Source organism: Silurus aristotelis, assembly GCF_946808225.1.
Source record: "Silurus aristotelis genome assembly, chromosome: 27".
NCBI lineage: Eukaryota > Metazoa > Chordata > Actinopteri > Siluriformes > Siluridae > Silurus > Silurus aristotelis.
Genome location: NC_139600.1, coordinates 1,834,571 through 1,906,659, shown reverse-complemented (window position 1 = coordinate 1,906,659; position 72,089 = coordinate 1,834,571).

The window sequence follows — 72,089 nt, the reverse complement described above, 5'->3', positions numbered from 1 at the left end:
CTCATATTAAAAGTAGGCCAAACAAGTCTTTAAAAAATTCAAAGAAATAAAGCAATCTTTTCAACAGGTCTCTTTATTTAACAATAGATTTACAGTTTAATGTCACAAAGTAGACAAACTATTAGATTTAAAAAAAATATATATATATTTTTCTTTCACAATGGTGGGGTTTGAACCAACAAACTTGTGGGGAGCTACTGATGGGTAAACCAAGACCTTACCCATTGAGCTATCACTTCTGCTTGGTGAAAGCAGTCAATAAGCCTAATAAACCAACATGGCTTCTTATCAATTCTTCAACACATGTATCTCATATTAAAAATAGGCCAAACAAGTCTTTAAAAAAACAAAATAATAAAGTAATCTTTTGAACAGGTCTCTTTAAATAACAAATAGATTTACAGTTTAATGTCACAAAGTAGACAAACTATTAGATTTTAAAATTAAAAAAGAATATTTGTTCCTTCACAATGGTGGGGTTTGAACCCACAACCTTGTGGGGAGCTACTGATGGGTAAACCAAGACCTTACCCATTGAGCTATCACTTCTGACTGGTGAAAGCAGTCAATAAGCCTAATAAACCAACATGGCTTCTTATCAATTCTTCAACACATGTGGGTCATATTAAAAGTAGGCCAAACAAGTCTTCAAAAAATACAAAGAAATTAACCAATCTTTTCAACAGGTCTCTTTAATTAACAAATAGATTTACAGTTTAATGTCACAAAGTAGATAAACTATTAGATTTTAAAATAAAAAAAAAAAATGGATCCTTTACAATGGTGGGGTTTGAACCCACAACATTGTGGGGAGCTACAGATCCTTAAACCAAGACCTTACCCATTAAGCTATCAATTCTGACTGGTAAAAGCAGTCAATAAGCCTAATAAACCAACATGGCTTCTTATCAATTCTTCAACACATGTAGCTCATATTAAAAGTAGGCTAAACAAGTCTTTAAAAAATTCAAAGAAATAAAGCAATCTTTTCAACAGGTCTCTTTAATTAACAATAGATTTACAGTTTAATGTCACAAAGTAGACAAACTATTAGATTTCAAAAAATATATATATTTATTTCATTCACAATGGTGGGGTTTGAACCAACAACCTTGTGGGGAGCTACTGATGGGTAAACCAAGACCGTACCCATTGAGCTATCACTTCTGACTGGTGAAAGCAGTCAATAAGCCTAATAAACCAACATGGCTTCTTATCACTTCTTCAACACATGTAGGTCATATTAAAAGTAGGCCAAACAAGTCTTCAAAAAAAACAAAGAAATTAACCAATCTTTTCAACAGGTCTCTTTAATTAACAAATAGATTTACAGTTTAATGTCACAAATTAGACAAACTTTTAGATTTTAAATTTAATAAAAAGTTTCTTCACAACGGTGGGGTTTGAACCTACAACCTTGTGGGGAGCTACTGATGGGTAAACCAAGACCTTACCCATTAAGCTATCACTTCTGACTGGTGAGCACAGTCAATAAGCCTAATAAACCAACATGGCTTCTTATCAATTCTTCAACACATGTAGCTCATATTAAAATTAGGCCAAACAAGTCTTCAAAAAATACAAAGAAATTAACCAATCTTTTCAACAGGTCTCTTTTATCAAAAAATAGATTTACAGTTTAATGTCACAAAATAGACAAACTATTAGATTTCAAAATAAAAATAAAAATGTATCCTTTACAATGGTGGGGTTTGAAGCCAAAACCTTGTGGGGAGCTACAGATCCTTAAACCAAGACCTTACCCATTAAGCTATCACTTCTGACTGGTGAAAGCAGTCAATAAGCCTAATAAACCAACATGGCTTCTTATCAATTCTTCAACACATGTAGGTCATACTAAAAGTGGGCCAAACAAGTCTTCAAAAAATACAAAGAAAGTAACCAATCTTTTCAACAGTTCTCTTTAATTAACAAATAGATTTACAGTTTAATGTCACAAATTAGACAAACTATTAGATTTTAAATAATAAAAAAATAAATTCTTTCACAATGGTGGGGTTTGAACCTACAACCTTGTGCGGAGCTACTGATGGGTAAACAAAGACCTTACCCATTGAGCTATCACTTCTGACTGGTGAAAGCAGTCAATAAGCCTAATAAACCAACATGGCTTCTTATCAAATCTTCAACACATGTAGCTCATATTAAATGTAGGCCAAACAAGTTTTCAACAAATACAAAGAAATTAACCAATCTTTTCAACAGGTCTCTTTAATTCACAAAAAGATTTACAGTTTAATGTCACAAAGTAGACAAACTATTAGATTTTAAATAAAAAAATTAAATATTTTTTCCTTCACAGTGGTGGGGTTTAAACCCACAATCTTGTGGGGAGCTACTGATGGGTAAACCCAGACCTTACCCATTGAGCTATCACTTCCGACTGGTGAAAGCAGTCAATAAGCCTAATAAACCAACATGGCTTCTTATCAATTCTTCAACACATGTAGCTCATATTAAAAGTAGGCCAAACAAGTTTTCAACAAATACAAAGAAATTAACCAATCTTTTCAACAGGTCTCTTTCATTAAAAAATAGATTTACAGTTTAATGTCACAAAGTAGACAAACTATTAGATTTCAAAATAAAAATAAAAATGTATCCTTTACAATGGTGGGGTTTGAACCCACAACCTTGTGGGGAGCTACAGATCCTTAAACCAAGACCTTACCCATTGTGCTATCACCTCTGACTGGTGAAAGCAGTCAATAAGCCTAATAAACCAACATGGCTTCTTATCAATTCTTCAACACATGTAGCTCATATTAAAAGTAGGCCAAACAAGTCTTCAAAAAATACAAAGAAATTAACAAATCTTTTCAACAGGTCTCTTTCATTAAAAAATAGATTTACAGTTTAATGTCACAAAGTAGACAAACTATTAGATTTAAAAAAAAAAAAAAAAAAATTGTCCTTCACAATGGTGGGGTTTAAACCAACAACCTTGTGGGGAGCTACTGATGGGTAAACCAAGACCTTACCCATTAAGCTATCACTTCTGACTGGTGAAAGCAGTCAATAAGCCTAATAAACCAACATGGCTTCTTATCAAATCTTCAACACATGTAGTTAATATTAAATGTAGGCCAAACAAGTCTTTAAAAAATACAAGGAAATAAAGCAATCTTTTCAACAGGTCTGTTTCATTAAAAAATAGATTTACAGTTTAATGTCACAAATTAGACAAACTTTTAGATTTTAAATTAAAAAAAAAATTTCCTTCACAACGGTGGGGTTTGAACCTACAACCTCGTTGGGAGCTACTGATGGGTAAACCAAGACCTTACCCATTGAGCTATCACTTCTGACTGGTGAAAGCAGTCAATAAGCCTAATAAACCAACATGGCTTCTTATCAATTCTTCAACACATATAGCTCATATTAAAAGTAGGCCAAACAAGTCTTCGAAAAAAACAAAGAAATTAACCAATCTTTTCAACAGGTCTCTTTTATTAACAAATAGATTTACAGTTTAATGTCACAAAGTAGACAAACTATTAGATTTTAAATAAAAAAAAAATACATTTATTCCTTCACAGTGGTGGGGTTTAAAACCACAACCTTGTGGGGAGCTACTGATGGGTAAACTAAGACCTTACCCATTGAGCTATCACTTCTGACTGGTGAAAGCAGTCAATAAGCCTAATAAACCAACATGGCTTCTTATCAAATCTTCAACACATGTAGCTCATATTAAATGTAGGCCAAACAAGTTTTCAACAAATACAAAGAAATTAACCAATCTTTTCAACAGGTCTCTTTAATTCACAAAAAGATTTACAGTTTAATGTCACAAAGTAGACAAACTATTAGATTTTAAATAAAAAAAATAAATATTTTTTCCTTCACAGTGGTGGGGTTTAAACCCACAATCTTGTGGGGAGCTACTGATGGGTAAACCCAGACCTTACCCATTGAGCTATCACTTCCGACTGGTGAAAGCAGTCAATAAGCCTAATAAACCAACATGGCTTCTTATCAATTCTTCAACACATGTAGCTCATATTAAAAGTAGGCCAAACAAGTTTTCAACAAATACAAAGAAATTAACCAATCTTTTCAACAGGTCTCTTTCATTAAAAAATAGATTTACAGTTTAATGTCACAAAGTAGACAAACTATTAGATTTCAAAATAAAAATAAAAATGTATCCTTTACAATGGTGGGGTTTGAACCCACAACCTTGTGGGGAGCTACAGATCCTTAAACCAAGACCTTACCCATTGTGCTATCACCTCTGACTGGTGAAAGCAGTCAATAAGCCTAATAAACCAACATGGCTTCTTATCAATTCTTCAACACATGTAGCTCATATTAAAAGTAGGCCAAACAAGTCTTCAAAAAATACAAAGAAATTAACAAATCTTTTCAACAGGTCTCTTTCATTAAAAAATAGATTTACAGTTTAATGTCACAAAGTAGACAAACTATTAGATTTAAAAAAAAAAAAAAAAAAATTGTCCTTCACAATGGTGGGGTTTAAACCAACAACCTTGTGGGGAGCTACTGATGGGTAAACCAAGACCTTACCCATTAAGCTATCACTTCTGACTGGTGAAAGCAGTCAATAAGCCTAATAAACCAACATGGCTTCTTATCAAATCTTCAACACATGTAGTTAATATTAAATGTAGGCCAAACAAGTCTTTAAAAAATACAAGGAAATAAAGCAATCTTTTCAACAGGTCTGTTTCATTAAAAAATAGATTTACAGTTTAATGTCACAAATTAGACAAACTTTTAGATTTTAAATTAAAAAAAAAATTTCCTTCACAACGGTGGGGTTTGAACCTACAACCTCGTTGGGAGCTACTGATGGGTAAACCAAGACCTTACCCATTGAGCTATCACTTCTGACTGGTGAAAGCAGTCAATAAGCCTAATAAACCAACATGGCTTCTTATCAATTCTTCAACACATATAGCTCATATTAAAAGTAGGCCAAACAAGTCTTCGAAAAAAACAAAGAAATTAACCAATCTTTTCAACAGGTCTCTTTTATTAACAAATAGATTTACAGTTTAATGTCACAAAGTAGACAAACTATTAGATTTTAAATAAAAAAAAAATACATTTATTCCTTCACAGTGGTGGGGTTTAAAACCACAACCTTGTGGGGAGCTACTGATGGGTAAACTAAGACCTTACCCATTGAGCTATCACTTCTGACTGGTGAAAGCAGTCAATAAGCCTAATAAACCAACATGGCTTCTTATCAAATCTTCAACACATGTAGCTCATATTAAATGTAGGCCAAACAAGTTTTCAACAAATACAAAGAAATTAACCAATCTTTTCAACAGGTCTCTTTAATTCACAAAAAGATTTACAGTTTAATGTCACAAAGTAGACAAACTATTAGATTTTAAATAAAAAAAATAAATATTTTTTCCTTCACAGTGGTGGGGTTTAAACCCACAATCTTGTGGGGAGCTACTGATGGGTAAACCCAGACCTTACCCATTGAGCTATCACTTCCGACTGGTGAAAGCAGTCAATAAGCCTAATAAACCAACATGGCTTCTTATCAATTCTTCAACACATGTAGCTCATATTAAAAGTAGGCCAAACAAGTTTTCAACAAATACAAAGAAATTAACCAATCTTTTCAACAGGTCTCTTTCATTAAAAAATAGATTTACAGTTTAATGTCACAAAGTAGACAAACTATTAGATTTCAAAATAAAAATAAAAATGTATCCTTTACAATGTTGGGGTTTGAACCCACAACCTTGTGGGGAGCTACAGATCCTTAAACCAAGACCTTACCCATTGTGCTATCACCTCTGACTGGTGAAAGCAGTCAATAAGCCTAATAAACCAACATGGCTTCTTATCAATTCTTCAACACATGTAGCTCATATTAAAAGTAGGCCAAACAAGTCTTCAAAAAATACAAAGAAATTAACAAATCTTTTCAACAGGTCTCTTTCATTAAAAAATAGATTTACAGTTTAATGTCACAAAGTAGACAAACTATTAGATTTAAAAAAAAAAAAAAAAAATTGTCCTTCACAATGGTGGGGTTTAAACCAACAACCTTGTGGGGAGCTACTGATGGGTAAACCAAGACCTTACCCATTAAGCTATCACTTCTGACTGGTGAAAGCAGTCAATAAGCCTAATAAACCAACATGGCTTCTTATCAAATCTTCAACACATGTAGTTAATATTAAATGTAGGCCAAACAAGTCTTTAAAAAATACAAGGAAATAAAGCAATCTTTTCAACAGGTCTGTTTCATTAAAAAATAGATTTACAGTTTAATGTCACAAATTAGACAAACTTTTAGATTTTAAATTAAAAAAAAAATTTCCTTCACAACGGTGGGGTTTGAACCTACAACCTCGTTGGGAGCTACTGATGGGTAAACCAAGACCTTACCCATTGAGCTATCACTTCTGACTGGTGAAAGCAGTCAATAAGCCTAATAAACCAACATGGCTTCTTATCAATTCTTCAACACATATAGCTCATATTAAAAGTAGGCCAAACAAGTCTTCGAAAAAAACAAAGAAATTAACCAATCTTTTCAACAGGTCTCTTTTATTAACAAATAGATTTACAGTTTAATGTCACAAAGTAGACAAACTATTAGATTTTAAATAAAAAAAAAATACATTTATTCCTTCACAGTGGTGGGGTTTAAAACCACAACCTTGTGGGGAGCTACTGATGGGTAAACTAAGACCTTACCCATTGAGCTATCACTTCTGACTGGTGAAAGCAGTCAATAAGCCTAATAAACCAACATGGCTTCTTATCAAATCTTCAACACATGTAGCTCATATTAAATGTAGGCCAAACAAGTTTTCAACAAATACAAAGAAATTAACCAATCTTTTCAACAGGTCTCTTTAATTCACAAAAAGATTTACAGTTTAATGTCACAAAGTAGACAAACTATTAGATTTTAAATAAAAAAAATAAATATTTTTTCCTTCACAGTGGTGGGGTTTAAACCCACAATCTTGTGGGGAGCTACTGATGGGTAAACCCAGACCTTACCCATTGAGCTATCACTTCCGACTGGTGAAAGCAGTCAATAAGCCTAATAAACCAACATGGCTTCTTATCAATTCTTCAACACATATAGCTCATATTAAAAGTAGTCCAAACAAGTTTTCAACAAATACAAAGAAATTAACCAATCTTTTCAACAGGTCTCTTTCATTAAAAAATAGATTTACAGTTTAATGTCACAAAGTAGACAAACTATTAGATTTCAAAATAAAAATAAAAATGTATCCTTTACAATGGTGGGGTTTGAACCCACAACCTTGTGGGGAGCTACAGATCCTTAAACCAAGACCTTACCCATTGTGCTATCACCTCTGACTGGTGAAAGCAGTCAATAAGCCTAATAAACCAACATGGCTTCTTATCAATTCTTCAACACATGTAGCTCATATTAAAAGTAGGCCAAACAAGTCTTCAAAAAATACAAAGAAATTAACAAATCTTTTCAACAGGTCTCTTTCATTAAAAAATAGATTTACAGTTTAATGTCACAAAGTAGACAAACTATTAGATTTAAAAAAAAAAAAAAAAAAATTGTCCTTCACAATGGTGGGGTTTAAACCAACAACCTTGTGGGGAGCTACTGATGGGTAAACCAAGACCTTACCCATTAAGCTATCACTTCTGACTGGTGAAAGCAGTCAATAAGCCTAATAAACCAACATGGCTTCTTATCAAATCTTCAACACATGTAGTTAATATTAAATGTAGGCCAAACAAGTCTTTAAAAAATACAAGGAAATAAAGCAATCTTTTCAACAGGTCTGTTTCATTAAAAAATAGATTTACAGTTTAATGTCACAAATTAGACAAACTTTTAGATTTTAAATTAAAAAAAAAATTTCCTTCACAACGGTGGGGTTTGAACCTACAACCTCGTTGGGAGCTACTGATGGGTAAACCAAGACCTTACCCATTGAGCTATCACTTCTGACTGGTGAAAGCAGTCAATAAGCCTAATAAACCAACATGGCTTCTTATCAATTCTTCAACACATATAGCTCATATTAAAAGTAGGCCAAACAAGTCTTCGAAAAAAACAAAGAAATTAACCAATCTTTTCAACAGGTCTCTTTTATTAACAAATAGATTTACAGTTTAATGTCACAAAGTAGACAAACTATTAGATTTTAAATAAAAAAAAAATACATTTATTCCTTCACAGTGGTGGGGTTTAAAACCACAACCTTGTGGGGAGCTACTGATGGGTAAACTAAGACCTTACCCATTGAGCTATCACGTCCGACTGGTGAAAGCAGTCAATAAGCCTAATAAACCAACATGGCTTCTTATCAAATCTTCAACACATGTAGCTCATATTAAAAGTAGGCCAAACACGTCTTCAAAAAATACAAAGAAATTAACCAATCTTTTCAACAGGTCTCTTTATTTAACAAATAGATTTACAGTTTAATGTCACAAATTAGACAAACTTTTAGATTTTAAATTTAATAAAAAGTTTCTTCACAACGGTGGGGTTTGAACCTACAACCTTGTGCGGAGCTACTGATGGGTAAACCAAGACCTTACCCATTGAGCTATCACTTCTGACTGGTGAAAGCAGTCAATAAGCCTAATAAACCAACATGGCTTCTTATCAATTCTTCAACACATGTAGCTCATATTAAAATTAGGCCAAACAAGTCTTCAAAAAATACAAAGAAATTAACCAATCTTTTCCACAGGTCTCTTTTATCAAAAAATAGATTTACAGTTTAATGTCACAAAATAGACAAACTATTAGATTTCAAAATAAAAATAAAAATGTATCCTTTACAATGGTGGGGTTTGAAGCCAAAACCTTGTGGGGAGCTACAGATCCTTAAACCAAGACCTTACCCATTAAGCTATCACTTCTGACTGGTGAAAGCAGTCAATAAGCCTAATAAACCAACATGGCTTCTTATCAATTCTTCAACACATGTAGGTCATACTAAAAGTGGGCCAAACAAGTCTTCAAAAAATACAAAGAAAGTAACCAATCTTTTCAACAGTTCTCTTTAATTAACAAATAGATTTACAGTTTAATGTCACAAATTAGACAAACTATTAGATTTTAAATTAAAAAAAAAAAAAATTCTTTCACAATGGTGGGGTTTGAACCTACAACCTTGTGGGGAGTTACTGATGGATAAACCAAGACCTTACCCATTGAGCTATCACTTCTGATTGGTGAAAGCAGTCAATAAGCCTAATAAACCAACATGGCTTCTTATCAATTCTTCAACACATGTAGGTCATACTAAAAGTGGGCCAAACAAGTCTTCAAAAAATACAAAGAAAGTAACCAATCTTTTCAACAGTTCTCTTTAATTAACAAATAGATTTACAGTTTAATGTCACAAATTAGACAAACTATTAGATTTTAAATTAAAAAAAAAAAAATTCTTTCACAATGGTGGGGTTTGAACCTACAACCTTGTGGGGAGCTACTGATTGGTAAACCAAGACCTTACCCATTGAGCTATCACTTCTGACTGGTGAAAGCAGTCAATAAGCCTAATAAACCAACATGGCTTCTTATCATTTCTTCAACACATGTAGGTCATATTAAAAGTAGGCCAAACAAGTCTTCCAAAAATACAAAGAAAGTAACCAATCTTTTCAACAGGTCTCTTTAATTAACAAATAGATTTACAGTTTAATGTCACAAAGTAGACAAACTATTAGATTTTAAATAAAAAAAAATATTTTTTTTTCCTTCACAGTGGTGGGGTTTGAACCCACAACCTTGTGGGGAGTTACTGATGGATAAACCAAGACCTTACCCATTGAGCTATCACTTCTGATTGGTGAAAGCAGTCAATAAGCCTAATAAACCAGCATGGCTTCTTATCAATTCTTCAACACATGTAGCTCATATTAAAAATAGGCCAAACAAGTCTTTAAAAAAAACAAAATAATAAAGTAATCTTTTGAACAGGTCTTTTTAAATAACAAATAGATTTACAGTTTAATGTCACAAAGTAGACAAACTATTAAATTTTAAAATTAAAAAATAACATTTGTTCCTTCACAATGGTGGGGTTTGAACCCACAACCTTGTGGGGAGCTACTGATGGGTAAACCAAGACCTTACCCATTGAGCTATCACTTCAGACTGGTGAAAGCAGTCAATAAGCCTAATAAACCAACATGGCTTATTATCAATACTTCAACACATGTAGCTCATATTAAAAGTAGGCCAAAAAAATTTTAAATAAATACAAAGAAAGTAATCAATCTTTTCAACAGGTCTCTTTTATTAACAAAAAGATTTACAGTTTAATGTCACAAAGTAGACAAACTATTAGATTTTAAATATAAAAAAAAATATTTTTCCTTCACAGTGGTGGGGTTTGAACCCCCAACCTTGTGGGGAGCTACTGATGGGTAAACCAAGACCTTACCCATTGAGCTATCACTTCTGACTGGTGAAAGCAGTCAATAAGCCTAATAAACCAACATGGCTTCTTATCAATTCTTCAACACATGTAGCTCATATTAAAAGTAGGCCAAACAAGTTTTCAAAAAATACAAAGAAATTAACCAATCTTTTCAACAGGTCTCTTTCATTAAAAAATAGATTTTCAGTTTAATGTCACAAAATAGACAAACTATTAGATTTCAAAATAAAAATATATCCTTTACAATGGTGGGGTTTGAAGCCATAACCTTGTGGGGAGCTACAGATCCTTAAACCAAGACCTTACCCATTGAGCTATCACTTCTGACTGGTGAAAGCAGTCAATAAGCCTAATAAACCAACATGGCTTCTTATCAATTCTTCAACACATGTAGGTCATACTAAAAGTGGGCCAAACAAGTCTTCCAAAAATACAAAGAAAGTAACCAATCTTTTCAACAGTTCTCTTTAATTAACAAATAGATTTACAGTTTAATGTCACAAAGTAGACAAACTATTAGATTTTAAATGTAAAAAAAAATATTTATTCCTTCACAGTGGTAGGGTTTGAACCCACAACCTTGTGGGGAGCTACTGATGGGTAAACTAAGACCTTACCCATTGAGCTATTACTTCTGACTGGTGAAAGCAGTCAATAAGCCTAATAAACCAACATGGCTTCTTATTAAATTTTTAACAAATGTAGGTCATATTAAAAGTAGGCCAAAACAAGTCTTCAAAAAATACAAAGAAATAAAGCAATCTTTTCAACAGGTCTCTTTAATTAACAAATAGATTTACAGTTTAATGTCACAAATTAGACAAACTATTAGATTTAAAAAAAAAAAAAAAAATCCTTCACAATGGTGGGGTTTGAACCTACAACCTTGTGGGGAGCTACTGATGGGTAAACCAAGACCTTACCCATTGAGCTATCACTTCTGACTGGTGAAAGCAGTCAATAAGCCTAATAAACTAACATGGCTTCTTATCAATTCTTCAACACATGTAGCTCATATTAAAAGTAGGCCAAAACAAGTCTTCAAAAAAAACAAAGAAATTAACCAATCTTTTCAACAGGTCTCTTTTATTAACAAATAGATTTACAGTTTAATGTCACAAAGTAGACAAACTATTAGATTTAAAAAAAAAAAAAATACATTTATTCCTTCACAGTGGTGGAGTTTGAACCCCCAACCTTGTGGGAAGCTACTGATGGGTAAACCAAGACCTTACCCATTGAGCTATCACTTCTGACTGGTGAAAGCAGTCAATAAGCCTAATAAACCAACATGGCTTCTTATCAATTCTTCAACACATGTAGCTCATATTAAAAGTAGGCCAAACAAGTTTTCAAAAAATACAAAGAAATTAACCAATCTTTTCAACAGGTCTCTTTCATTAAAAAATAGATTTTCAGTTTAATGTCACAAAATAGACAAACTATTAGATTTCAAAATAAAAATATATCCTTTACAATGGTGGGGTTTGAAGCCACAACCTTGTGGGGAGCTACAGATCCTTAAACCAAGACCTTACCCATTGAGCTATCACTTCTGACTGGTGAAAGCAGTCAATAAGCCTAATAAACCAACATGGCTTCTTATCAATTCTTCAACACATGTAGGTCATACTAAAAGTGGGCCAAACAAGTCTTCCAAAAATACAAAGAAAGTAACCAATCTTTTCAACAGGTCTCTTAATTAACAAATAGATTTACAGTTTAATGTCACAAATTAGACAAACTATTAGATTTAAAAAAAAAAAAAAAAAACTCTTTCACAATGGTGGGGTTTGAACCTACAACCTTGTGGGGAGCTACTGATGGGTAAACCAAGACCTTACCCATTGAGCTATCACTTCTGACTGGTGAAAGCAGTCAATAAGCCTAATAAACCAACATGGCTTCTTATCAATTCTTCAACACATGTAGGTCATATTAAAAGTAGGCCAAACAAGTCTTCAAAAAATACAAAGAAATTAACCAATCTTTTCAACAGGTCTCTTTAATTCACAAATATATTTACAGTTTAATGTCACAAAGTAGACAAACTATTAGATTTCAAATATAAAAAAAAAATTTCTTTCACAATGGGGGGGTTTGAACCCACAACCTTGTGGGGAGCTACTGATAGGTAAACCAAGACCTTACCCATTGAGCTATAATTCTGACTGGTGAAAGCAGTCAATAAGCCTAATAAACCAACATGGCTTCTTATCAATTCTTCAACACATGTAGCTCATATTAAAAGTAGGCCAATCGAGTTTTCAAAAAATACAAAAAAATTAACCAATCTTTTCAACAGGTCTCTTTCATTAAAAAATTGATTTACAATTTAATGTCACAAAATAGACAAACTATTAGATTTCAAAATAAAAATAAAAATGTATCCTTTACAATGGTGGGGCTTGAAGCCAGAACCTTGTGGGGAGCTACAGATCCTTAAACCAAGACCTTACCCATTGAGCTATCACTTCTGACTGGTGAAAGCAGTCAATAAGCCTAATAAACCAACATGGCTTCTTATCAATTCTTCAACACATGTAGGTCATACTAAAAGTGGGCCAAACAAGTCTTCCAAAAATACAAAGAAAGTAACCAATCTTTTCAACAGTTCTCTTTAATTAACAAATAAATTTACAGTTTAATGTCACAAATTAGACAAACTATTAGATTTAAAAAAAAAAAAAAAAAAATTATTTCACAATGGTGGGGTTTGAACCTACAACCTTGTGGGGAGCTACTGATGGGTAAAACAAGACCTTACCCATTGAGCTATCACTTCTGACTGGTGAAAGCAGTCCATAAGCCTAATAAACCAACATGGCTTCTTATCAAATCTTCAACACATGTAGCTCATATTAAAAGTAGGCCAAACAAGTCTTCAAAAAATACAAAGAAATAAAGCAATCTTTTTAACAGGTCTCTTTATTTAACAAATAGATTTACAGTTTAATGTCACAAATTAGACAAACTTTTAGATTTAAAAAAAAAAAAAAAATTTCCTTCACAACGGTGGGGTTCGAACCTACAACCTTGTGGGGAGCTACAGATGGGTAAACTAAGACCTTACCCATTGAGCTATCACTTCTGACTGGGGAAAGCAGTCAATAAGCCTAATAAACCAACATGGCTTCTTATCAATTCTTCAACACATGTAGCTCATATTAAAAGTAGGTCAAACAAGTCTTTAAAAAATACAAAGAAATAAAGCAATCTTTTCAACAGGTCTCTTTAATTAACAAATAGATTTACAGTTTAATGTCACAAATTAGACAAACTATTAGATTTTAAATAAAATAAAAAAAAATCCTTCACAATGGTAGGGTTTGAACCTACAACCTTGTGGGGAGCTACTGATGGGTAAACCAAGACCTTACCCATTGAGCTATCACTTCTGACTGGCGAAAGCAGTCAATAAGCCTAATAAACCAACATGGCTTCTTATCAATTCTTCAACACATGTAGCTCATATTAAAAGTAGGCCAATCGAGTTTTCAAAAAATACAAAGAAATTAACCAATCTTTTCAACAGGTCTCTTTCATTAAAAAATTGATTTACAGTTTAATGTCACAAAATAGACAAACTATTAGATTTCAAAATAAAAATAAAAATGTATCCTTTACAATGGTGGCGCTTGCAGCCAGAACCTTGTGGGGAGCTACAGATCCTTAAACCAAGACCTTACCCATTGAGCTATCACTTCTGACTGGTGAAAGCAGTCAATAAGCCTAATAAACCAACATGGCTTCTTATCAATTCTTCAACACATGTAGGTCATACTAAAAGTGGGCCAAACAAGTCTTCTAAAAATACAAAGAAAGTAACCAATCTTTTTAACAGGTCTCTTTAATTAACAAATAGATTTACAGTTTAATGTCACAAAGTAGACAAACTATTAGATTTCAAATATAAAAAAAAAAATTCCTTCACAATGGGGGGGTTTGAACCCACAACCTTGTGGGGAGCTACTGATGGGTAAACTAAAACCTTACCCATTGAGCTATCACTTCTGACTGGTGAAAGCAGTCAATAAGTCTAATAAACCAACATGGCTTCTTATCAATTCTTCAACACATGTAGGTCATATTAAAAGTAGGCCAAACAAGTCTTTAAAAAATACAAAGAAATTAACCAATCTTTTCAACAGGTCTCTTAAATTCACAAATATATTTACAGTTTAATGTCACAAAGTAGACAAACTATTAGATTTTAAATGTAAAAAAAAATATTTATTCCTTCACAGTGGTGGGGTTTGAACCCACAACCTTGTGGGGAGCTACTGATGGGTAAACTAAGACCTTACCCATTGAGCGATTACTTCTGACTGGTGAAAGCAGTCAATAAGCCTAATAAACCAACATGGCTTCTTATCAAATCTTTAACAAATGTAGGTCATATTAAAAGTAGGCCAAAACAAGTCTTCAAAAAATACAAAGAAATAAAGCAATCTTTTCAACAGGTCTCTTTAATTAACAAATAGATTTACAGTTTAATGTCACAAATTAGACAAACTATTAGATTTAAAAAAAAAAAAAAAAAATCCTTCACAATGGTGGGGTTTGAACCTACAACCTTGTGGGGAGCTACTGATGGGTAAAGCAAGACCTTACCCATTGAGCTATCACTTCTGACTGGTGAAAGCAGTCAATAAGCCTAATAAACCAACAACCAGCTTCTTATCAATTTTTCAACACATGTAGCTCATATTAAAAGTAGGCCAAACAAGTCTTCGAAAAAAATAAAGAAATTAACCAATCTTTTCAACAGGTCTCTTTTATTAACAAATAGATTTACAGTTTAATGTCACAAAGTATTCAAACTATTAGATTTTAAATAAAAAAAAAATACATTCATTCCTTCACAGTGGTGGGGTTTGAACCCCCAACCTTGTGGGGAGCTACTGATGGGTAAACCAAGACCTTACCCATTGAGCTATCACTTCTGGCTGGTAAAAGCAGTCAATAAGCCTAATAAACCAACATGGCTTCTTATCAAATCTTCAACACATGTAGCTCATATTAAAAGTAGGCCAATCGAGTTTTCAAAAAATACAAAGAAATTAACCAATCTTTTCAACCGGTCTCTTTCATTAAAAAATAGATTTACAGTTTAATGTCACAAAATAGACAAACTATTAGATTTCAAAATAAAAATAAAAAAAATTATTTCACAATGGTGGGGTTTGAACCTACAACCTTGTGGGGAGCTACTGATGGGTAAACCAAGACCTTACCCATTGAGCTATCACTTCTGGCTGGTGAAAGCAGTCAATAAGCCTAATAAACCAACATGGCTTCTTATCAAATCTTCAACACATGTAGCTCATATTAAAAGTAGGCCAAACAAGTCTTCAAAAAATACAAAGAAATAAAGCAATCTTTTCAACAGGTCTCTTTATGTAACAAATAGATTTACAGTTTAATGTCACAAATTAGACAAACTTTTAGATTTTAAATAAAAAAAAAAATTTCCTTCACAACGGTGGGGTTTGAACCTACAACCTTGTGGGGAGCTACTGATGGGTAAACTAAGACCTTACCCATTGAGCTATCACTTCTGACTGGTGAAAGCAGTCAATAAGCCTAATAAACCAACATGGCTTCTTATCAATTCTTCAACACGTAGTTCATATTAAAAGTAGGTCAAACAAGTCTTTAAAAAATACAAAGAAATAAAGCAATCTTTTCAACAGGTCTCTTTAATTAACAAATAGATTTACAGTTTAATGTCACAAAGTAGACAAACTATTAGATTTTAAATAAAAAAAAAATACATTTATTCCTTCACAGTTGTGGGGTTTGAACCCACAACCTTGTGGGGAGCTAACGATAGGTAAACTAAGACCTTACCCATTGAGCTATCACTTCTGACTGGTGAAAGCAATCAATAAGCCTAATAAACCAACATGGCTTCTTATCACTTCTTCAACACACGTAGGTCATATTAAAAGTAGGCCAAACAAGTCTTCAAAAAAAACAAAGAAATTAACCAATCTTTTCAACAGGTCTCTTTAATTAACAAATAGATTTACAGTTTAATGTCACAAAATAGACAAACTATTAGATTTCAAAATAAAAATAAAAATGTATCCTTTTTTACAATGGTGGGGTTTGAAGCCACAACCTTGTGGGGAGCTACAGATCCTTAAACCAAGACCTTACCCATTGAGCTATCACTTCTGACTAGTGAAAGCAGTCAATAAGCCTAATAAACCAAGATGGCTTCTTATCAACTCTTCAACACATAGCTAATATTAAAAGTAGGCCAAACAAGTCTTAAAAAATACAAAGAAATCAAGCAATCTTTTCAACAGGTCTCTTTAATTAACAAATAGATTTACAGTTTAATGTCACAAAGTAGACAAACTATTAGATTTCAAAATAAAAAAAAATATTTTTCCTTCACAATGGTGGGGTTTGAACCCACAAACTTGTGGGGAGCTACTGATGGGTAATCCAAGACCTTACCCATTGAGCTATCACTTTTGACTGGTGAAAGCAGTCAATAAGCCTAATAAACCAACATGGCTTCTTATCAATTCTTCAACACATGTAGCTCATATTAAAAGTAGGCCAAACAAGTTTTCAACAAATACAAAAAAATAAAGCAATCATTTCAACAGGTCTCTTTAATTAACAAATAGATTTACAGTTTAATGTCACAAAGTACACAAACTATTAGATTTAAATAACAAAAAAAAAATTATCCTTCACAGTGGTGGGGTTTAAACCCACAACCTTGTGAGGAGCGACTGATGGGTAAACCAAGACCTTACCCATTGAGCTATCACTTCTGACTGGTGAAAGCAGTCAAAAAGCCTAATAAACCAAGATGGCTTCTTATCAACTCTTCAACACATAGCTAATATTAAAAGTAGGCCAAACAAGTCTTAAAAAATACAAAGAAATAAAGCAATCTTTTCAACAGGTCTCTTTAATTAACAAATAGATTTACAGTTTAATGTCACAAAGTAGACAAACTATTAGATTTTAAATGTAAAAAAATTTTTTTTTTCGTTCACAGTGGTGGGGTTTGAATCCACAACCTTGTGGGGAGTACTGATGAGTAAACCAAGACCTTTCCCATTGAGCTATCACTTCTGACTGGAGAAAGCAGTCAATAAGCCTAATAAACCAACATGGCTTCTTATCAATTCTTCAACACATGTAGGTCATATTAAAAGTAGGCCAAACAAGTCTTCAAAAAATACAAAGAAATCAAGCAATTTTTTCAACAGGTCTCCTTAATTAACAAATAGATTTACAGTTTAATGTCACAAAGTAGACAAACTATTAGATTTCAAAATAAAAATAAAAATGGATCCTTTACAATGGTGGGGTTTAAACCCACAACCTTGTGGGGAGCTACAGATCCTTAAACCAAGACCTTACCCATTGAGCTATCACTTCTGACTGGTGAAAGCAGTCACTAAGCCTAATAAACCAACATGGCTTCTTATCAATTCTTCAACACATGTAGCTCATATTAAAAATAGGCCAAACAAGTCTTTAAAAAAAACAAAATAATAAAGCAATATTTTCAACAGGTCTCTTTAAATAACAAATAGATTTACAGTTTAATGTCACAAAGTAGACAAACTATTAGATTTTAAATTAAAAAAAAAATGTGTTCCTTCAAAATGGTGGGGTTTGAACCGACAACCTTGTGGGGAGCTACTGATGGGTAAACCAAGACCTTACCCATTGAGCTATCACTTCTGACTGGTGAAAGCACTCAATAAGCGTAATAAACCAACATGGCTTCATACAGTTTAACATCACAAAGTAGACAAACTATTAGATTTCAAAATAAAAATAAAAATGTATCTTTTACAATGTGGGGTTTGAACCCACAACCTTGTGGGGAGCTACAGATCCTTAAACCACGACCTTACCCATTGAGCTATCACTTCTGACTAGTGAACGCAGTCAATAAGCCTAATAAACCAACATGGCTTCTTATCAATTCTTCAACACATGTAGGTCATATTAAAAGTAGGCCAAACAAGTCTTTAAAAAATACAAAGAAATAAAGCAATCTTTTCAACAGGTCTCTTTAATTAACAAATAGATTTACAGTTTAATGTCACAAAGTAGACAAACTATTAGATTTGAAATTTAAAAAAAATATTTGTTCCTTCACAATGGTGGGGTTTGAACCCACAAACTTGTGGGGAGCTACTGATGGGTGAACCAAGACCTTACCCATTGAGCTATCACTTCTGACTGGTGAAAGCAGTTAATAAGCCTAATAAACCAACATGGCTTCTTATCAATTCTTCAACACATGTAGCTCATATTAAAAGTAGGCCAAACAAGTCTTCAAAAAATACAAAGAAATCAAGCAATCTTTTTAACAGGGCTCTTTAATTAACAAATAGATTTACAGTTTAATGTCACAAAGTAGACAAACTATTAGATTTCAAAATAATAAAAAATTATTTTTTCTTCACAATGGTGGGGTTTGAACCCACAACCTTGTGGGGAGCTACTGATGGGTAAACCAAGACCTTACCCATTGAGCTATCACTTGTGACTGGTGAAAGCAGTCAATAAGCCTAATAAACCAACATGGCTTCTTATCAATTCTTCAACACATGTAGCTCATATTAAAAGTAGGCCAAACAAGTCTTCAAAAAATACAAAGAAATTAACCATTCTTTTCAACAGGTCTCTTTAAATAACAAATAGATTTACAGTTTAATATCACAAAGTAGACAAACTATTGGATTTTAAATTTAAAAATAATATTTGTTCCTTCACAAAGGTGGGGTTTGAACCCACAACCTTGTGGGGAGCTACTGATGGGTAAACCAAGACCTTACCCATTGAGCTATCACTTCCGACTGGTGAAAGAGATATCACTTCTGACTGGTGAAAGCAGTCAATAAGCCTAATAAACCAACATGGCTCTTATCAATTCTTCAACACATGTAGCTCATATTAAAAGTAGGCCAAACAAGTCTTCGAAAAATACAAAGAAATAAAGCAATCTTTTCAACAGGTCTCTTTAATTAACAAATAGATTTACAGTTTAATGTCACAAAGTAGACAAACTATTAGATTTTAAAGAAAATTTTTTTATTTTTTTTCCTTCACAATGGTGGAGTTTAAACCCACAACCTTGTGGGGAGCTGCTGATGGGTAAACCAAGACCTTACCCATTGAGCTATCACTTCTGATTGGTGAAAGCAGTCAATAAGCCTAATAAACCAACATGGCTTCTTATCAATTCTTCAACACGTAGCTAATATTAAAAGTAGGCCAAACAAATCTCTAAAAAATACAAAAGAAATAAAGCAATCTTTTCAACAGGTCTCTTTAATTAACAAATAGATTTACAGTTTAATGTCAAAAAGTAGACAAACTATTAGATTTCAAAATAATAAAAAAAATTTTCCTTCACAATGGTGGGGTTTGAACCCACAACCTTGTGGGGAACTACTGATGGGTAAACCAAGACCTTACCCATTGAGCTATCACTTCTAACTGGTGAAAGCAGTCAATAAGAATAATAAACCAACATGGCTTCTTATCAATTCTTCAACACATGTAGCTCATATTAAAAGTAGGGCAAACTAGTTTTAAACAAATACAAAGAAATTAAACAATCTTTTCAACAGGTCTCTTTAATTAAGAAATAGATTTACAGTTTAATGTCAAAAAGTAGACAAACTATTAGATTTTAAATTAAAAAAAAAAAGGTTTTTTCCTTCACAGTGGTGGGGTTTAAACCCACAACCTTGTGGGGAGCTACTGATGGGTAAACCAAGACCTTACCCATTGAGCTATCACTTCTGATTGGTGAAAGCAGTCAATAAGCCTAATAAACCAACATGGCTTCTTATCAATTCTTCAACACATGTAGCTCATATTAAAAGTAGGCCAAACAAGTCTTCAAAAAGTACAAAGAAATTAACCAATCTTTTCAACAGGTCTCTTTATTTAACAAATAGATTTACAGTTTAATGTCACAAAGTAGACAAACTATTAGATTTTAAAATAAAAATAAAATGTATCCTTTACAATGTGGGGGTTTGAACCCACAACCTTGTGGGGAGCTACTGATGGGTAAACCAAGACCTTACCCATTGAGCTATCACTTCTGACTGGTGAAAGCAGTCAATAAGCCTAATAAACCAACATGGCTTCTTATCAATTCTTCAACACATGTAGGTCATATTAAAAGTAGGCCAAACAAGTCTTCAAAAAATACAAAGAAATCAAGCAATCTTTTTAACAGGTCTCTTTAATTAACAAATAGATTTACAGTTTAATGTCAAAAAGTAGACAAACTATTAGATTTCAAAATAATAAAAAAAATGTTCCTTCACAATGGTGGGGTTTGAACCCACAACCTTGTGGGGAGCTACTGATGGGTAAACCAAGACCTTTCCCATTGAGCTATCACTTCTGACTGGTGAAAGCAGTCAATAAGCCTAATAAACCAACATGGCTTCTTATCAATTCTTCAACACATGTAGCTCATATTAAAAGTAGGCCAAACAAGTCTTCAAAAAGTACAAAGAAATTAACCAATCTTTTCAACAGGTCTCTTTATTTAACAAATAGATTTACAGTTTAATGTCACAAAGTAGACAAACTATTAGATTTTAAAATAAAAATAAAAGGTTTCCTTTACAATGGTGGGGTTTGAACCCACAACCTTGTGAGGAGCTACAGATCCTTAAACCACGACCTTACCCATTGAGCTATCACTTCTGACTAGTGAACGCAGTCAATAAGCCTAATAAACCAACATGGCTTCTTATCAATTCTTCAACACATGTAGGTCATATTAAAAGTAGGCCAAACAAGTCTTTAAAAAAATATATATAATAATAAAGCAATCTTTTCAACAGGTCTCTTTAAATAACAAATAGATTTACAGTTTAATGTCACAAAGTAGACAAACTATTAGATTTTAAATTAAAAGAAAAATATTTGTTCCTTCACAATGGTGGGGTTTGAACCCACAACCTTGTGGGGAGCTACTGATTGGTAAACCAAGACATTACCCATTGAGCTATCACTTCTGACTGGTGAAAGCAATTAATAAGCGTAATAAACCAACATGGCTTCTTATCAATTCTTCAAAACATGTAGCTCATATTAAAAGTAGGCCAAACAAGTCTTCAAAAAATACAAAGAAATTAACCAATCTTTTCAACAGGTCTCTTTAATTAACAAATAGATTTACAGTTTAATGTCACAAAGTAGACAAACTATTCGATTTCAAAATAATTAAAAAAATGTATCCTTTACAATGGTGGGGTTTGAACCCACAACCTTGTGGGGAGCTACAGATCCTTAAACCAAGACCTTACCCATTGAGCTATCACTTTTGACTGGTGAAAGCAGTCAATAAGCCTAATAAACCAACATGGCTTCTTATCACTTCTTCAACACATGAAGGTCATATTAAAAGTAGGCCAAACAAGTCTTCAAAAAATACAAAGAAATTAACCAATCTTTTCAACAGGTCTCTTTAAATAACAAATAGATTTACAGTTTAATGTCACAAAGTAGACAAACTATTAGATTTTAAATTAAAATAAAATATTTGTTACTTCACAATGGTGGGGTTTGAACCTACAACCTTGTGGGGAGCTACTGACTGGTAAACCAAGACCTTACCCATTGAGCTATCACTTCTGACTGGTGAAAGCAGTCAATAAGCCTAATAAACCAACATGGCTTCTTATCAATTCTTCAACACATGTAGCTCATATTAAAAGTAGGCCAAACAAGTCTTCAAAAAATACAAAGAAATAAAGCAATCTTTTCAACAGGTCTCTTTAATTAACAAATAGATTTACAGTTTAATGTCACAAAGTAGACAAACTATTAGATTTAAAAAAAAAAAATGTATCCTTTACAATGGTGGGGTTTGAACGCACAACCTTGTGAGGAGCTACAGATCCTTAAACCAAGACCTTACCCATTGAGCTATCACTTCTGACTGGTGAAATCAGTCAATAAGCCTAAAAACCAACATGGCTTCATATCAATTTTTCAACACATGTAGCTCATATTAAAAATATGCCAAACAAGTCTTTAAAAAAAACAAAATAATAAAGCAATATTTTTAACAGGTCTCTTTAAATAACAAATAGATTTACAGTTTAATGTCACAAAGTAGACAAACTATTAGATTTTGAATAAAAAAAAAAAATTTGTTCCTTCACAATGGTGGGGTTTGAACCCACAACCTTGTGGGGAGCTATTGATGGGTAAACCAAGACCTTACCCATTGAGCTATCACTTGTGACTGGTGAAAGGAGTCAATAAGCCTAATAAACCAACATGGCTTCTTATCAATTCTTCAACACATGTAGCTCATATTAAAAGTAGGCCAAACAAGTCTTCAAAAAATACAAAGAAATTAACCAATCTTTTCAACAGGTCTCTTTAATTAACAAATAGATTTACAGTTTAATGTCACAAAGTAGACAAACTATTAGTTTTCAAAATAAAAATAAAAAGGTATCTTTTACAATGGTGGGGTTTGAACCCACAACCTTGTGGGGTGCTACAGATCCTTAAACCAAGACCTTACCCATTGAGCTATAATTTCTGACTGGTGAAAGCAGTCAATAAACCTAATAAACCAACATGGCTTCTTATCAATTCTTCAACACATGTAGCTCATATTAAAAGTAGGCCAATCAAGTTTTCAACAAATACAAAGAAATTAACCAATCTTTTCAACAGGTCTCTTAAATTAACAAATAGATTTACAGTTTAATGTCACAAAGTAGACAAACTATTAGATTTTAAATGTAAAAAAAAATTTTTTTTACCTTCAAAGGAGTGGGGTTTAAACCCACAACCTTGTGGGGAGCTACTGATGGGTAAACCAAGACCTTACCCATTGAGCTATCACTTCTGACTGGTGAAAGCAGTCAATAAGCCTAATAAACCAACATGGCTTCTTATCAATTCTTCAACACATGAAGATCATCTTAAAAATAGGCCAAACAAGTCTTTAAAAAAAACAAAATAATAAAGCAATCTTTTCAACAGGTCTCTTTAATTAACAAATAGATTTACAGTTTAATGTCCCAAATTAGACAAACTATTAGATTTTAAATAAAAATAAAAAATAAATTTCATTCACAATGGTGGGGTTTGAACCTACAACCTTGTGGGGAGCTACTGATGGGTAAACCAAGAACTTACCCATTGAGCTATCACTTCTGACTGGAGAAAGCAGTCAATAAGCCTAATAAACCACCATGGCTTTTTATTAAATCTTCAACACATGAAGCTCATATTAAAAGTAGGCCAAACAAGTCTTAAAAAAATACAAAATAATAAAGCAATCTTTTCAACAGGTCTCTTTAAATAACAAATAGATTTACAGTTTAATGTCACAAAGTAGACAAACTATTAGATTTTAAATTAAAATAAAATATTTGTTCCTTCACAATGGTGGGGTTTGAACCTACAACCTTGTGGGGAGCTACTGAGGGGTAAACCAAGACGTTACCCATTGAGCTATCACTTCTAAATGGCAAAAGCAGTCTATAAGCCTAATAAACCAACATGGCTTCTTATCAATTCTTCAACACATGTAGCTAATATTAAAAGTAGGCCAAACAAGTTTTCAACAAATACAAAGAAATTAACCAATCTTTTCAACAGGTCTCTTTAATTAACAAATAGATTTACAGTTTAATGTCACAAAGTAGACAAACTATTAGATTTTAAATATAAAAAAAATAATATTTGTTTTTTCACAATGGTGGGGTTTGAACCCACAACCTTGTGGGAAGTTACTGATGGGTAAACCAAGACCTTACCCATTGAGCTATCACTTCTGTCTGGTAAAAGCAGTCAATAAGCCTAATAAACCAACATGGCTTCTTATCAATTCTTCAACACATGTAGCTCATATTAAAAGTAGGCCAAACAAGTCTTCAAAAAATACAAAGAAATTAACCAATCTTTTCAACAGGTCTCTTTAATTAACAAATAGATTTACAGTTCAATGTCACAAAGTAGACAAACTATTAGATTTTAACTTTAAAAAAAAAAATTTGTTTCTTCACAATGGTGGGGTTTGAACCCACAACCTTGTGTGGAGCTACTGATTGGTAAACTAAGACATTACCCATTGAGCTATCACTTCTGACTGGTGAAAGCTATTAATAAGCCTAATAAACCAACATGGCTTCTTATCAATTCTTCAACACATGTAGCTCATATTAAAAGTAGGCCAAACAAGTCTTCAAAAAATACAAAGAAATTAACCAATATTTTCAACAGGTCTCTCTAATTAACAAATAGATTTACAGTTTAATGTCACAAAGCAGACAAACTATTTGATTTCAAAATAATAAAAAAAAAATGGATCCTTTACAATGGTGGGGTTTGAACCCACAACCTTGTGGGGAGCTACAGATCCTAAAACCAAGACCTTACCCATTGAGCTATCACTTCTGACTGGTGAAAGCAGTCAATAAGCCTAATAAACCAACATGGCTTCTTATCACTTCTTCAACACATGAAGGTCATATTAAAAGTAGGCCAAACAAGTCTTCAAAAAATACAAAGAATTTAACCAATCTTTTCAACAGGTCTCTTTAAATAACAAATAGATTTACAGTTTAATGTCAGAAAGTAGACAAACTATTAGATTTTAAATTAAAATAAAATATTTGGTACTTCACAATGGTGGGGTTTGAACCTACAACCTTGTGGGGAGCTACTGATGGGTAAACCAAGACGTTACCCATTGAGCTATCACTTCTGACTGGTGAAAGCAGTCTATAAGCCTAATAAACCAACATGGCTTCTTATCAATTCTTCAACACATGTAGCTAATATTAAAAGTAGGCCAAACAAGTTTTCAACAAATACAAAGAAATTAACCAGTCTTTTCAACAGGTCTCTTTAATTAACAAATAGATTTACAGTTTAATGTCACAAAGTAGACAAACTATTAGATTTTAAATATAAAAAAAAAAATATTTGTTTCTTCACAATGGTGGGGTTTGAACCCACAACCTTGTGGGGAGTTACTGATGGGTAAACCAAGATCTTACCCATTGAGCTATCACTTCTGTCTGGTAAAAGCAGTCAATAAGCCAAATAAACCAACATGGCTTCTTATCACTTTTTCAACACATGTAGCTCATATTAAAAATAGGCCAAACAAGTCTTCAAAAAATACAAAGAAAATAACCAATCTTTTCAACAGGTCTCTTTAAATAACAAATAGATTTACAGTTTAATGTCACAAAGTAGACAAACTATTAGATTTTGAAAAGAAAGAATATATTTTTTGCTTCACAGTGGTGGGGTTTGAACCTACAACCTTGTGGGGAGCTACTGATGGGTAAACCAAGACCTTACCCATTGAGCTATTACTTCTGACTGGTGAAAGCAGTCAATAAGCCTAATAAACCAAAATGGCTTCTTATCAATTCTTCAACACATGAAGCTCATATTAAAAGTAGGCCAAACAAGTCTTAAAAAAATACAAAGAAATAAAGCAATCTTTTCAACAGGTCTCTTTAATTAACAAATAGATTTACAGTTTAATGTCACAAATTAGACAAACAATTAGATTTTGAATTAAAAAAAAAAAAAATCTCTTTCACAGTGGTGGGGTTTGAACCTACAAACTTGTGGGGAGCTACCGATGGGTAAACCAAGACCTTACCCATTGAGCTATCACTTCTGACTGGAGAAAGCAGTCAATAAGCCTAATAAACCAACATGGCTTCTTATCAAATCTTCAACACATGTAGCTCATATTAAAAGTAGGCCAAACAAGTCTTCAAAAAATACAAAGAAAATAAAGCAATCTTTTCAACAGGTCTCTTTAATTACCAAATAGATTTACAGTTTAATGTCACAAAGTAGACAAACTATTAGATTTCAAAATAAAAATAAAAATGTATCCTTTACAATGGTGGGGTTTGAACCCACAACCTTGTGGGGAGCTACAGATCCTTAAACCAAGACCTTACCCATTGAGCTATCACTTCTGTCTGGTGAAAGCAGTCAATAAGCCTAATAAACCAACATGGCTTCTTATCAATTCTTCAACACATGTAGCTAATATTAAAAGTAGGCCAAACAAGTCTTTAATAAAAACAAAATAATAAAGCAATCTTTTCAACAGGTCTCTTTAAATAACAAATCGATTTACAGTTTAATGTCACAAAGTAGACAAACTATTAGATTTTAAATATAAAAAAAAATATTTGTTCCTTCACAATGGTGGGGTTTGAACCCACAACCTTGTGGGGAGTTATTGATGGGTAAACCAAGACGTTACCCATTGAGCTATCACTTTTATTCGGTAAAAGCAGTCAATAAGCCTAATAAACCAACATGGCTTCTTATCAATTCTTCAACACATGTAGCTCATATTAAAAGTAGGCCAAACAAGTCTTCAAAAAATACAAAGAAATTAACCAATCTTTTCAACAGGTCTCTTTAATTAACAAATAGATTTACAGTTTAATGTCACAAAGTAGACAAACTATTAGATTTCAAAATAAAAATAGAAATGTATCCTTCACAATAGTGGGGTTTGAACCCACAAACTTATGGGGAGCTACTGATGGGTAATCCAAGACCTTACCCATTGAGCTATCACTTTTGACTGGTGAAAGCAGTCAATAAGCCTAATAAACCAACATGGCTTCTTATCAATTCTTCAACACATGTAGCTAATATTAAAAGTAGGCCAAACAAGTCTTTAAAAAAAACAAAATAATAAAGCAATCTTTTCAACAGGTCTCTTTAAATAACAAATAGATTTACTGTTTAATGTCACAAAGTAGACAAACTATTAGATTTTAAATTAAAATAAAATATTTGTTCCTTCACAATGGTGGGGTTTGAACCTACAACCTTGTGGGGAGCTACTGATGGGTAAACCAAGACCTTACCCATTGAGCTATCCCTTTTATTCGGTAAAAGCAGTCAATAAGCCTAAAAAACCAAAATGGCTTCTTATCAATTCTTCAACACATGTAGCTCATATTAAAAGTAGGCCAAACAAGTCTTCAAAAAATACAAAGAAATTAACCAATCTTTTCAACAGGTCTCTTTAATTAACAAATAGATTTACAGTGTAATGTCACAAAGTAGACAAACTATTAGATTTAAAAAAAAAAAAAATGTATCCTTTACAATGGTGGGGTTTAAACCCACAACCTTGTGAGGAGCTACAGATCCTTAAACCAAGACCTTACCCATTGAGCTATCACTTCTGACTGGTGAAAGCAGTCAATAAGCCTAATAAACCAACATGGCTTCTTATCAATTCTTCAACACATGTAGCTCATATTAAAAGTAGGCCAAACAAGTCTTCAAAAAAAACAAAGAAATTAACCAATCTTTTCAACAGGTTTCTTTAATTAACAAATAGATTTACAGTGTAATGTCACAAAGTAGACAAACTATTAGATTTAAAAAAAAAAAAACTTATCCTTTACAATTGTGGGGTTTGAACCCACAACCTTGTAAGGAGCTACAGATCCTTAAACCAAGACCTTACCCATTGACCTATCACTTCTGACTGGTGAAATCAGTCAATAAGCCTAATAAACCAACATGGCTTCTTATCAGTTCTTCAACACATGTAGCTCATATTAAAAGTAGGCCAAACAAGTCTTTAAAAAAAAAACAAAATAATAAAGCAATCTTTTTAACAGGTCTCTTTAAATAACAAATAGATTTACAGTTTAATGTCACAAAGTAGACAAACTATTAGCTTTTAAAAAAAAAAAAAAAAATTTGTTCCTTCACAATGGTGGGGTTTGAACCCACAACCTTGTGGAGAGCCACAGATCCTTAAACCAAGACCTTACCCATTGAGCTATCACTTCTGACTGGTGGAAGCAGTCAATAAGCCTAATAAACCAACATGGCTTCTTATCACTTCTTCAACACATGTAGGTCATATTAAAAGTAGGTTAAACAAGTCTTCAAAAAATACAAAGAAATTAACCAATCTTTTCAACAGGTCTCTTTAATTAACAAATAGATTTACAGTTTAATGTCACAAAGTAGACAAACCATTAGATTTTGAATTAAAAAAATATATACTTTTTCCTTCACAGTGGTGGGGTTTGAACCCACAACCTTGTGGGGAGCTACTGATGGGTAAACCAAGACCTTACCCATTGAGCTACCACTTCTGACTGGAGAATGCAGTCAATAAGCCTAATAAACCAACATGGCTTCTTATCAAATCTTCAACACATGAAGCTCATATTAAAAGTAGGCCAAACAAGTCTTAAAAAAATACAAAATAATAAAGCAATCTTTTCAACAGGTCTCTTTAAATAACAAATAGATTTACTGTTTAATGTCACAAAGTAGACAAACTATTAGATTTTAAATTAAAATAAAATATTTGTTCCTTCACAATGGTGGGGTTTGAACCTACAACCTTGTGGGGAGCTACTGATGGGTAAACCAAGACGTTACCCATTGAGCTATCACTTCTGACTGGTGAAAGCAGTCTATAAGCCTAATAAACCAACATGGCTTCTTATCAATTCTTCAACACATGTAGCTAATATTAAAAGTAGGCCAAACAAGTTTTCAACAAATACAAAGAAATTAACCAGTCTTTTTAACAGGTCTCTTTAATTAACAAATAGATTTACAGTTTAATGTCACAAAGTAGACAAACTATTCGATTTCAAAATAATAAAAAAAATGTATCCTTTACAATGGTGGGGTTAGAACCCACAACCTTGTGGGGAGCGACAGATCCTTAAACCGAGACGTTACCCATACAGCTATCAATTCTGACTGGTGAAAGCAGTCAATAAGCCTAATAAACCAACATGGCTTCTTATCACTTCTTCAACACATGAAGGTCATATTAAAAGTAGGCCAAACAAGTTTTCAAAAAAAACAAAATAATAAAGCAATCTTTTCAACAGGTCTCTTTAATTAACAAATAGATTTACAGTTTAATGTCACAAAGTAGACAAACTATTAGATTTCAAAATAAAAATAAAAATGTATCCTTTACAATGGTGGGGTTTGAACCCACAAACTTGTGGGGAGCTACAGATCCTTAAACCAAGACTGTATCCCATTGAGCTATCACTTCTGACTAGTGAAAGCAGTCAATAAGCCTAATAAACCAACATGACTTCTTATCACTTCTTCAACACATGTAGCTAATATTAAAAGTAGGCCAAACAAGTTTTCAACAAATACAAAGAAATTAACCAATCTTTTCAACAGGTCTCTTTAATTAACAAATAGATTTACAGTTTAATGTCACAAAGTAGACAAACTATTAGATTTTAAATATAAAAAAAAGTACTTGTTCCTTCACAATGGTGGGGTTTGAACCCACAACCTTGTGGGGAGTTATTGATGGGTAAACCAAGACCTTACCCATTGAGCTATCACTTTTATTCGGTAAAAGCAGTCAATAAGCCTAATAAACCAACATGGCTTCTTATCAATTCTTCAACACATGTAGCTCATATTAAAAGTAGGCCAAACAAGTCTTCAAAAAATACAAAGAAATTAATCAATCTTTTCAAAAGGTCTCTTTAATTGACAAATAGATTTACAGTTTAATGTCACAAAGTAGACAAACTATTAGATTTCAAAATAAAAATAGAAATGTATCCTTCACAATAGTGGGGTTTGAACCCACAAACTTGTGGGGAGCTACTGATGGGTAATCCAAGACCTTACCCATTGAGCTATCACTTTTGACTGGTGAAAGCAGTCAATAAGCCTAATAAACCAAAATGGCTTCTTATCAATTCTTCAACACATGTAGCTCATATTAAAAGTAGGCCAAACAAGTCTTCAAAAAATACAAAGAAATTAACCAATCTTTTCAACAGGTTTCTTTAATTAACAAATAGATTTACAGTGTAATGTCACAAAGTAGACAAACTATTAGATTTAAAAAAAAAAAATGTATCCTTTACAATTGTGGGGTTTGAACCCACAACCTTGTAAGGAGCTACAGATCCTTAAACCAAGACCTTACCCATTGACCTATCACTTCTGACTGGTGAAATCAGTCAATAAGCCTAATAAACCAACATGGCTTCTTATCAGTTCTTCAACACATGTAGCTAATATTAAAAGTAGGCCAAACAAGTCTTTAAAAAAAAAAACAAAATAATAAAGCAATCTTTTTAACAGGTCTCTTTAAATAACAAATAGATTTACAGTTTAATGTCACAAAGTAGACAAACTATTAGCTTTTAAATTAAAAAAAAAAAATTTGTTCCTTCACAATGGTGGGGTTTGAACCCACAACCTTGTGGGGAGCTACAGATCCTTAAACCAAGACCTTACCCATTGAGCTATCACTTCTGACTGGTGGAAGCAGTCAATAAGCCTAATAAACCAACATGGCTTCTTATCACTTCTTCAACACATGTAGGTCATATTAAAAGTAGGTTAAACAAGTCTTCAAAAAATACAAAGAAATTAACCAATCTTTTCAACAGGTCTCTTTAATTAACAAATAGATTTACAGTTTAATGTCACAAAGTAGACAAACCATTAGATTTTGAATTTAAAAAAAATATACTTTTTCCTTCACAGTGGTGGGGTTTGAACCCACAACCTTGTGGGGAGCTACTGATGGGTAAAACAAGACCTTACCCATTGAGCTACCACTTCTGACTGGAGAATGCAGTCAATAAGCCTAATAAACCAACATGGCTTCTTATCAAGTCTTCAACACATGAAGCTCATATTAAAAGTAGGCCAAACTTCTTCTTCTTCTTCTTCTTCTTCTTTCGGCTGCTCCCATTAGGGGTCGCCACAGCGGATCATCCGTCTCCATACCACCCTGTCCTCTACATCTGCCTCTTTCACACCAACTACCTGCATGTCTTCCCTCACCACATCCATGAACCTCCTCCTTGGCCTTCCTCTTTTCCTCCTACCTGGTGGCTCCATCTTCAGCATTTTTCTACCAATATAATTCATGTCCCTTCTCTGCACATGTCCAAACCATCTCAATCTCGCCTCCCTCACCTTGTCACCAAAACATCCTACATGTGCTGTCCCTCTAATAAACTCATTTCTAATCTTGTCCATCCTCGTCACTCCCAACGAAAACCTTAACATTTTCAGCTCTGCTACCTCCAGCTCCACCTCCTGTCTTTTACTCAATGCCACTGTCTCTAATCCATACAACATCGCAGGTCTCACCACAGTCCTATAAACTTTCCCTTTCATTCTTGCAGATACCCTACTATCACAAATCACTCCTGTCACTCTTCTCCACCCACTCCACCCTGCCTGCACTCTTTTCTTTACTTCTCTAACACACTCTCCATTACTTTGCACTGTTGACCCCAGGTACCTGAACTCCTCCACCTTCTCCACCTCTTCTCCCTGCAACCGCATCACTCCACTGCCCTCCCTCTCATTCACACACATGTACTCTGTCTTACTCCTACTGACTTTCATTCCCCTTCTCTCAAGCGCATATCTCCACCTCTCCAGGCTCTTCTCAACCTGCTCTCTACTCTCACCACAAATCACAATATCATCTGCAAACATCATAGTCCAGGGAGACTCCTGTCTGACCTCGTCCGTCAACCTGTCCATCACCACTGCAAACAGGAAAGGGCTCAGGGCCGATCCTTGATGCAGTCCAACCTTCACCCTGAACCAGTCTGTCGTACCTACTGCACACTTCACTGCCGTCACACTGTCCTCATACATGTCCTGCACCACCCTCACATACTTCTCTGACACACCTGACTTCCTCATACAATACCACAACTCCTCTCTCGGTACCCTGTCGTACGCTTTCTCTAAATCCACAAATACACAATGCAGCTCCTTCTGTCCTTCTCTATACTTCTCCATCAACATCCTCAAAGCAAATAAGGCATCTGTGGTGCTCTTCCTCGGCATGAAACCATACTGTTGCTCACAGATGGTCACCTCTTCTCTCAGCCTGGCTTCCACTACTCTTTCCCATAACTTCATGGTGTGACTGATCAACTTAATTCCCCTGTAGTTACTGCAGGTCTGCACATCTCCCTTATGCTTAAAGATCGGTACCAGCACACTCCTTCTCCATTCCTCAGGCATCCTCTCCCCTTCCAGAATTCTGTTAAACAATCTGGTTAAAAACTCCACTGCCATCTCTCCTAAACATCTCCACGCTTCTACCGGTATGTCATCTGGTCCAACCGACTTTCCATGCTTCATCCTCTTAATCGCTGCTCTCACTTCCTCCTTACTAATCCTATCTACATCCTGCTTCACCAACTCCACATCCTCCAATCTTCTCTCTCTCTGATTTTCCTCATTCATCAGCTGCTCAAAATACTCCCTCCATCTTCTCAACACACTCTCCTCACTAGTCAACACATTTCCCTCTCCATCCTTTATTGCTCTAACTTGCAGTACATCCTTCCCAGCTCGGTCCCTCTGCCTGGCCAATCGGTATAAATCCTTTTCTCCTTCCTTAGTGTCCAACCTCTTATACAGCTCCTCATATGCCTTTTCCTTGGCTTTCGCCACATCCCTTTTTACCTGCTGCCGCATCTCCTTGTACTCCTGCCTACTTTTCTCATCACTCTGTCGATCCCACTTCTGTTTTGCCAACCTCTTTCCCCTTATGCTCTCCTGCACTTCCTCATTCCACCACCACGTCTCCTTGTCTTGCTTTCTATTTCCAGATGTCACACCAAGTACTTTTCTAGCTGCCTTCCTCATCACTCCTGCAGTAGTTGCCCAATCATCCGGCACCTCTTCACCACCACCAAGCCCCTGTCTGACCTCTTCCCTGAACCTCACACCACACTCTTCATCCTTCAGTTTCCACCATCTTATTCTTCTTTCAATCCTTACTTTCCTCCTCTTCTTCTTCGCCTCCAAAACCATCCTACAGACCACCATCCGATGCTGTCTAGCTACACTGTCCCCCGCCAACACCTTACAGTCTACAATCTCCTTCAGGTTGCATCTCCTACAGAGAACATAATCCACCTGTGTGCACCTTCCTCCACTCTTATACGTCACCCTATGATCCTCCTTCTTCTTAAAATACGTGTTCACCACTGCCATTTCCATCCTTTTTGCAAAATCTACCACCATCTGCCCTTCCACATTCCTCTCCTTAAAACCATACCTACCCATCACCTCCTCATCACCTCTGTTCCCTTCACCTACATGCCCATTAAAGTCTGCCCCAATCACCAATCGTTCTTTCCTAGGTACACCATCTACCACTTCATCTAATTCACTCCAGAATCTTTCTTTCTCCTCCATCTCACAGCCAACTTGTGGAGCATAGGCACTGATGACATTTATCATCATCCCTTCAACCTCCACCTTCACGATCATCACCCTATCAGAAACTCTCTTCACCTCCACTACACTCTTACTGTACTCTTCCTTCAGAATCACCCCTACACCATTTCTCTTTCCATCCACACCATGATAAAACAGTTTAAATCCACCTCCAATGTTCCTGGCCTTACTCCCTTTCCACTTGGTCTCCTGAACACACAGCATATCTACCTTTCTCCTCTCCATCATATCAGCTATCTCTCTCCCTTTACCCGTCATAGTACCAACATTTAAAGTACCAACCCGAACCTCTACTCTCCTACACTGCTCCTTTTCCTGCCGTCTCTGTAGACGTCTTCCTCCTCTCCTTCTCCTCCTTCGGCCAACAGTAGCCCAATTTCCACCGGTACCCTGTCGGCTAACGATACCTGTGGCGGTCGTTGTTAACCCGGGCCTCGACCGATCCGGTATGAAATTCTCATTTGTGATCCGCATATTTGATTTGGCACATGTTTTACGCTGGATGCCCTTCCTAACGCAACCCTCCCCATTTACCCGGGCTTGGGACCGGCACTAAGAGTGCACTGGCTTGTGCCCCCCTAATGGCTGGGTTTAAAAGTAGGCCAAACAAGTCTTAAAAAAATACAAAATAATGAAGCAATCTTTTCAACAGGTCTCTTTAAATAACAAATAGATTTACTGTTTAATGTCACAAAGTAGACAAACTATTAGATTTTAAATTAAAATAAAATATTTGTTCCTTCACAATGGTGGGGTTTGAACCTACAACCTTGTGGGGAGCTACTGATGGGTAAACCAAGACCTTACACATTAAGCTATCACTTCTGACTGGTGAAAGCAGTCAATAAGCCTAATAAACCAACATGGCTTCTTATCAATTCTTTAACACATGTAGCTAATATTAAAAGTAGGCCAAACAAGTCTTTAAAAAAAAATAATAATAATAAAGCAATCTTTTCAACAGGTCTCTTTAAATAACAAATAGATTTACAGTTTAATGTCACAAAGTAGACAAACTATTAGATTTTAAATTAAAAATAAAATATTTGTTCGTTCACAATGGTGGGGATTGAACCCACAACCTTGTGGGGAGCTACTGATTGGTAAACCAAGACATTACCAATTGAGCTATCACTTCTGACTGGTGAAAGAAATTAATAAGCCTAATAAACCAACATGGCTTCTTATCAATTCTTCAACACATGTAGCTCATATTAAAAGTAGGCCAAACAAGTCTTCAAAAAATACAAAGAAATTAACCAATCTTTTCAACAGGTCTCTTTAATTAACAAATAGATTTACAGTTTAATGTCACAAAGTAGACAAACTATTCGATTTCAAAATAATAAAAAAAATATATCCTTTACAATGGTGGGGTTTGAACCCACAACCTTGTGGGGAGCAACAGATCCTTAAACCAAGACCTTACCCATTGAGCTATCACTTCTGACTGGTGAAAGCAGTCAGTAAGCGTAATAAACCAACATGGCTTCTTATCACTTCTTCAACACATGAAGGTCATATTAAAAGTAGGCCAAACAAGTCTTCAAAAAATACAAAGAAATTAACCAATCTTTTCAACAGGTCTCTTTAATTAACAAATAGATTTACAGTTTAATGTCACAAATTAGACAAACTATTAGATTTTGAATTAAAAAAAATATTTTTTTTCCTTCACAGTGGTGGGGTTTGAACCTACAAACTTGTGGGGAGCTACTGATGGGTAAACCAAGACCTTACCCATTGAGCTATCACTTCTGACTGGAGAAAGCAGTCAATAAGCCTAATAAACCAACATGGCTTTTTATCAAATCTTCAACACATGTAGCTCATATTATAAGTAGGCCAAACAAGTCTTCAAAAAATACAAAGAAAATAAAGCAATCTTTTCAACAGGTCTCTTTAATTAACAAATAGATTTACAGTTTAATGTCACAAAGTAGACAAACTATTAGATTTCAAAATAAAAATAAAAATGTATCCTTTACAATGGTGGGGTTTGAACCTACAACCTTGTGGGGAGCTACTGATGGGTAAACCAAGACCTTACCCATTGAGCTATCACTTCTGACTGGTGAAAGCAGTCAATAAGCCTAATAAACCAACATGGCTTCTTATCACTTCTTCAACACATGTAGGTCATATTAAAAGTAGGCCAAACAAGTCTTCAAAAAATGCAAAGAAATTAACCAATCTTTTCAACAGGTCTCTTTAATTAACAAATATATTTACAGTTTAATGTCACAAAGTAGACAAACTATTAGATTTTGAATAAAAAAAAATATTTTTTTTCCTTCACAGTGGTGGGGTTTGAACTCACAACCTTGTGGGGAGCTACTGATGGGTAAACCAAGACCTTACCCATTGAGCTATCACTTCTGACTGAAGAAAGCAGTCAATAAGCCTAATAAACCAACATGGCTTCTTATTAAATCTTCAACACATGAAGCTCATATTAAAAGTAGGCCAAACAAGTCTTCAAAAAATACAAAGAAATTAACCAATCTTTTCAACAGGTCTCTTTAATTAACAAATAGATTTACAGTTTAATGTCACAAATTAGACAAACTATTAGATTTTGAATTTAAAAAAAAAAATCTCCTTCACAATGGTGGGGTTTGAACCTACAAACTTGTGGGGAGCTACTGATGGGTAAACCAAGACCTTACCCATTGAGCTATCACTTCTGACTGGAGAAAGCAGTCAATAAGCCTAATAAACCAACATGGCTTTTTATCAAATCAACACATGTAGCTCATATTATAAGTAGGCCAAACAAGTCTTCAAAAAATACAAAGAAAATAAAGCAATCTTTTCAACAGGTCTCTTTAATTAACAAATAGATTTACAGTTTAATGTCACAAAGTAGACAAACTATTAGATTTCAAAATAAAAATAGAAATGTATCCTTCACAATGGTGGGGTTTGAACCTACAAACTTGTGGGGAGCTACTGATGGGTAAACCAAGACCTTACCCATTGAGCTATCACTTCTGACTGGTGAAAGCAGTCAATAAGCCTAATAAACCAACATGGTTTCTTATCAATTCTTCAACACATGTAGGTCATATTAAAAGTAGGCCAAACAAGTCTTCAAAAAATACAAAGAAATCAAGCAATCTTTTTAACAGGTCTCTTTAATTAACAAATAGATTTACAGTTTAATGTCACAAAGTAGACAAACTATTCGATTTTAAAATATTTTAAAAAATGTATCCGTTACAATGGGGGGGTTTGAACCCACAACCTTGTGGGGAGCTACTGATGGGTAAACCAAGACCTTACCCATTGAGCTATCACTTCTGTCTGGTGAAAGCAGTCAATAAGCCTAATAAACCAACATGGCTTCTTATCAATTCTTCAACACATGTAGCTCATATTAAAAGTAGGCCAAACAAGTCTTCAAAAAATACAAAGAAATTAAGCAATCTTTTCAACAGGTCTCTTTAAATAACAAATAGATTTACAGTTTAATGTTAACAAAACCATACAAAGAAATTAACCTAATAAACCAACATGGCTTCTTACAGTTTAATGTCACAAAGTAGACAAACTATTAGATTTCAAAATAAAAATAAAAATGTATCCTTTACAATGGAGGGGTTTGAACCCTCAACCTTGTGGGGAGCTACAGATACTTAAACCAAGACCTTACCCATTGAGCTATCACTTCTGTCTGGAGAAAGCAGTCAATAATCTAATAAACCAACATGGCTTCTTATAAATTCTTCAACACATGTAGCTCATATTAAAAGTAGGCCAAACAAGTCTTTAAAAAAAACAAAATAATAAAGCAATCTTTTCAACAGGTCTCTTTAAATAAAAAATAGATTTACAGTTTAATGTCACAAAGTAGACAGACTATTAGATTTTAAATTAAGAAAAAATATTTGTTCCTTCACAATGGTGGGGTTGGAACCTACAACCTTGTGGGGAGCTTCTGATAGTTTAACCAAGACCTTACCCATTGAGCTATCACTTCTGACTGGTGAAAGCAGTCAATAAGCCTAATAAATCAACATGGCTTCTTATCAATTCTTCAACACATGTAGCTCATATTAAAAGTAGGCCAAACTAATCTTCAAAAAATACAAAGAAATTAACCAATCTTTTCATCAAGTCTCTTTAATTAACAAATAGATTTACAGTTTAATGTCAGAAATTAGACAAACTATTAGATATTAAATAAAAAATTAAAAACATTTCCTTCACAATGGCGGGTTTGGAACCTACAACCTTGTGGGGAGCTACTGATGGGTAAACCAAGACCTTACCCATTGAGCTATCACTTCTAACTGGTGAAAGCAGTCAATAAGCCTAATAAACCAACATGGCTTCTTATCAATTCTTCAACACATGTAGGTCATATTAAAAGTAGGCCAAACAAGTCTTTAAAAAAAACAAAATAATAAAGCAATCTTTTTAACAGGTCTCTTTAATTAACAAATAGATTTACAGTTTAATGTCACAAAGTAGACAAACTATTAGATTTTAAAATAAAAATAAAATGGTATCCTTTACAATGGTGGGGTTTGAACCCACAACCTTGTGGGGAGCTACAGATCCTTAAACCAAGACCTTACCCATTGAGCTATCACTTCTGACTGGTGAAAGCAGTCAATAAGCCTAATAAACCAACATGGCTTCTTATCAATTCTTCAACACATGTAGCTCATATTAAAAGTAGGCCAAACAAGTCTTCAAAAAATACAAAGAAATTAACCAATCTTTTCAACAGGTCTCTTTAATTAACAGATAGATTCACAGTTTAATGTCACAAAGTAGACAAACTATTAGATTTTAAATAAAAAAATATATATTTTTTCCTTCACAGTGGTGGGGTTTAAACCCACAACCTTGTGGGGAGCTACTGATGGGTAAACCAAGATCTTACCCATTGAGCTATCACTTCTGACTGGTGCAAGCAGTCAAAAAGCCTAATAAACCAACATGGCTACTTATCAATTCTTCAACACATGTAGCTCATATTAAAAATAGGCCAAACAAGTCTTTAAAAAATACAAAGAAATAAAGCAATCTTTTTAACAGGTCTCTTTAATTAACAAATAGATTTACAGTTTAATGTCACAAAGTAGACAAACTATTAGATTTCAAAATAAAGATAAAAATGTATTCTTTACAATGGTGGGGTTTGAACCCACAACCTTGTGGGGAGCTACTGATGGGTAAACCAAGACCTTACCCATTGAGGTATCACTTCTGACTGGTGAAGGCAGTCAATAAGCCTAATAAACCAACATGGCTTCTTATCAATTCTTCAACACATGTAGCTCATATTAAAAGTAGGCCAAACAAGTCTTCAAAAAATACAAAGAAATTAACCAATCTTTTCAAAAGGTCTATTTAATTAACAAATAGATTTACAGTTTAATGCCACAAAGTAGACAAACTATTAGATTTCAAAATAAAGATAAAAATGTATTCTTTACAATGGTGGGGTTTGAACCCACAACCTTGTGGGAAGCTACTGATGGGTAAACCAAGACCTTACCCATTGAGCTATCACTTCTGACTGGTGAAAGCAGTCAATAAGCCTAATAAACCAATATGGCTTCTTACAGTTTAATGTCACAAAGTAGACAAACTATTAGATTTTAAATTAAAAAATATATATTTTTTTCTTCACAGTGGTGGGGTTTAAACCCACAACCTTGTGGGGAGCTACTGACGGGTAAACCAAGACCTTACCTATTGAGCTATCACTTCTGACTGGTGAAAGCTGCCAATAAGCCTAATAAACCAACATGGCTTCTTATCAATTCTCAACACATGTAGCTGATAATAAAAATAGGCCAAACAAGTCTTTAAAAAAAACAAAATAATAAAGCTATCTTTTCAACAGGTCTCTTAAAATAAAAATAGATTTACAGTTTAATGTCACAAAGTAGACAAACTATTAGATTTTAAATTTAAAAAAAAATTTGTTCCTTCACCATGGTGGGGTTTGAACCCACAACCTTGTGGGGAGCTACTTTTGGGTAAACCAAGACCTTACCCATTGAGCTATCACTTCTGACTGGTGAAAGCAGTCAATAAGCCTAATAAACCAACATGGCTTCTTATCAATTCTTCAACACATGTAGGTCATATTAAAAGTAGGCCAAACAAGTCGTCAAAAAATACAAAGAAATCAAGCAATCTTTTCAACAGGTCTCTTTAATTAACAAATAGATTTACAGTTTAATGTCACAAAGTAGACAAACTATTAGATTTCAAAATAAAAATAAAAATCTATCCCTTACAGTGGTGGGGTTTGAACCCACAACCTTGCGGGGAGCTACAGATCCTTAAACCAAGACCTTACCCATTGAGCTATCACTTCTGACTGGTGAAAGCAGTCAATAAGCCTAATAAACCATCATGGCTTCTTTCAACACATGTAGCTAATATTAAAAGTAGGCCAAACAAGTCTTTAAAAAAAACAAAATAATAAAGCAATCTTTTCAACAGGTCTCTTTAAATAACAAATAGATATACAGTTTAATGTCACAAAGTGGACAACCTATTAGATTTTAAATATAAAAAAAAATATTTGTTCCTTCACAATGGTGGGGTTTGAACCCAAAACCTTGTGGGGAGCTACTGATGGGTAAACCAAGAACTTTCCCATTGAGCTATCACTTCTGACTGGTGAAAGCAGTCAATAAGCTTAATAAAACCAACATGGCTTCTTATCAATTCTTCAACACATGTAGCTCATATTAAAAGTGGGCCAAACAAGTTTTCAACAAATACAAAGAAATTAACCAATCTTTTCAACAGGTCTCTTTAATTAACAGATAGATTCACAGTTTAATGTCACAAAGTAGACAAACTATTAGATTTTAAATAAAAAAATATATATTTTTTCCTTCACAGTGGTGGGGTTTAAACCCACAACCTTGTGGGGAGCTACTGATGGGTAAACCAAGATCTTACCCATTGAGCTATAACTTCTGACTGGTGAAAGCAGTCAAAAAGCCTAATAAACCAACATGGCTACTTATCAATTCTTCAACACATGTAGCTCATATTAAAAATAGGCCAAACAAGTCTTTAAAAAGAAACAAAATAATAATGCAATCTTTTCAACAGGTCTCTTTAAATAACAAATAGATTTACAGTTTAATGTCACAAAGTAGACAAACTATTAGATTTCAAAATAAAAATAAAAATGTATCCTTTACAATGGTGGGGTTTGAACCCACAACCTTGTGGGGAGCTACTGATCCCTAAACCAAGACCTTACCCATTGAGCTATCACTTCTGACTGGTGAAAGCAGTCAATAAGCCTAATAAACCAACATGGATTCTTATCAATTCTTCAACACATGTAGGTCATATTAAAAGTAGGCCAAACAAGTCTTCAAACAATACAAAGAAATCAAGCAATCTTTTCAACAGGTCTCTTTAAATAACAAATAGATTTACAGTTTAATGTCACAAAGTAGACAAACTATTAGATTTCAAAATAAAAATAAAAATCTATCCTTTACAATGGTGGGGTTTGAACCAACAACCTTGTGGGGAGCTACAGATCCTTAAACCAAGACCTTCCCCATTGAGCTATCACTTCTGACTGGTGAAAGCAGTCAATAAGCCTTATAAACCAACATGGCTTCTTTCAACACATGTAGCTAATATTAAAAGTAGGCCAAACAAGTTTTCAACAAATACAAAGAAATTAACCAATCTTTTCAACAGGTCTCTTTAATTAACAAATAGATTTACAGTTTAATGTCACAAAGTAGACAAACTATTAGATTTTAAATAAAAAAAATCAAAATTTTCCTTCACAGTGGTGGGGTTTAAACCCACAACCTTGTGGGGAGCTACTGATGAGTAAACCAAGACCCTACGCATTGAGCTATCACTTCTGAGTGGAGAAAGCAGTCAATAAGCCTAATAAACCAACATGGCTTCTTATCAATTCTTCAACACATGTAGCTCATATTAAAAATAGGCCACACATGGCTTTAAAAAAAACAAAATAATAAAGCAATCTTTTGAACAGGTCTCTTTGAAAAACAAATAGATTTACAGTTTAATGTCACAAAGTAGACAAACTATTAGATTTTAAATTAAAAAAAATATTTGTTCCTTCACAATGGTGAGGTTTGAACACACAACCTTGTGGGGAGCTACTGATGGGTAAACCAAGACTGTATCCCATTGAGCTATCACTTCTGACTGGTGAAAGCAGTCAATAAGCTTAATAAAACCAACATGGCTTCTTATCAATTCTTCAACACATGTAGCTCATATTAAAAGTAGGTGAAACAAGTTTTCAACAAATACAAAGAAATTAACCAATCTTTTGAACAGGTCTCTTTAATTAACAAATAGATTCACAGTTTAATGTCACAAAGTAGACAAACTATTAGATTTTAAATAAAAAAATATATATTTTTCCTTCACAGTGGTGGGGTTTAAACCTACAACCTTGTGGGGAGCTACTGATGGGTAAACCAAGACCTTACCCATTGAGCTATCACTTCTGGCTGATGAAAGCAGTCAATAAGCCTAATAAACCAACATGGCTTTTTATCAATTCTTCAACACATGTAGCTCATATTAAAAATAGGCCAAACAAGTCTTTAAAAAGAAACAAAATAATAATGCAATCTTTTCAACAGGTCTCTTTAAATAACAAATAGATTTACAGTTTAATGTCACAAAGTAGACAAACTATTAGATTTTAAATTTAAAAAAAATATTTGTTCCTTCACAATGGTGGGGTTTGAACCCACAACCTTGTGGGAGCTACTGATGGGTAAACCAAGACTTTACCCATTGAGCTATCACTTTTGACTGGTGAAAGCAGTCAATAAGCCTAATAAACCAACATGGCTTCTTACAGTTTAATGTAACAAAGTAGACAAACTATTAGATTTTAAATAAAAAAAAAAAAAAAATTCCTCACAGTGGTGGGGTTTAAACCCACACCTTGTGGGGAGCTACTGATGTGTAAACCAAGAACTTACCCATTGAGCTATCACTTCTGACTGGTGAAAGCAGTCAATAAGCCTAATAAACCAACATGGCTTCTTATCAATTCTTCAACACATGTATCTAATATTAAAAGTAGGCCAAACTAGTCTTTAAAAAATACAAAGAAATAAAGCAATCTTTTCAACAGGTCTATTTAAATAACAAATAGATTTACAGTTTAATGTCACAAATTAGACAAACTATTAGATTTTAAATAAAAAAAAAAATTTCCTTCACAATGGTGGGGTTTGAATCTACAACCTTGTGGGGAGCTACTGATGGGTAAACCAAGACCTTACCCATTAAGCTATCACTTCTGACAGGTGAAAGCAGTCAATAAGCCTAATAAACCAACATGGCTTCTTATCAATTCTTCAACACATGTAGGTCATATTAAAAGTAGGCCAAACAAGTCTTCAAAAAATACAAAGAAATTAACCAATCTTTTCAACAGGTCTCTTTAATTAACAAATAGATTTGCAGTTTAATGTCACAAATTAGACAAACTATTAGATTTTAAATGAAAAAATATAGATATTTTTCCGTCACAGTGGTGGGGTTTGAACCCACAACCTGGTGAGGAGCTACTGATCCTTAAACCAAGACCTTAACCATTTAACTATCACTTCTGACTGGTGAAAGCAGTCAATAAGCTTAATAAACCAACATGGCTTCTTATCAATTCTTCAACACATGTAGCTTTAATTAACAAATAGATTTACAGTTTAATGTCACAAAGTAGATAAACTATTAGATTTTAAAATAAAAAAAAATATGTATCCTTTACGATGGTGGGGTTTGAACACACAACCTTGTGGGGAGCTACAGATCCTTAAACCAAGACCTTAGCCATTGAGCTATCACTTCTGACTGGTGAAAACAGTCAATAAGCCTAATAAACCAACATGGCTTCGTATCAATTCTTCAACACATGTAGCTCATATTAAAAGTAGGCCAAACAAGTCTTCAAAAAATACAAAGAAATTAACCAATCTTTTCAACAGGTCTCTTTTATCAAAAAATAGATTTACAGTTTAATGTAACAAAATAGACAAACTATTAGATTTCAAAATAAAAATAAAAATGTATCCTTTACAATGGTGGGTTTAAAGCCACAACCTTGTGGGGAGCTAAAGATCCTTAAACCAAGAGCTTACCCATTGAGCTATCACTTCTGACTGGTGAAAGCAGTCAATAAGCCTAATAAACCAACATGGCTTCTTATCAATTCTTCAACACATGTAGGTCATACTAAAAGTGGGCCAAACAAGTCTTCAAAAAATACAAAGAAAGTAACCAATCTTTTCAACAGTTCTCTTTAATTAACAAATAGATTTACAGTTTAATGTCACAAATTAGACAAACTATTAGATTTTAAATTAAAAAAAAAAAAATTCTTTCACAATGGTGGGGTTTGAACCTACAACCTTGTGCGGAGCTACTGATGGGTAAACCAAGACCTTACCCATTGAGCTATCACTTCTGACTGGTGAAAGCAGTCAATAAGCCTAATAAACCAACATGGCTTCTTATCAAATCTTCAACACATGTAGCTCATATTAAATGTAGGCCAAACAAGTTTTCAACAAATACAAAGAAATTAACCAATCTTTTCAACAGGTCTCTTTAATTCACAAAAAGATTTACAGTTTAATGTCACAAAGTAGACAAACTATTAGATTTTAAATAAAAAAAAAAAATATTTTTTCCTTCACAGTCGTGGGGTTTAAACCCACAATCTTGTGGGGAGCTACTGATGGGTAAACCAAGACCTTACCCATTGAGCTATCACTTCTGACTGGTGAAAGCAGTCAATAAGCCTAATAAACCAACATGGCTTCTTATCAATTCTTCAACACATGTAGCTAATATTAAAAGTAGGCCAAACAAGTCTTCGAAAAAAACAAAGAAATTAACCAATCTTTTCAACAGGTCTCTTTAATTAACAAATAGATTTACAGTTTAATGTCACAAAGTAGACAAACTATTTGATTTCAAAATAAAAATTAAAATGTATCCTTTACAATGGTGGGGCTTGAACCCACAACTTTGTGGGGAGCTACTGATGGGTAATCCAAGACCTTACCCATTGAGCTATCACTTCTGACTGGTGAAAGCAGTCAATGAGCCTAATAAACCAACATGGCTTCTTATCAATTCTTCAACACATGTAGGTCATATTAAAAGTAGGCCAAAGAAGTCTTCAAAAAATACAAAGAAATTAACCAATCTTTTCAACAGGTCTCTTTAATTAACAAATAGATTTACAGTTTAATGTCACAAAGTAGACAAACTATTAGATTTTAAATAAAAAAAAAAATCTTTTTTCCTTCACAGTGGTGGGGTTTAAACCCACAATCTTGTGGGGAGCTACTGATGGGTAAACCAAGACCTTACCCATTGAGCTATCACTACTGACTGGTGAAAACATAAATAAGCCTAATAAACCAACATGGCTTCTTATCAATTCTTCAACACATGTAGCTCATATTAAATGTAGGCCAAACAAGTTTTCAACAAATACAAAGAAATTAACCAATCTTTTCAACAGGTTTTTTTCATTAAAAAATAGATTGACAGTTTAATGTCACAAAGTAGACAAACTATTAGATTTCAAAATAAAAATAAAAATGTATCCTTTACAATGGTGGGGTTTGAACCCACAACCTTGTGGGGAGCTACAGATCCTTAAACCAAGACTTTACCCATTGAGCTATCACTTCTGACTGGTAAAAGCAGTCAATAAGCCTAATAAACCAACATGGCTTCTTATCACTTCTTCAACACATGTAGGTCATATTAAAAGTAGGCCAAACAAGTCTTCAAAAAAAACAAAGAAATTAACCAATCTTTTCAACAGGTCTCTTTAATTAACAAATAGATTTACAGTTTAATGTCACAAAGTAGACAAACTATTAGATTTCAAATATAAAAAAAAAAATTCCTTCACAATGGGGGGGGGGGTTTGAACCCACAACCTTGTGGGGAGCTACTGATGGGTAAACCAAGAACTTACCCATTGAGCTATCACTTCTGACTGGTGAAAGCAGTCAATAAGCCTAATAAACCAACATGGCTTCTTATCAATTCTTCAACACATGTAGCTCATATTAAAAATAGGCCAAACAAGTCTTTAAAAAAAAACAAAATAATAAAGTAATCTTTTGAACAGGTCTCTTTAAATAACAAATAGATTTACAGTTTAATGTCACAAAGTAGACAAACTATTAGATTTTAAAATTAAAAAAGAATATTTGTTCCTTCACATTGGTGGGGTTTGAACCCACAACCTTGTGGGGAGCTACTGATGGGTAAACCAAGACCTTAACCATTGAGCTATCACTTCTGACTGGTGAAAGCAGTCAATAAGCCTAATAAACCAACATGGCTTCTTATCAATTCTTCAACACATGTAGCTCATATTAAAAGTAGGCCAAACAAGTCTTCAAAAAATACAAAGAAATTAACCAATCTTTTCAACAGGTCTCTTTTATCAAAAAATAGATTTACAGTTTAATGTCACAAAATAGACAAACTATTAGATTTCAAAATAAAAATAAAAATGTATCCTTTACAATGGTGGGGTTTAAAGCCACAACCTTGTGGGGAGCTACAGATCCTTAAACCAAGACCTTACCCATTGAGCTATCACTTCTGACTGGTGAAAGCAGTCAATAAGCCTAATAAACCAACATGGCTTCTTATCAATTCTTCAACACATGTAGGTCATACTAAAAGTGGGCCAAACAAGTCTTCAAAAAATACAAAGAAAGTAACCAATCTTTTCAGCAGTTCTCTTTAATTAACAAATAGATTTACAGTTTAATGTCACAAATTAGACAAACTATTAGATTTTAAATAAAAAAAAAATAAATTCTTTCACAATGGTGGGGTTTGAACCTACAACCTTGTGCGGAGCTACTGATGGGTAAACCAAGACCGTACCCATTGAGCTATCACTTCTGACTGCTGAAAGCAGTCAAAAAGCCTAATAAACCAACATGGCTTCTTATCAAATCTTCAACACATGTAGCTCATATTAAATGTAGGCCAAACAAGTTTTCAACAAATACAAAGAAATGAACCAATCTTTTCAACAGGTCTCTTTAATTCACAAAAAGATTTACAGTTTAATGTCACAAAGTAGACAAACTATTAGATTTTAAATAAAAAAAATAAATATTTTTTCCTTCACAGTGGTGGGGTTTAAACCCACAATCTTGTGGGGAGCTACTGATGGGTAAACCAAGACGTTACCCATTGAGCTATCACTTCTGACTGGTGAAAGCAGTCAATAAGCCTAATAAACCAACATGGCTTCTTATCAAATCTTCAACACATGTAGCTCATATTAAATGTAGGCCAAACAAGTTTTCAAAAAATACAAAGAAATTAACCAATCTTTTCAACAGGTCTCTTTCATTAAAAAATAGATTTACAGTTTAATGTCACAAAGTAGACAAACTATTAGATTTCAAAATAAAAATAAAAATGTATCTTTTACAATGGTGGGGTTTGAACCCACAACCTTGTGGGGAGCTACAGATCCTTAAACCAAGACCTTACCCATTGAGCTATCACTTCTGACTGGTGAAAGCAGTCAATAAGCCTAATAAACCAACATGGCTTCTTATCAATTCTTCAACACATGTAGCTCATATTAAAAATAGGCCAAACAAGTCTTTAAAAAAAACAAAATAATAAAGTAATCTTTTGAACAGGTCTCTTTAAATAACAAATAGATTTACAGTTTAATGTCACAAAGTAGACAAACTATTAGATTTTAAATAAAAAAAAAAATATTTTTTCCTTCACAGTGGTGGGGTTTAAACCCACAATCTTGTGGGGAGCTACTGATGGGTAAACAAAGAACTTACCCATTGAGCTATCACTACTGACTGGGGAAAGCAGTCAATAAGCCTAATAAATCAACATGGCTTCTTATCAATTCTTCAACACATGTAGCTCATATTAAATGTAGGCCAAACAAGTTTTCAAAAAATACAAATAAATTAACCAATCTTTTCAACAGGTCTCTTTCATTAAAAAATAGATTTACAGTTTAATGTCACAAAGTAGACAAACTATTAGATTTCAAAATAAAAATAAAAATGTATCCTTTACAATGGTGGGGTTTTAACCCACAACCTTGTGGGGAGCTACAGATCCTTAAACCAAGACCTTACCCATTGAGCTATCACTTCTGACTGGTGAAAGCAGTCAATAAGCCTAATAAACCAACATGGCATCTTATCACTTCTTCAACACATGTAGGTCATATTAAAAGTAGGCCAAACAAGTCTTCAAAAAAAACAAAGAAATTAACCAATCTTTTCAACAGGTCTCTTTAATTAACAAAAAGATTTACAGTTTAATGTCACAAAGTAGACAAACTATTAGATTTCAAATATAAAAAAAAAAATTCCTTCACAATGGGGGGGGGGGTTTGAACCCACAACCTTGTGGGGAGCTACTGATGGGTAAACCAAGAACTTACCCATTGAGCTATCACTTCTGACTGGTGAAAGCAGTCAATAAGCCTAATAAACCAACATGGTTTCTTATCAATTCTTCAACACATGTAGCTCATATTAAAAATAGGCCAAACAAGTCTTTAAAAAAAAACAAAATAATAAAGTAATCTTTTGAACAGGTCTCTTTAAATAACAAATAGATTTACAGTTTAATGTCACAAAATAGACAAACTATTAGATTTTAAATAAAAATAAAAATGTATCCTTTCACAATGGTGGGGTTTGAACCTACAACCTTGTGCGGAGCTACTGATGGGTAAACCAAGACCGTACCCATTGAGCTATCACTTCTGACTGCTGAAAGCAGTCAAAAAGCCTAATAAGCCAACATGGCTTCTTATCAAATCTTCAACACATGTAGCTCATATTAAATGTAGGCCAAACAAGTTTTCAACAAATACAAAGAAATGAACCAATCTTTTCAACAGGTCTCTTTAATTCACAAAAAGATTTACAGTTTAATGTCACAAAGTAGACAAACTATTAGATTTTAAATAAAAAAAATAAATATTTTTTCCTTCACAGTGGTGGGGTTTAAACCCACAATCTTGTGGGGAGCTACTGATGGGTAAACCAAGACGTTACCCATTGAGCTATCACTTCTGACTGGTGAAAGCAGTCAATAGGCCTAATAAACCAACATGGCTTCTTATCAAATCTTCAACACATGTAGCTCATATTAAATGTAGGCCAAACAAGTTTTCAAAAAATACAAAGAAATTAATCAATCTTTTCAACAGGTCTCTTTCATTAAAAAATAGATTTACAGTTTAATGTCACAAAGTAGACAAACTATTAGATTTCAAAATAAAAATAAAAATGTATCTTTTACAATGGTGGGGTTTGAACCCACAACCTTGAGGGGAACTACAGATCCTTAAACCAAGACCTTACCCATTGAGCTATCACTTCTGACTGGTGAAAGCAGTCAATAAGCCTAATAAACCAACATGGCTTCTTATCAATTCTTCAACACATGTAGCTCATATTAAAAATAGGCCAAACAAGTCTTTAAAAAAAACAAAATAATAAAGTAATCTTTTGAACAGGTCTCTTTAAATAACAAATAGATTTACAGTTTAATGTCACAAAGTAGACAAACTATTAGATTTTAAAATTAAAAAAGAATATTTGTTCCTTCACAATGGTGGGGTTTGAACCCACAACCTTGTGGGGAGCTACTGATGGGTAAACCAAGACCTTACCCATTGAGCTATCACTTCTGACTGGTGAAAGCAGTCAATAAGCCTAATAAACCAACATGGCTTCTTATCAATTCTTCAACACATGTAGCTAATATTAAAAGTAGGCCAAACAAGTCTTCGAAAAAAACAAAGAAATTAACCAATCTTTTCAACAGGTCTCTTTAATTAACAAATAGATTTACAGTTTAATGTCACAAAGTAGACAAACTATTAGATTTCAAAATAAAAATAAAAATGTATCCTTGACAATGGTGGGGTTTGAACCCACAACCTTGTGGGGAGCTACTGATGGGTAATCCAAGACCTTACCCATTGAGCTATCACTTCTGACTGGTGAAAGCAGTCAATAAGCTTAATAAACCAACATGGCTTCTTATCAATTCTTCAACACATGTAGGTCATATTAAAAGTAGGCGAAAGAAGTCTTCAAAAAATACAAAGAAATTAACCAATCTTTTCAACAGGTCTCTTTAATTAACAAATAGATTTACAGTTTAATGTCACAAAGTAGACAAACTATTAGATTTTAAATTTAAAAAAAAATATTTTTTCCTTCACAGTGGTGGGGTTTAAACCCACAATCTTGTGGGGAGCTACTGATGGGTAAACAAAGACCTTACCCATTGAGCTATCACTACTGACTGGGGAAAGCAGTCAATAAGCCTAATAAACCAACATGGCTTCTTATCAATTCTTCAACACATGTAGCTCATATTAAATGTAGGCCAAACAAGTTTTCAAAAAATACAAATAAATTAACCAATCTTTTCAACAGGTCTCTTTCATTAAAAAATAGATTTACAGTTTAATGTCACAAAGTAGACAAACTATTAGATTTCAAAATAAAAATAAAAATGTATCCTTTACAATGGTGGGGTTTGAACCCACAACCTTGTGGGGAGCTACAGATCCTTAAACCAAGACCTTACCCATTGAGCTATCACTTCTGACTGGTGAAAGCAGTCAATAAGCCTAATAAACCAACATGGCATCTCATCACTTCTTCAACACATGTAGGTCATATTAAAAGTAGGCCAAACAAGTCTTCAAAAAAACCAAAGAAATTAACCAATCTTTTCAACAGGTCTTTTTAATTAACAAATAGATTTACAGTTTAATGTCACAAAGTAGACAAACTATTAGATTTCAAATATAAAAAAAAAAAATCCTTCACAATGGGGGGGTTTGAACCCACAACCTTGTGGGGAGCTACTGATGGGTAAACCAAGACGTTACCCATTGAGCTATCACTTCTGACTGGTGAAAGCAGTCAATAAGCCTAATAAACCAACATGGCTTCTTATCAAATCTTCAACACATGTAGCTCATATTAAATGTAGGCCAAACAAGTTTTCAAAAAATACAAAGAAATTAACCAATCTTTTCAACAGGTCTCTTTCATTAAAAAATAGATTTACAGTTTAATGTCACAAAGTAGACAAACTATTAGATTTCAAAATAAAAATAAAAATGTATCTTTTACAATGGTGGGGTTTGAACCCACAACCTTGTGGGGAACTACAGATCCTTAAACCAAGACCTTACCCATTGAGCTATCACTTCTGACTGGTGAAAGCAGTCAATAAGCCTAATAAACCAACATGGCTTCTTATCAATTCTTCAACACATGTAGCTCATATTAAAAATAGGCCAAACAAGTCTTTAAAAAAAACAAAATAATAAAGTAATCTTTTGAACAGGTCTCTTTAAATAACAAATAGATTTACAGTTTAATGTCACAAAGTAGACAAACTATTAGATTTTAAAATTAAAAAAGAATATTTGTTCCTTCACAATGGTGGGGTTTGAACCCACAACCTTGTGGGGAGCTACTGATGGGTAAACCAAGACCTTACCCATTGAGCTATCACTTCTGACTGGTGAAAGCAGTCAATAAGCCTAATAAACCAACATGGCTTCTTATCAATTCTTCAACACATGTAGCTAATATTAAAAGTAGGCCAAACAAGTCTTCGAAAAAAACAAAGAAATTAACCAATCTTTTCAACAGGTCTCTTGAATTAACAAATAGATTTACAGTTTAATGTCACAAAGTAGACAAACTATTAGATTTCAAAATAAAAATAAAAATGTATCCTTGACAATGGTGGGGTTTGAACCCACAACCTTGTGGGGAGCTACTGATGGGTAATCCAAGACCTTACCCATTGAGCTATCACTTCTGACTGGTGAAAGCAGTCAATAAGCTTAATAAACCAACATGGCTTCTTATCAATTCTTCAACACATGTAGGTCATATTAAAAGTAGGCGAAAGAAGTCTTCAAAAAATACAAAGAAATTAACCAATCTTTTCAACAGGTCTCTTTAATTAACAAATAGATTTACAGTTTAATGTCACAAAGTAGACAAACTATTAGATTTTAAATTTAAAAAAAAATATTTTTTCCTTCACAGTGGTGGGGATTAAACCCACAATCTTGTGGGGAGCTACTGATGGGTAAACAAAGACCTTACCCATTGAGCTATCACTACTGACTGGGGAAAGCAGTCAATAAGCCTAATAAACCAACATGGCTTCTTATCAATTCTTCAACACATGTAGCTCATATTAAATGTAGGCCAAACAAGTTTTCAAAAAATACAAATAAATTAACCAATCTTTTCAACAGGTCTCTTTCATTAAAAAATAGATTTACAGTTTAATGTCACAAAGTAGACAAACTATTAGATTTCAAAATAAAAATAAAAATGTATCCTTTACAATGGTGGGGTTTGAACCCACAACCTTGTGGGGAGCTACAGATCCTTAAACCAAGACCTTACCCATTGAGCTATCACTTCTGACTGGTGAAAGCAGTCAATAAGCCTAATAAACCAACATGGCATCTCATCACTTCTTCAACACATGTAGGTCATATTAAAAGTAGGCCAAACAAGTCTTCAAAAAAACCAAAGAAATTAACCAATCTTTTCAACAGGTCTCTTTAATTAACAAATAGATTTACAGTTTAATGTCACAAAGTAGACAAACTATTAGATTTCAAATATAAAAAAAAAAAATCCTTCACAATGGGGGGGTTTGAACCCACAACCTTGTGGGGAGCTACTGATGGGTAAACCAAGAACTTACCCATTGAGCTATCACTTCTGACTGGTGAAAGCAGTCAATAAGCCTAATAAACCAACATGGCTTCTTATCAATTCTTCAACACATGTAGCTCATATTAAAAATAGGCCAAACAAGTCTTTAAAAAAAAACAAAATAATAAAGTAATCTTTTGAACAGGTCTCTTTAAATAACAAATAGATTTACAGTTTAATGTCACAAAGTAGACAAACTATTAGATTTTAAAATTAAAAAAGAATATTTGTTCCTTCACAATGGTGGGGTTTGAACCCACAACCTTGTGGGGAGCTACTGATGGGTAAACCAAGACCTTACCCATTGAGCTATCACTTCTGACTGGTGAAAGCAGTCAATAAGCCTAATAAACCAACATGGCTTCTTATCAATTCTTCAACACATGTAGCTCATATTAAAAGTAGGCCAAACAAGTCTTCAAAAAATACAAAGAAATTAACCAATCTTTTCAACAGGTCTCTTTTATCAAAAAATAGATTTACAGTTTAATGTCACAAAATAGACAAACTATTAGATTTCAAAATAAAAATAAAAATGTATCCTTTACAATGGTGGGTTTAAAGCCACAACCTTGTGGGGAGCTAAAGATCCTTAAACCAAGAGCTTACCCATTGAGCTATCACTTCTGACTGGTGAAAGCAGTCAATAAGCCTAATAAACCAACATGGCTTCTTATCAATTCTTCAACACATGTAGGTCATACTAAAAGTGGGCCAAACAAGTCTTCAAAAAATACAAAGAAAGTAACCAATCTTTTCAACAGTTCTCTTTAATTAACAAATAGATTTACAGTTTAATGTCACAAATTAGACAAACTATTAGATTTTAAATTAAAAAAAAAAAAATTATTTCACAATGGTGGGGTTTGAACCTACAACCTTGTGCGGAGCTACTGATGGGTAAACCAAGACCTTACCCATTGAGCTATCACTTCTGACTGGTGAAAGCAGTCAATAAGCCTAATAAACCAACATGGCTTCTTATCAAATCTTCAACACATGTAGCTCATATTAAATGTAGGCCAAACAAGTTTTCAACAAATACAAAGAAATTAACCAATCTTTTCAACAGGTCTCTTTAATTCACAAAAAGATTTACAGTTTAATGTCACAAAGTAGACAAACTATTAGATTTTAAATAAAAAAAAAAAATATTTTTTCCTTCACAGTCGTGGGGTTTAAACCCACAATCTTGTGGGGAGCTACTGATGGGTAAACCAAGACCTTACCCATTGAGCTATCACTTCTGACTGGTGAAAGCAGTCAATAAGCCTAATAAACCAACATGGCTTCTTATCAATTCTTCAACACATGTAGCTCATATTAAAAGTAGGCCAAACAAGTCTTCAAAAAATACAAAGAAATTAACCAATCTTTTCAACAGGTCTCTTTTATCAAAAAATAGATTTACAGTTTAATGTCACAAAATAGACAAACTATTAGATTTCAAAATAAAAATAAAAATGTATCCTTTACAATGGTGGGTTTAAAGCCACAACCTTGTGGGGAGCTAAAGATCCTTAAACCAAGAGCTTACCCATTGAGCTATCACTTCTGACTGGTGAAAGCAGTCAATAAGCCTAATAAACCAACATGGCTTCTTATCAATTCTTCAACACATGTAGGTCATACTAAAAGTGGGCCAAACAAGTCTTCAAAAAATACAAAGAAAGTAACCAATCTTTTCAACAGTTCTCTTTAATTAACAAATAGATTTACAGTTTAATGTCACAAATTAGACAAACTATTAGATTTTAAATTAAAAAAAAAAAAATTCTTTCACAATGGTGGGGTTTGAACCTACAACCTTGTGCGGAGCTACTGATGGGTAAACCAAGACCTTACCCATTGAGCTATCACTTCTGACTGGTGAAAGCAGTCAATAAGCCTAATAAACCAACATGGCTTCTTATCAAATCTTCAACACATGTAGCTCATATTAAATGTAGGCCAAACAAGTTTTCAACAAATACAAAGAAATTAACCAATCTTTTCAACAGGTCTCTTTAATTCACAAAAAGATTTACAGTTTAATGTCACAAAGTAGACAAACTATTAGATTTTAAATAAAAAAAAAAAATATTTTTCCCTTCACAGTCGTGGGGTTTAAACCCACAATCTTGTGGGGAGCTACTGATGGGTAAACCAAGACCTTACCCATTGAGCTATCACTTCTGACTGGTGAAAGCAGTCAATAAGCCTAATAAACCAACATGGCTTCTTATCAATTCTTCAACACACGTAGCTAATATTAAAAGTAGGCCAAACAAGTCTTCGAAAAAAACAAAGAAATTAACCAATCTTTTCAAAAGGTCTCTTTAATTAACAAATAGATTTACAGTTTAATGTCACAAAGTAGACAAACTATTTGATTTCAAAATAAAAATTAAAATGTATCCTTTACAATGGTGGGGCTTGAACCCACAACTTTGTGGGGAGCTACTGATGGGTAATCCAAGACCTTACCCATTGAGCTATCACTTCTGACTGGTGAAAGCAGTCAATGAGCCTAATAAACCAACATGGCTTCTTATCAATTCTTCAACACATGTAGGTCATATTAAAAGTAGGCCAAAGAAGTCTTCAAAAAATACAAAGAAATTAACCAATCTTTTCAACAGGTCTCTTTAATTAACAAATAGATTTACAGTTTAATGTCACAAAGTAGACAAACTATTAGATTTTAAATAAAAAAAAAAATCTTTTTTCCTTCACAGTGGTGGGGTTTAAACCCACAATCTTGTGGGGAGCTACTGATGGGTAAACCAAGACCTTACCCATTGAGCTATCACTTCTAACTGGTGAAAGCAGTCAATAAGCCTAATAAACCAACATGGCTTCTTATCAATTCTTCAACACATGTAGCTCATATTAAAAGTAGGCCAAACAAGTCTTCAAAAAATACAAAGAAATTAACCAATCTTTTCAACAGGTCTCTTTTATCAAAAAATAGATTTACAGTTTAATGTCACAAAATAGACAAACTATTAGATTTCAAAATAAAAATAAAAATGTATCCTTTACAATGGTGGGTTTAAAGCCACAACCTTGTGGGGAGCTAAAGATCCTTAAACCAAGAGCTTACCCATTGAGCTATCACTTCTGACTGGTGAAAGCAGTCAATAAGCCTAATAAACCAACATGGCTTCTTATCAATTCTTCAACACATGTAGGTCATACTAAAAGTGGGCCAAACAAGTCTTCAAAAAATACAAAGAAAGTAACCAATCTTTTCAACAGTTCTCTTTAATTAACAAATAGATTTACAGTTTAATGTCACAAATTAGACAAACTATTAGATTTTAAATAAAAAAAAAATAAATCATTTCACAATGGTGGGGTTTGAACCTACAACCTTGTGCGGAGCTACTGATGGGTAAACCAAGACCTTACCCATTGAGCTATCACTTCTGACTGGTGAAAGCAGTCAATAAGCCTAATAAACCAACATGGCTTCTTATCAAATCTTCAACACATGTAGCTCATATTAAATGTAGGCCAAACAAGTTTTCAACAAATACAAAGAAATTAACCAATCTTTTCAACAGGTCTCTTTAATTAACAAATAGATTTACAGTTTAATGTCACAAAGTAGACAAACTATTAGATTTTAAATAAAAAAAATAAATATTTTATCCTTCACAGTCATGGGGTTTAAACCCACAACCTTGTGGGGAGCTACTGATGGGTAAACCAAGACCTTACCCATTGAGCTATCACTTCTGACTGGTGAAAGCAGTCAATAAGCCTAATAAACCAACATGGCTTCTTATCAATTCTTCAACACATGTAGCTAATATTAAAAGTAGGCCAAACAAGTCTTCGAAAAAAACAAAGAAATTAACCAATCTTTTCAACAGGTCTCTTTAATTAACAAATAGATTTACAGTTTAATGTCACAAAGTAGACAAACTATTAGATTTCAAAATAAAAATAAAAATGTATCCTTGACAATGGTGGGGTTTGAACCCACAACCTTGTGGGGAGCTACTGATGGGTAATCCAAGACCTTACCCATTGAGCTATCACTTCTGACTGGTAAAAGCAGTCAATAAGCTTAATAAACCAACATGGCTTCTTATCAATTCTTCAACACATGTAGGTCATATTAAAAGTAGGCGAAAGAAGTCTTCAAAAAATACAAAGAAATTAACCAATCTTTTCAACAGGTCTCTTTAATTAACAAATAGATTTACAGTTTAATGTCACAAAGTAGACAAACTATTAGATTTTAAATTTAAAAAAAAATATTTTTTCCTTCACAGTGGTGGGGTTTAAACCCACAATCTTGTGGGGAGCTACTGATGGGTAAACAAAGACATTACCCATTGAGCTATCACTACTGACTGGGGAAAGCAGTCAATAAGCCTAATAAACCAACATGGCTTCTTATCAATTCTTCAACACATGTAGCTCATATTAAATGTAGGCCAAACAAGTTTTCAAAAAATACAAATAAATTAACCAATCTTTTCAAGAGGTCTCTTTCATTAAAAAATAGATTTACAGTTTAATGTCACAAAGTAGACAAACTATTAGATTTCAAAATAAAAATAAAAATGTATCCTTTACAATGGTGGGGTTTGAACCCACAACCTTGTGGGGAGCTACAGATCCTTAAACCAAGACCTTACCCATTGAGCTATCACTTCTGACTGGTGAAAGCAGTCAATAAGCCTAATAAACCAACATGGCATCTCATCACTTCTTCAACACATGTAGGTCATATTAAAAGTAGGCCAAACAAGTCTTCAAAAAAACCAAAGAAATTAACCAATCTTTTCAACAGGTCTCTTTAATTAACAAATAGATTTACAGTTTAATGTCACAAAGTAGACAAACTATTAGATTTCAAATATAAAAAAAAAAAATCCTTCACAATGGGGGGGTTTGAACCCACAACCTTGTGGGGAGCTACTGATGGGTAAACCAAGACCTTACCCATTGAGCTATCACTTCTGACTGGTGAAAGCAGTCAATAAGCCTAATAAACCAACATGGCTTCTTATCAAATCTTCAACACATGTAGCTCATATTAAATGTAGGCCAAACAAGTTTTCAAAAAATACAAAGAAATTAACCAATCTTTTCAACAGGTCTCTTTCATTAAAAAATAGATTTACAGTTTAATGTCACAAAGTAGACAAACTATTAGATTTCAAAATAAAAATAAAAATGTATCTTTTACAATGGTGGGGTTTGAACCCACAACCTTGTGGGGAACTACAGATCCTTAAACCAAGACCTTACCCATTGAGCTATCACTTCTGACTGGTGAAAGCAGTCAATAAGCCTAATAAACCAACATGGCTTCTTATCAATTCTTCAACACATGTAGCTCATATTAAAAGTAGGCCAAACAAGTCTTCAAAAAATACAAAGAAATTAACCAATCTTTTCAACAGGTCTCTTTTATCAAAAAATAGATTTACAGTTTAATGTCACAAAATAGACAAACTATTAGATTTCAAAATAAAAATAAAAATGTATCCTTTACAATGGTGGGTTTAAAGCCACAACCTTGTGGGGAGCTAAAGATCCTTAAACCAAGAGCTTACCCATTGAGCTATCACTTCTGACTGGTGAAAGCAGTCAATAAGCCTAATAAACCAACATGGCTTCTTATCAATTCTTCAACACATGTAGGTCATACTAAAAGTGGGCCAAACAAGTCTTCAAAAAATACAAAGAAAGTAACCAATCTTTTCAACAGTTCTCTTTAATTAACAAATAGATTTACAGTTTAATGTCACAAATTAGACAAACTATTAGATTTTAAATTAAAAAAAAAAAAATTCTTTCACAATGGTGGGGTTTGAACCTACAACCTTGTGCGGAGCTACTGATGGGTAAACCAAGACCTTACCCATTGAGCTATCACTTCTGACTGGTGAAAGCAGTCAATAAGCCTAATAAACCAACATGGCTTCTTATCAAATCTTCAACAAATGTAGCTCATATTAAATGTAGGCCAAACAAGTTTTCAACAAATACAAAGAAATTAACCAATCTTTTCAACAGGTCTCTTTAATTCACAAAAAGATTTACAGTTTAATGTCACAAAGTAGACAAACTATTAGATTTTAAATAAAAAAAATAAATATTTTTTCCTTCACAGTCGTGGGGTTTAAACCCACAATCTTGTGGGGAGCTACTGATGGGTAAACCAAGACCTTACCCATTGAGCTATCACTTCTGACTGGTGAAAGCAGTCAATAAGCCTAATAAACCAACATGGCTTCTTATCAATTCTTCAACACACGTAGCTAATATTAAAAGTAGGCCAAACAAGTCTTCGAAAAAAACAAAGAAATTAACCAATCTTTTCAAAAGGTCTCTTTAATTAACAAATAGATTTACAGTTTAATGTCACAAAGTAGACAAACTATTTGATTTCAAAATAAAAATTAAAATGTATCCTTTACAATGGTGGGGCTTGAACCCACAACTTTGTGGGGAGCTACTGATGGGTAATCCAAGACCTTACCCATTGAGCTATCACTTCTGACTGGTGAAAGCAGTCAATGAGCCTAATAAACCAACATGGCTTCTTATCAATTCTTCAACACATGTAGGTCATATTAAAAGTAGGCCAAAGAAGTCTTCAAAAAATACAAAGAAATTAACCAATCTTTTCAACAGGTCTCTTTAATTAACAAATAGATTTACAGTTTAATGTCACAAAGTAGACAAACTATTAGATTTTAAATAAAAAAAAAAATCTTTTTTCCTTCACAGTGGTGGGGTTTAAACCCACAATCTTGTGGGGAGCTACTGATGGGTAAACCAAGACCTTACCCATTGAGCTATCACTTCTAACTGGTGAAAGCAGTCAATAAGCCTAATAAACCAACATGGCTTCTTATCAATTCTTCAACACATGTAGCTCATATTAAAAGTAGGCCAAACAAGTCTTCAAAAAATACAAAGAAATTAACCAATCTTTTCAACAGGTCTCTTTTATCAAAAAATAGATTTACAGTTTAATGTCACAAAATAGACAAACTATTAGATTTCAAAATAAAAATAAAAATGTATCCTTTACAATGGTGGGTTTAAAGCCACAACCTTGTGGGGAGCTAAAGATCCTTAAACCAAGAGCTTACCCATTGAGCTATCACTTCTGACTGGTGAAAGCAGTCAATAAGCCTAATAAACCAACATGGCTTCTTATCAATTCTTCAACACATGTAGGTCATACTAAAAGTGGGCCAAACAAGTCTTCAAAAAATACAAAGAAAGTAACCAATCTTTTCAACAGTTCTCTTTAATTAACAAATAGATTTACAGTTTAATGTCACAAATTAGACAAACTATTAGATTTTAAATAAAAAAAAAATAAATCATTTCACAATGGTGGGGTTTGAACCTACAACCTTGTGCGGAGCTACTGATGGGTAAACCAAGACCTTACCCATTGAGCTATCACTTCTGACTGGTGAAAGCAGTCAATAAGCCTAATAAACCAACATGGCTTCTTATCAAATCTTCAACACATGTAGCTCATATTAAATGTAGGCCAAACAAGTTTTCAACAAATACAAAGAAATTAACCAATCTTTTCAACAGGTCTCTTTAATTAACAAATAGATTTACAGTTTAATGTCACAAAGTAGACAAACTATTAGATTTTAAATAAAAAAAATAAATATTTTATCCTTCACAGTCATGGGGTTTAAACCCACAACCTTGTGGGGAGCTACTGATGGGTAAACCAAGACCTTACCCATTGAGCTATCACTTCTGACTGGTGAAAGCAGTCAATAAGCCTAATAAACCAACATGGCTTCTTATCAATTCTTCAACACATGTAGCTAATATTAAAAGTAGGCCAAACAAGTCTTCGAAAAAAACAAAGAAATTAACCAATCTTTTCAACAGGTCTCTTGAATTAACAAATAGATTTACAGTTTAATGTCACAAAGTAGACAAACTATTAGATTTCAAAATAAAAATAAAAATGTATCCTTGACAATGGTGGGGTTTGAACCCACAACCTTGTGGGGAGCTACTGATGGGTAATCCAAGACCTTACCCATTGAGCTATCACTTCTGACTGGTGAAAGCAGTCAATAAGCCTAATAAACCAACATGGCTTCTTATCAATTCTTCAACACATGTAGCTCATATTAAAAATAGGCCAAACAAGTCTTTAAAAAAAACAAAATAATAAAGTAATCTTTTGAACAGGTCTCTTTAAATAACAAATAGATTTACAGTTTAATGTCACAAAGTAGACAAACTATTAGATTTTAAAATTAAAAAAGAATATTTGTTCCTTCACAATGGTGGGGTTTGAACCCACAACCTTGTGGAGAGCTACTGATGGGTAAACCAAGACCTTACCCATTGAGCTATCACTTCTGACTGGTGAAAGCAGTCAATAAGCCTAATAAACCAACATGGCTTCTTATCAATTCTTCAACACATGTAGCTAATATTAAAAGTAGGCCAAACAAGTCTTCGAAAAAAACAAAGAAATTAACCAATCTTTTCAACAGGTCTCTTTAATTAACAAATAGATTTACAGTTTAATGTCACAAAGTAGACAAACTATTAGATTTCAAAATAAAAATAAAAATGTATCCTTGACAATGGTGGGGTTTGAACCCACAACCTTGTGGGGAGCTACTGATGGGTAATCCAAGACCTTACCCATTGAGCTATCACTTCTGACTGGTGAAAGCAGTCAATAAGCTTAATAAACCAACATGGCTTCTTATCAATTCTTCAACACATGTAGGTCATATTAAAAGTAGGCGAAAGAAGTCTTCAAAAAATACAAAGAAATTAACCAATCTTTTCAACAGGTCTCTTTAATTAACAAATAGATTTACAGTTTAATGTCACAAAGTAGACAAACTATTAGATTTTAAATTTAAAAAAAAATATTTTTTCCTTCACAGTGGTGGGGTTTAAACCCACAATCTTGTGGGGAGCTACTGATGGGTAAACAAAGACCTTACCCATTGAGCTATCACTACTGACTGGGGAAAGCAGTCAATAAGCCTAATAAACCAACATGGCTTCTTATCAATTCTTCAACACATGTAGCTCATATTAAATGTAGGCCAAACAAGTTTTCAAAAAATACAAATAAATTAACCAATCTTTTCAACAGGTCTCTTTCATTAAAAAATAGATTTACAGTTTAATGTCACAAAGTAGACAAACTATTAGATTTCAAAATAAAAATAAAAATGTATCCTTTACAATGGTGGGGTTTGAACCCACAACCTTGTGGGGAGCTACAGATCCTTAAACCAAGACCTTACCCATTGAGCTATCACTTCTGACTGGTGAAAGCAGTCAATAAGCCTAATAAACCAACATGGCATCTCATCACTTCTTCAACACATGTAGGTCATATTAAAAGTAGGCCAAACAAGTCTTCAAAAAAACCAAAGAAATTAACCAATCTTTTCAACAGGTCTCTTTAATTAACAAATAGATTTACAGTTTAATGTCACAAAGTAGACAAACTATTAGATTTCAAATATAAAAAAAAAAAATCCTTCACAATGGGGGGGTTTGAACCCACAACCTTGTGGGGAGCTACTGATGGGTAAACCAAGACGTTACCCATTGAGCTATCACTTCTGACTGGTGAAAGCAGTCAATAAGCCTAATAAACCAACATGGCTTCTTATCAAATCTTCAACACATGTAGCTCATATTAAATGTAGGCCAAACAAGTTTTCAAAAAATACAAAGAAATTAACCAATCTTTTCAACAGGTCTCTTTGATTAAAAAATAGATTTACAGTTTAATGTCACAAAGTAGACAAACTATTAGATTTCAAAATAAAAATAAAAATGTATCTTTTACAATGGTGGGGTTTGAACCCACAACCTTGTGGGGAACTACAGATCCTTAAACCAAGACCTTACCCATTGAGCTATCACTTCTGACTGGTGAAAGCAGTCAATAAGCCTAATAAACCAACATGGCTTCTTATCAATTCTTCAACACATGTAGCTCATATTAAAAATAGGCCAAACAAGTCTTTAAAAAAAACAAAATAATAAAGTAATCTTTTGAACAGGTCTCTTTAAATAACAAATAGATTTACAGTTTAATGTCACAAAGTAGACAAACTATTAGATTTTAAAATTAAAAAAGAATATTTGTTCCTTCACAATGGTGGGGTTTGAACCCACAACCTTGTGGGGAGCTACTGATGGGTAAACCAAGACCTTACCCATTGAGCTATCACTTCTGACTGGTGAAAGCAGTCAATAAGCCTAATAAACCAACATGGATTCTTATCAATTCTTCAACACATGTAGCTAATATTAAAAGTAGGCCAAACAAGTCTTCGAAAAAAACAAAGAAATTAACCAATCTTTTCAACAGGTCTCTTTAATTAACAAATAGATTTACAGTTTAATGTCACAAAGTAGACAAACTATTAGATTTCAAAATAAAAATAAAAATGTATCCTTGACAATGGTGGGGTTTGAACCCACAACCTTGTGGGGAGCTACTGATGGGTAATCCAAGACCTTACCCATTGAGCTATCACTTCTGACTGGTGAAAGCAGTCAATAAGCTTAATAAACCAACATGGCTTCTTATCAATTCTTCAACACATGTAGGTCATATTAAAAGTAGGCGAAAGAAGTCTTCAAAAAATACAAAGAAATTAACCAATCTTTTCAACAGGTCTCTTTAATTAACAAATAGATTTACAGTTTAATGTCACAAAGTAGACAAACTATTAGATTTTAAATTTAAAAAAAAATATTTTTTCCTTCACAGTGGTGGGGTTTAAACCCACAATCTTGTGGGGAGCTACTGATGGGTAAACAAAGACCTTACCCATTGAGCTATCACTACTGACTGGGGAAAGCAGTCAATAAGCCTAATAAACCAACATGGCTTCTTATCAATTCTTCAACACATGTAGCTCATATTAAATGTAGGCCAAACAAGTTTTCAAAAAATACAAATAAATTAACCAATCTTTTCAACAGGTCTCTTTCATTAAAAAATAGATTTACAGTTTAATGTCACAAAGTAGACAAACTATTAGATTTCAAAATAAAAATAAAAATGTATCCTTTACAATGGTGGGGTTTGAACCCACAACCTTGTGGGGAGCTACAGATCCTTAAACCAAGACCTTACCCATTGAGCTATCACTTCTGACTGGTGAAAGCAGTCAATAAGCCTAATAAAACAACATGGCATCTCATCACTTCTTCAACACATGTAGGTCATATTAAAAGTAGGCCAAACAAGTCTTCAAAAAAACCAAAGAAATTAACCAATCTTTTCAACAGGTCTCTTTAATTAACAAATAGATTTACAGTTTAATGTCACAAAGTAGACAAACTATTAGATTTCAAATATAAAAAAAAAAATATCCTTCACAATGGGGGGGTTTGAACCCACAACCTTGTGGGGAGCTATTGATGGGTAAACCAAGAACTTACCCATTGAGCTATCACTTCTGACTGGTGAAAGCAGTCAATAAGCCTAATAAACCAACATGGCTTCTTATCAATTCTTCAACACATGTAGCTCATATTAAAAATAGGCCAAACAAGTCTTTAAAAAAAAAAACAAAATAATAAAGTAATCTTTTGAACAGGTCTCTTTAAATAACAAATAGATTTACAGTTTAATGTCACAAAGTAGACAAACTATTAGATTTTAAAATTAAAAAAGAATATTTGTTCCTTCACAATGGTGGGGTTTGAACCCACAACCTTGTGGGGAGCTACTGATGGGTAAACCAAGACCTTACCCATTGAGCTATCACTTCTGACTGGTGAAAGCAGTCAATAAGCCTAATAAACCAACATGGCTTCTTATCAATTCTTCAACACATGTAGCTCATATTAAAAGTAGGCCAAACAAGTCTTCAAAAAATACAAAGAAATTAACCAATCTTTTCAACAGGTCTCTTTTATCAAAAAATAGATTTACAGTTTAATGTCACAAAATAGACAAACTATTAGATTTCAAAATAAAAATAAAAATGTATCCTTTACAATGGTGGGTTTAAAGCCACAACCTTGTGAGGAGCTAAAGATCCTTAAACCAAGAGCTTACCCATTGAGCTATCACTTCTGACTGGTGAAAGCAGTCAATAAGCCTAATAAACCAACATGGCTTCTTATCAATTCTTCAACACATGTAGGTCATACTAAAAGTGGGCCAAACAAGTCTTCAAAAAATACAAAGAAAGTAACCAATCTTTTCAACAGTTCTCTTTAATTAACAAATAGATTTACAGTTTAATGTCACAAATTAGACAAACTATTAGATTTTAAATTAAAAAAAAAAAAATTCTTTCACAATGGTGGGGTTTGAACCTACAACCTTGTGCGGAGCTACTGATGGGTAAACCAAGACCTTACCCATTGAGCTATCACTTCTGACTGGTGAAAGCAGTCAATAAGCCTAATAAACCAACATGGCTTCTTATCAAATCTTCAACACATGTAGCTCATATTAAATGTAGGCCAAACAAGTTTTCAACAAATACAAAGAAATTAACCAATCTTTTCAACAGGTCTCTTTAATTCACAAAAAGATTTACAGTTTAATGTCACAAAGTAGACAAACTATTAGATTTTAAATAAAAAAAATAAATATTTTTTCCTTCACAGTCGTGGGGTTTAAACCCACAATCTTGTGGGGAGCTACTGATGGGTAAACCAAGACCTTACCCATTGAGCTATCACTTCTGACTGGTGAAAGCAGTCAATAAGCCTAATAAACCAACATGGCTTCTTATCAATTCTTCAACACACGTAGCTAATATTAAAAGTAGGCCAAACAAGTCTTCGAAAAAAACAAAGAAATTAACCAATCTTTTCAAAAGGTCTCTTTAATTAACAAATAAATTTACAGTTTAATGTCACAAAGTAGACAAACTATTTGATTTCAAAATAAAAATTAAAATGTATCCTTTACAATGGTGGGGCTTGAACCCACAACTTTGTGGGGAGCTACTGATGGGTAATCCAAGACCTTACCCATTGAGCTATCACTTCTGACTGGTGAAAGCAGTCAATGAGCCTAATAAACCAACATGGCTTCTTATCAATTCTTCAACACATGTAGGTCATATTAAAAGTAGGCCAAAGAAGTCTTCAAAAAATACAAAGAAATTAACCAATCTTTTCAACAGGTCTCTTTAATTAACAAATAGATTTACAGTTTAATGTCACAAAGTAGACAAACTATTAGATTTTAAATAAAAAAAAAAATCTTTTTTCCTTCACAGTGGTGGGGTTTAAACCCACAATCTTGTGGGGAGCTACTGATGGGTAAACCAAGACCTTACCCATTGAGCTATCACTTCTAACTGGTGAAAGCAGTCAATAAGCCTAATAAACCAAATGGCTTCTTATCAATTCTTCAACACATGTAGCTAATATTAAAAGTAGGCCAAACAAGTCTTCGAAAAAAACAAAGAAATTAACCAATCTTTTCAACAGGTCTCTTTTATCAAAAAATAGATTTACAGTTTAATGTCACAAAGTAGACAAACTATTAGATTTCAAAATAAAAATTAAAATGTATCTTTTACAATGGTGGGGTTTGAACCCACAACTTTGTGGGGAGCTACTGATGGGTAATCCAAGACCTTACCCATTGAGCTATCACTTCTGACTGGTGAAAGCAGTCAATGAGCCTAATAAACCAACATGGCTTCTTATCAATTCTTCAACACATGTAGGTCATATTAAAAGTAGGCCAAAGAAGTCTTCAAAAAATACAAAGAAATTAACCAATCTTTTCAACAGGTCTCTTTAATTAACAAATAGATTTACAGTTTAATGTCACAAAGTAGACAAACTATTAGATTTTAAATAAAAAAAAATATATTTTTTCCTTCACAGTGGTGGGGTTTAAACCCACAATCTTGTGGGGAGCTACTGATGGGTAAACCAAGACCTTACCCATTGAGCTATCACTTCTGACTGGTGAAAGCAGTCAATAAGCCTAATAAACCAACATGGCTTCTTATCAATTCTTCAACACATGTAGCTAATATTAAAAGTAGGCCAAACAAGTCTTCGAAAAAAACAAAGAAATTAACCAATCTTTTCAACAGGTCTCTTTAATTAACAAATAGATTTACAGTTTAATGTCACAAAGTAGACAAACTATTAGATTTTAAATTAAAAAAAATATATTTTTTCCTTCACAGTGGTGGGGTTTAAACCCACAATCTTGTGGGGAGCTACTGATGGGTAAACAAAGACCTTACCCATTGAGCTATCACTACTGACTGGGGAAAGCAGTCAATAAGCCTAATAAATCAACATGGCTTCTTATCAATTCTTCAACACATGTAGCTCATATTAAATGTAGGCCAAACAAGTTTTCAAAAAATACAAATAAATTAACCAATCTTTTCAACAGGTCTCTTTCATTAAAAAATAGATTTACAGTTTAATGTCACAAAGTAGACAAACTATTAGATTTCAAAATAAAAATAAAAATGTATCCTTTACAATGGTGGGGTTTGAACCCACAACCTTGTGGGGAGCTACAGATCCTTAAACCAAGACCTTACCCATTGAGCTATCACTTCTGACTGGTGAAAGCAGTCAATAAGCCTAATAAACCAACATGGCATCTTATCACTTCTTCAACACATGTAGGTCATATTAAAAGTAGGCCAAACAAGTCTTCAAAAAAAACAAAGAAATTAACCAATTTTTTCAACAGGTCTCTTTAATTAACAAATAGATTTACAGTTTAATGTCACAAAGTAGACAAACTATTAGATTTCAAATATAAAAAAAAAAATTCCTTCACAATGGGGGGGGGGGGGGTTTGAACCCATAACCTTGTGGGGAGCTACTGATGGGTAAACCAAGAACTTACCCATTGAGCTATCACTTCTGACTGGTGAAAGCAGTCAATAAGCCTAATAAACCAACATGGCTTCTTATCAATTCTTCAACACATGTAGCTCATATTAAAAATAGGCCAAACAAGTCTTTAAAAAAAACCAAAATAATAAAGTAATCTTTTGAACAGGTCTCTTTAAATAACAAATAGATTTACAGTTTAATGTCACAAAGTAGACAAACTATTAGATTTTAAAATTAAAAAAGAATATTTGTTCCTTCACAATGGTGGGGTTTGAACCCACAACCTTGTGGGGAGCTACTGATGGGTAAACCAAGACCTTAACCATTGAGCTATCACTTCTGACTGGTGAAAGCATTCAATAAGCCTAATAAACCAACATGGCTTCTTATCAATTCTTCAACACATGTAGCTCATATTAAAAGTAGGCCAAACAAGTCTTCAAAAAATACAAAGAAATTAACCAATCTTTTCAACAGGTCTCTTTTATCAAAAAATAGATTTACAGTTTAATGTCACAAAATAGACAAACTATTAGATTTCAAAATAAAAATAAAAATGTATCCTTTACCATGGTGGGGTTTAAAGCCACAACCTTGTGGGGAGCTACAGATCCTTAAACCAAGACCTTACCCATTGAGCTATCACTTCTGACTGGTGAAAGCAGTCAATAAGCCTAATAAACCAACATGGCTTCTTATCAATTCTTCAACACATGTAGGTCATACTAAAAGTGGGCCAAACAAGTCTTCAAAAAATACAAAGAAAGTAACCAATCTTTTCAGCAGTTCTCTTTAATTAACAAATAGATTTACAGTTTAATGTCACAAATTAGACAAACTATTAGATTTTAAATAAAAAAAAAATAAATTCTTTTACAATGGTGGGGTTTGAACCTACAACCTTGTGCGGAGCTAATGATGGGTAAACCAAGACCGTACCCATTGAGCTATCACTTCTGACTGCTGAAAGCAGTCAAAAAGCCTAATAAACCAACATGGCTTCTTATCAAATCTTCAACACATGTAGCTCATATTAAATGTAGGCCAAACAAGTTTTCAACAAATACAAAGAAATTAACCAATCTTTTCAACAGGTCTCTTTAATTCACAAAAAGATTTACAGTTTAATGTCACAAAGTAGACAAACTATTAGATTTTAAATAAAAAAAATAAATATTTTTTCCTTCACAGTCGTGGGGTTTAAACCCACAATCTTGTGGGGAGCTACTGATGGGTAAACCAAGACCTTACCCATTGAGCTATCACTTCTGACTGGTGAAAGCAGTCAATAAGCCTAATAAACCAACATGGCTTCTTATCAATTCTTCAACACACGTAGCTAATATTAAAAGTAGGCCAAACAAGTCTTCGAAAAAAACAAAGAAATTAACCAATCTTTTCAAAAGGTCTCTTTAATTAACAAATAAATTTACAGTTTAATGTCACAAAGTAGACAAACTATTTGATTTCAAAATAAAAATTAAAATGTATCCTTTACAATGGTGGGGCTTGAACCCACAACTTTGTGGGGAGCTACTGATGGGTAATCCAAGACCTTACCCATTGAGCTATCACTTCTGACTGGTGAAAGCAGTCAATGAGCCTAATAAACCAACATGGCTTCTTATCAATTCTTCAACACATGTAGGTCATATTAAAAGTAGGCCAAAGAAGTCTTCAAAAAATACAAAGAAATTAACCAATCTTTTCAACAGGTCTCTTTAATTAACAAATAGATTTACAGTTTAATGTCACAAAGTAGACAAACTATTAGATTTTAAATAAAAAAAAAAATCTTTTTTCCTTCACAGTGGTGGGGTTTAAACCCACAATCTTGTGGGGAGCTACTGATGGGTAAACCAAGACCTTACCCATTGAGCTATCACTTCTAACTGGTGAAAGCAGTCAATAAGCCTAATAAACCAAATGGCTTCTTATCAATTCTTCAACACATGTAGCTAATATTAAAAGTAGGCCAAACAAGTCTTCGAAAAAAACAAAGAAATTAACCAATCTTTTCAACAGGTCTCTTTTATCAAAAAATAGATTTACAGTTTAATGTCACAAAGTAGACAAACTATTAGATTTCAAAATAAAAATTAAAATGTATCTTTTACAATGGTGGGGTTTGAACCCACAACTTTGTGGGGAGCTACTGATGGGTAATCCAAGACCTTACCCATTGAGCTATCACTTCTGACTGGTGAAAGCAGTCAATGAGCCTAATAAACCAACATGGCTTCTTATCAATTCTTCAACACATGTAGGTCATATTAAAAGTAGGCCAAAGAAGTCTTCAAAAAATACAAAGAAATTAACCAATCTTTTCAACAGGTCTCTTTAATTAACAAATAGATTTACAGTTTAATGTCACAAAGTAGACAAACTATTAGATTTTAAATAAAAAAAAATATATTTTTTCCTTCACAGTGGTGGGGTTTAAACCCACAATCTTGTGGGGAGCTACTGATGGGTAAACCAAGACCTTACCCATTGAGCTATCACTTCTGACTGGTGAAAGCAGTCAATAAGCCTAATAAACCAACATGGCTTCTTATCAATTCTTCAACACATGTAGCTAATATTAAAAGTAGGCCAAACAAGTCTTCGAAAAAAACAAAGAAATTAACCAATCTTTTCAACAGGTCTCTTTAATTAACAAATAGATTTACAGTTTAATGTCACAAAGTAGACAAACTATTAGATTTTAAATTAAAAAAAATATATTTTTTCCTTCACAGTGGTGGGGTTTAAACCCACAATCTTGTGGGGAGCTACTGATGGGTAAACAAAGACCTTACCCATTGAGCTATCACTACTGACTGGGGAAAGCAGTCAATAAGCCTAATAAATCAACATGGCTTCTTATCAATTCTTCAACACATGTAGCTCATATTAAATGTAGGCCAAACAAGTTTTCAAAAAATACAAATAAATTAACCAATCTTTTCAACAGGTCTCTTTCATTAAAAAATAGATTTACAGTTTAATGTCACAAAGTAGACAAACTATTAGATTTCAAAATAAAAATAAAAATGTATCCTTTACAATGGTGGGGTTTGAACCCACAACCTTGTGGGGAGCTACAGATCCTTAAACCAAGACCTTACCCATTGAGCTATCACTTCTGACTGGTGAAAGCAGTCAATAAGCCTAATAAACCAACATGGCATCTTATCACTTCTTCAACACATGTAGGTCATATTAAAAGTAGGCCAAACAAGTCTTCAAAAAAAACAAAGAAATTAACCAATTTTTTCAACAGGTCTCTTTAATTAACAAATAGATTTACAGTTTAATGTCACAAAGTAGACAAACTATTAGATTTCAAATATAAAAAAAAAAATTCCTTCACAATGGGGGGGGGGGGTTTGAACCCATAACCTTGTGGGGAGCTACTGATGGGTAAACCAAGAACTTACCCATTGAGCTATCACTTCTGACTGGTGAAAGCAGTCAATAAGCCTAATAAACCAACATGGCTTCTTATCAATTCTTCAACACATGTAGCTCATATTAAAAATAGGCCAAACAAGTCTTTAAAAAAAACCAAAATAATAAAGTAATCTTTTGAACAGGTCTCTTTAAATAACAAATAGATTTACAGTTTAATGTCACAAAGTAGACAAACTATTAGATTTTAAAATTAAAAAAGAATATTTGTTCCTTCACAATGGTGGGGTTTGAACCCACAACCTTGTGGGGAGCTACTGATGGGTAAACCAAGACCTTAACCATTGAGCTATCACTTCTGACTGGTGAAAGCATTCAATAAGCCTAATAAACCAACATGGCTTCTTATCAATTCTTCAACACATGTAGCTCATATTAAAAGTAGGCCAAACAAGTCTTCAAAAAATACAAAGAAATTAACCAATCTTTTCAACAGGTCTCTTTTATCAAAAAATAGATTTACAGTTTAATGTCACAAAATAGACAAACTATTAGATTTCAAAATAAAAATAAAAATGTATCCTTTACAATGGTGGGGTTTAAAGCCACAACCTTGTGGGGAGCTACAGATCCTTAAACCAAGACCTTACCCATTGAGCTATCACTTCTGACTGGTGAAAGCAGTCAATAAGCCTAATAAACCAACATGGCTTCTTATCAATTCTTCAACACATGTAGGTCATACTAAAAGTGGGCCAAACAAGTCTTCAAAAAATACAAAGAAAGTAACCAATCTTTTCAGCAGTTCTCTTTAATTAACAAATAGATTTACAGTTTAATGTCACAAATTAGACAAACTATTAGATTTTAAATAAAAAAAAAATAAATTCTTTTACAATGGTGGGGTTTGAACCTACAACCTTGTGCGGAGCTAATGATGGGTAAACCAAGACCGTACCCATTGAGCTATCACTTCTGACTGCTGAAAGCAGTCAAAAAGCCTAATAAACCAACATGGCTTCTTATCAAATCTTCAACACATGTAGCTCATATTAAATGTAGGCCAAACAAGTTTTCAACAAATACAAAGAAATGAACCAATCTTTTCAACAGGTCTCTTTAATTCACAAAAAGATTTACAGTTTAATGTCACAAAGTAGACAAACTATTAGATTTTAAATAAAAAAAATAAATATTTTTTCCTTCACAGTGGTGGGGTTTAAACCCACAATCTTGTGGGGAGCTACTGATGGGTAAACCAAGACGTTACCCATTGAGCTATCACTTC